Source organism: Mustela putorius, unplaced genomic scaffold (assembly GCF_011764305.1).
Source record: "Mustela putorius furo isolate JIRA1106 unplaced genomic scaffold, ASM1176430v1.1 tig00000660_pilon_pilon_pilon, whole genome shotgun sequence".
NCBI lineage: Eukaryota > Metazoa > Chordata > Mammalia > Carnivora > Mustelidae > Mustela > Mustela putorius.
Window position 1 is genome coordinate 714,310 of NW_025421437.1, and position 72,089 is coordinate 786,398.

General features: G+C 37.3%; 2 protein-coding genes across 2 annotated transcripts in view; both read right to left on the bottom strand.

The window, feature by feature from the left end:
- Window positions 1-212: 212 nt before the first annotated feature.
- On the bottom strand, window positions 213-29,269 carry PYGO1 (pygopus family PHD finger 1). Its single transcript, XM_004779223.2, has 3 exons — window positions 29,079-29,269; window positions 9,149-9,234; window positions 213-8,129 (listed from the first exon to the last, which is right to left on the bottom strand). Exons 1-3 carry the CDS (start codon window positions 29,125-29,127, stop codon window positions 7,005-7,007), a joined length of 1,260 nt encoding a protein of 419 aa, XP_004779280.1. The 5' UTR covers window positions 29,128-29,269; the 3' UTR covers window positions 213-7,004.
- Window positions 29,270-46,491: 17,222 nt separating this feature from the next.
- Window positions 46,492-72,089, bottom strand: part of PRTG (protogenin) — a gene marked incomplete at its 5' end in the record, with an annotated part of 59,403 nt that continues 33,805 nt past the window's right edge. Inside the window, 10 exon segments of the mRNA XM_045082998.1 lie at window positions 46,492-54,664; window positions 55,139-55,243; window positions 57,486-57,654; window positions 58,931-59,051; window positions 60,389-60,571; window positions 66,188-66,358; window positions 67,738-67,865; window positions 68,553-68,713; window positions 68,715-68,746; window positions 69,398-69,493. Of these exon segments, the coding sequence (XP_044938933.1) occupies window positions 54,257-54,664; window positions 55,139-55,243; window positions 57,486-57,654; window positions 58,931-59,051; window positions 60,389-60,571; window positions 66,188-66,358; window positions 67,738-67,865; window positions 68,553-68,713; window positions 68,715-68,746; window positions 69,398-69,493 (1,574 nt within the window).

Sequence of the window (72,089 nt, forward strand, 5' to 3'; positions counted from 1 at the left end):
CTTCATGGGGCGGGGGGAAAGAATGCATATAACTAGGCCTGTCCAAAAGTAATAGCTTGGTCCTCAGTATAAAACTAAATTCCTGGAAAATTGTAGGCTATTGCTCTGGTAAATGTTTCCTGGAACATTTCCTGCCCAAAGCCGAGACTGTCATACCTATAACCTAAGATTGTCCTGTTGAAAATCAAGCACTTTAAAAAAAGTTATTTTTCTCTTTAAAAACTAGCTTTATTTAAAAGAATCTGAGGCATAACACTATAGGAACAAACTTACAATACATATTGTTCAAGAAAGCCTGCCATACATAATTTCTACTAATAGTAGGTCTAAATACTGATAAATAACATTCTTTATACAATGCACAAATGACATTTTGTATGAACCTTGGAAAGAATGGCCAACAATAACATGGACTGTTTTGACAATAGAACCTCTACTCGTCTTACTACTTATCTGAGAATAAAAAACTAAAATGCGGAAGATAAGTTAAACTTCTCTTAAATTCTACCATGATGTCTGAGGAAGAAAGAAAGGGATCAAAAGGAGGAAACTATAAGAATTAAAGATCTTAAAATAAAAAGAAAAAATTGGCTTACCACTATTAATTATTAAAAAGTAATTCAGAATTGAGAATTTTTGGTTTAACACTTGGAAGCCCTTAGACAAACTATTATCCACTATATTCAATTAGTGACCAAGCCAATTTTATTTCTCTGAAAACTGTAACCTGTACAAAACCATACAAAGAAAATAAACAATTTGGGGGTAACCTCATCATTTCATACTTTAAATTTTTCCACAAAGCAATTCATGAATCATTTAATACTAATACTTCTTTAAACCTCTATGACTTAAATAGAAAGAGACTCATTTCTCAGTGATTATATGTGAAGATGCCAGGGAAAAAGATGAATCCCTAATATGTAATTCTAAATTTTTAACCCCAAAATAGACCCATGTAAACACTGGGCATTCAAATCAAATATAATGGAATTGTGCCATCGTATGGTATATGGCATTTTTTAAAATATCGAGAACTGAATCAGATTTATTGCTATGTCAATCTTATTAATAGCTGATAATTAAATGTACAAAATACACCACAACATCCATGCCAAAAATGATGCTGTATAGAGATATCATTAACATAAATAGGTAAACATTTATCTTGTAATATATATCACTAATATAGTAAAACCTTATTCAGGGTAGTTTGAATTGATAAAAGTCTAAAAATTTGAATACTTTAAAAAGATATGCAGTTTAAGCACTCATAAGCATTCTTTTTTTTGCTTTCAAGTATACAATTTCAAATATACAATTTGCATTGGCCAAGTATTACCTTTTGGGTATTTCTTTTGGGTATTTGTTTTAAAGACAAGAGAATGCTTTTAAAATAGTATTCTCAAATAAATGCTCTATAAAGCTTAATATTTTCCTAAGATTAAACATTTTTTAAAATATCTTGATTATGACTTTTATTAATAAACCTTTCATCAGATAATACAAAGCAACCACCACTCAAGTCCTTGTATCAATGGTTACAAATTCTAAGTAAATCATAGGACTTGTATGGTATCATACTTGCTTTTTAACAAATGAAGATTAGTATTTCTACTTATTTTGGTTAAGGTGAAATGAATAGTATCTTTTTTGGTTGGAAGAGATCAGACTAGGTTCAAGGTCTAGTATATAATTTTAATAGTAAAGGCTAAGAAAAATCCTAATATTCACAATTAAGATATTAATTCCTTGATAAGTTGTAACTGTGAAAGGAAAATCAAAATTTTAAGAAGTATTTATTGTATTATTAGTGTTATGAATTGCTAACACCAAATTTTACCCTCTCTCCCATTTCAAAACATCAGGCCATCTACTAATCCATAAATATTGATGTTTCACATACTTCATAGAGTAGCTTAAACATACCAGCACAAGAAATAATTAGTATTACATAGTAATTTCCTTCGCCATAGGAATAAATGTTGGACAAAGTCTGGAAACATTTTATTTTCCAATTTGAATTACAGTAATTTTGCCACAGACCACAGCACTAGTGCATGTGTTACTTTAGACATGCTCTAAGAACAAAACGAAAAATTACTGCAAAAATACATGTCACCAATGTGGAACACACTCAGATTTGTATAAAAGTACTGAACTAATATCCCAAAAAGAGGTATATGTAAACAGTACATAAGGAAGAAATAGTTTTAATATGAAACAGTCATTTAAGTCACATACATCATGATAAGAAGCAGGACTTTCTTTTATAAAAGATATTTTAACTAACAAGCAACATCATCTATGTCACCTACAGAACAAGAAAAGTACAAGTCTTTAGAATAAGTTTTAATATAATTGCAAGTAATGTATTTTGACAAACTATGATCAAGATGAAGCTTATCCATTGGGTTTCATTAAAAATTGTCAAAGAAATATAGGCAGCCTCTGATGAACTCACATCTGGCTTAAAGATAGCCACTGCTCATTTCCCCTAGACTGTATGTCAAGGGAGTTGTTAATGCCAGCCCTTGTCTCCCTACTCCAGGAGTACCTCTAAACTTCCATCTCTGTACCAAGAGTTAGAAAAATGCAGATGTGACTTCTATACTCTTCTATTGGATAAACAGAATAGGGAGAAAGGGGAAGCTACTAATTTTGAAATGAGAAAAAAACCTCTGAGTTCATAAGTTGAGGGAAAAAAACTGTAAAAAGTCCCAACAATCTAAAGGAAATTGGTAAGTACTCTCAAGAGGCATCTACCAATTCAATAAAAAATACTGCTTCCCACAGTGCCTGAGATGTGGTCATATTGTCTGAAATCCTATTAGATAAAAATTCATTCTGAACTAATAAGCAGTCTTTAAAAATGTTTAATCCCACTTTCTTCACTATTCACATCTTGGTGGAAAACATTTTTCTCTTAAAATCTAGCCAGCCATAACCACAGGGGAAAAAATGGGAATTCTGAATGGAGAAAAGATGAAATTTTGAAGCACAGAGCATCTGGCAAGGGAAAAGGCAAGTTGGCTTATATAGTATTCCACTGGAGGGTTTAGGATGGTAAGAGGACAACTAGGAAACACTAACACCAAGAAACCTAGCTTTCCTGAATCCCACCAGGAAAAAGGAAAGACCCCTGTTTCTTTCTACCTCCTACATTGATTGGTTCCCTAAAGAAAACTCAGTGCTCAGCATGATACTAGTGGTTAACTACATTATGGTTGAAATAAGCCTTTATCAGCTTTCTTAACAATCTAATCATTTTATATAATGTTCCAAACCACTATTTACAAATGACATTTGGGAGCCTGGATGCTCTTAATTGAACTTTTTAATTAAAAAAAAATCAAAATAGCACGAATGTTCATGCATATGAAACCTCTATACACTGTAAAAAAAAAAAAATCCAAAAATTCTTTAGCGCTCCCTTAAAAAAATTATTACTTACTTTTTTTTTTTTTTTTTTACTATTAAATACAATTACTATAGTATACACTGGACAATAAGTACTAGCACTTTTAATATGTTCAAGACAAACAAGTTTGAAAGAATTCTAGATGAAGACCCCTGATACTTATTTGGATGACTAAAGTCAGCAGAATTCATGGTGACCCACACTACTGAGGTTTTTTCCTACCAGTAGGCAGAGCTGGAAGGCTTAAAAAAAAATCAGATTTCTTTATATTGTGTTAATCCAGGAAGAGTAAGCCCCACTAGAAGAAAATCTTGCTTTATGTACATAATCTTCTAATTTGGGTAACAAGAATCCTAATAGCAGTACTCTAAAAGTATTTCGCACCAAAGGAAAACACCAATCACAAAACTAATTCTAAGCACTCTATCTGAAGAATAATTTTTCTTTTACAAACTAAGCTACTTCGGCATTAGTGAGTCCAGCAGTTCAACAAGTAAGTAGACTAGGAATTCTCTAGTAAAATGAATAAAGCAAGTTCTGGGAAAGGAATAGATGCTTTAAAACTATCAGTAATCTAGCTGTCACGAGAAAGCCTAGCTGCTGAGAGTTAGCCAGGTTGAACTTAGACAAAACTTGAGAATATGGGAGAAACCATGTTTTCCTGCTCAGTTGTGTATGTGTATCTCTCTGGGTGTATGTGCGCATGTGAGATGAGGCCTTCAGTGAAGGAAAAGGATTATATAAAAAATGGTGCAATGCTACTGGAAGATTATTCTACCTAAGTACAATTCTTTTCATTACTGAATATCTGAAAATGTTTAGGGTAGCTCATCACTTGTCCTAACAAAGCCATATCAATTTGTATAATAGCCTTTTGGGGTCAAATTGGACATTCTTACACTTTATCACTTTTCCTATCAAAAAACATCTAATTTTTGACTTAGTAATCATATACAGACAAATGTGGAGCTAGTTAAGAAAAGTAATTTGAATACATGAAAACACTCACAAACTATGGTTATAGTTTACCTGTGACTCACGGTCAGTCAACCACGGGTTTTTCTCTGAATATTTACAGACTTACTTAAATAAGGTGCTCAGAAGATCTAAATACTTGAATAAAAATTCACTTGTAAGTTTTCAAAAATGGCTATTTGGAAATGGAAAAGAACCACATTACAAATCAAGTACCTTTAGACTAGCTTGGGAGAGGTTACTTCACTTTCACAAAACTACTACTGAAACTGTAAGCAACAGATGGCTTAAGAAAATGCATAATCAATTCTAACAGTAAGTACAACTCAAGTACTACCATGGAGAATGTTAACTCCTGAAGACACTGGAAGTGTCTTCAAAACCAGCACTCACTAGGATTTCAAGATTTCAAGAACAACATAAGTAGGTCCTTAAACATTTAGAAAATCGTGTACTTCAAATATAAAGTAAGCAACATGGAATCTTCAAAAATGCTTCTAAATACATCAAAAGTCAGAGTCAGCCAAAAATACTGCATTTTCACCTGCTTCAATTGGTAAAGTTTTCACACGAAGGAGTACCTAGTATAAGAGTTTATATCATTTCATTTCCTAAAATTGTAAAGATATATAATTTACAGCTCTATTGAAAATATTTTGTACTCACCTCTAACTAGTCACAGGTAAATGGAGAAAACCTTCTACTAAATTGTACCATATGAAATTGCTGTTTTTGTAGGTCAAAATTAAAACACTATTTAAAAAAATAAATTTTATTTAATCAAAATATGCATCATGAGCATTAATAGTTTTCTTCTAGTAGGATATTAAGTATTTCATTTTTATAAAATTTGTCATGTCTTCAACTATATAAACTGTTCATATCCCTCCAATTACTGTTTCTTAATTGGAGAACATGTTGTTTATTAAAAAAAAGCTTCAAATGATGAAAAAGATGGTAGTTTGCTGGATAAAGGTCTGATGACTATAATGGATATGACAAAATTTAAAATCCCAATTCAGTTAATTTTGCTTTAGTGGCTTGTGGCATGCGAGGTCAAGTGCTGTCATGTAAAAGTGTAGGGTCATGTTTATTAACCAAAAAATGTTTTTTTAATCAAGAGTTTCATGCACAATTTTAATTTCTTGGCGAGACACTGCTGCTGCTGCTGCTGCTTCTGCTGCTGCTGCTGCTTTACTAGGGTTTAAACAGTAGTAATTAATTATTCTTTTGCAGATCCCTACGCGGCCTTCAGAACTTTTTTGGTCACAATGATAATGATGGTGCAAGTTTGGGAGCTTCACCAACATCCAACCATTGTATGAATTGCTATCAATCCTCAAACAGTATCTTGTGGTGTATTTTGTTTCTTTTTTTGTGTGGTTTTTTGGTCACCGGTCACTGTTTTAAGTCTCAGCAAGTACACCTCTGTCTCTGTTCTTGATCATCGCCCAGGAGGATATTCTTGAGTCCATCGTTACACTTTCCCCAGTCACAACAGAAACTCCTATCTACTTCAAGGCCTTGAAATTGTTGTTTGTAAGTTAGCTTCACCCTGGCTCTTAATTGGTCTTTGCTCAAAATGGATTCTGATCTCCCCCGAGGCTTGTCTTTGAATCCAAATCCCCAGAACAAGATTTTTCAAACCACCACTGAGCAGGTCTCACCAGCTGAGCTTTCTAAAGGCCAACTTGATGTTTCCACCTATGTCATGTGCAGTATGTCCTGGCTTCAAATCGTGTTAAAAGAAGTATTCACAATTCTTCCGAAGACACTATGTTATTTATTTCTCTGGAAAACAATAATAAAACAACTCAATAATCGAAGGAAACTGAATGAAGAGCATAATACTATTGTAATTCTAAACAGCACAACTAGAAACATATTTCACTTCAACTCTACTAACTGCAGTCCTTTTTCAACTGATCTAATATTAGCAATTTCATGTGGTACAATCCACAACTTAATGAACAAATACTTACAAAGCATCTACTATATGCTAACTTCTGTCTCATATCTGTATAAACAGACATCTTGAAAAGACTGACTTGAAAATAGGAAAGTCACTAACTTCAAAGACCCGAGTGGGAAGAAATCTGGTAACATACTCTATTTTTTTTTAAACATCCATTAAAATGTATGCTTTTTTCCATGTTATAGCTACACATATCTTTTCCTGAAAACATGTCAAGTAGATTCTTGAAAAATTTTTTGAACCATTTAATGTAATATTACCAAAGTTCAGCTCTGCAATGTACATTTTTCAATGATTCTAACTTTCTAAAGTCAAAACTTGCCTACATTTGCTATATATTATTTTGAAGCTTCAAGAGGCTTTTTTATGTTTATGATTAACAACAACAACAACAACTAACATTTATTAGTATAGTACTTTCTAAAGCACCCCCATATACATTATTCTCATTTAAGATAGCAAACAAGGACAATATAAAATTTGCACTGGTAATGAAGTAGAATATTAACAAAAACTAAGGTAAATAATCTTTTTGTGTGTGCATTTAAAAAAATAATGTAAAACATTAAAACCCTGTGTCACTGAACCTCTGTAAGACACGGGGGGAGGGGACCCTTTAGTTAATGCCGGTGATTAAGCATCACTGCCCACTGCAGGTGGACCAAAAGTCTCTCGAGTGCGCATCAACTGGACATCCTTGTCAGCCATACAGGTGTCACAGCCCCATACTGCTGAGGCCTCTGCAGTTAGGAGGCCATACGCGGTTTCAGTCATTCCAGTGCAGATCCGATGAAACCATTTCTGACAAGAGGCTTCACACAAGATGGCATCCTGATCATCATTCACTTCATTTGTACAAATTCCACAAGGATACACTGGGTCAGAAGAAGAATGGCCATGACGGCTTGGGTGAAGAGAGGACTTATTGCTTTTTTCAGTGGTGCAGGTATCTGGGGCACCTCTGGGTTGTCGCGGCTTATTCTGTGTCCCATTTGCATGGCTGTTATTTGTTGCTTCTGTGGTACTCGAACGGCTATTCTCTTGATTTACTGCATTATTTCGATTAACATTTTTTAATTCGATATTACTCTGATTCACTGTGTCATCCATATTTAAGTGAGGTGGATGAGCAGAGGAATTTTGATTAGTATTTTTGGTTGCTCCTTGACTAAAGTCTTGTTTTTGGGGTGGTGCTTTTGCTTGACTGAAAGTGTTTGGGGGAGGAATAAAAGAATGATTAGATTCTAATGGGGAAGTAAAATTTGCATTATTTCCAGGGACAAAGTTAGATGACAAGTCAGGGTTAGAAACTTGGTTAGCATTCTGTGGAGGAATCTGATTAAAGTTTTCAGCAGGATTCTGTCGAAAATGTTGATTAGGCATATTAACATTCTGATTTAGTGCATTATTATAGGATGGGTTTCCAAAGCTTGAATTATCATGTGGCCCAAAGTTAAAAGCATGAGGTCGATTAAAACCCATGCCCAAAGGATTCTGAGGAAATGGGTGTGGCTGATTCCTGAGTGAGTAAGGACCACAGTATGGGGAAGACATTCTTGGAGGTACGTGAGGTGGCATTCTGAATGTGCTATAGCCTCCAAAGCCAGGATAACCAGGGCCAAGATATGGATTTGATGAAGGTAGTGGTTTATAGGAAATAGTATTATAGTTGTCATCAAATGGATTAGCAGCCACTAGATGGTCAGAGTTTGGATTCGGTGGTGGAGCATACTCAGACAATGGAGGAAAAGAAGGCCCCTGAAATGAGAATGTAGAGTAAAGGACATGTTTCGATCAAAGAAGTTATTAAAACTGTTATCTCAACATGTAACAACCTAGCTTTAATCAAATTTCTCTTGCTTTGTTTATGAAAATCTAATTCCTTTGACCTTTCAATTCCAAATAGTTTTCATATTTATATTTAATGATTAAAATGTGTAGACTTCTTTCTTTAAGAAAGGAAAGGAGGTATGCTTTTCTGAGCTCAAACTCATTGTTACTTCAAATTCCAAATGTATTTAAGCTTCAAAAGAAGCTTCATTATGTAACTTTCATTTAATATGCTTAACTGTAATTCTGGAACCTTTCACTTAAACCATAAAATTAAGTAACAATAAACAGGATCTAAGTTTTTTTGTTAGCTTAACTTCAGGGAGTAGCTATTAAAGTATTCCCCAAGCACTATGCTCTTGGCCTCAGAATGGAAAAATAAACTTCCAGTTTTAGTCACGCTGGAAGTTTAACAGATGGTGGCCAAAATGGAAATAATCTGAATACACATCTTTCTTTCTCGTAGTCCTTAAAATAGAAAGAGTGCTTCAAATTTATAAGGGATAAAAGCACAGAATCCTATTCTTATAATGGTTATCTAAGCACAGGTTATACACAAAAGATTCTTCCACCACATTTGCTTAATGACCCGTATGTACTACTGAATTACTGTTAACAGCTGAACACTACTTCAAGTTAAACCTGTATCCCCAGATTTTACAATCTTTTAGTAGAACTACAGTTACCTATGGTTTTTAAGTTAGATTTAAGAACAAGCATTTTCATTTGTCTGCCTACACTTCTTTCTTGCAATACTCACTTTAGACCTATAGGCCAACATCAGCCACTAGTTGCAGAATTAAAAAAAAAAAAAAAAAATCACTGTAGAATTCACAGTTAGGTTATGAAGAGGATAGGAAACAAACCCATGACCAAATTTAAATTTACCTCATCAGATTGATCTTATCAGTGAACAAAAACCATTATTAAAGAAAATGTTAATTTACCTGTGTATTTGTCTTGCGTTTTTTCTTGTCAGGGCTTCCTAGTTGTACACCTGGTCCTCCTAACCCATCCAGTCCACTATCACCACCTTAAAAAAAATAATAATAACATTTCCACTTGTAACTAAAATCATTTTACATCTCTCACAGCAGTATCTATCATAACTAGCTGTCAATATATGTTCTATTTTTATCAGATAAAAGCAATACCAAGCTTTAAAAAAAAAAAATTTGTTTTTCAAACAGTCTTCCCCATAGTTTCAGCCAGAAACATTCATCTCTACTCCCACAGTAATTTTTATTATTCTTTCAGTGAGAAAGTATCCATCCTACCCTTGAAGCTTTAGTCATCTGGTTTCTTATCCTTGAGGCAACCACCAGTTTTTGCTCTATCTTTCAAAAGATAATCTAGCAAAATTCCAGCGTAATATCTTTTGCGGGGAGTACACAAACCGTAGCATGCATACTATACAACAATGCTCTCTACACTTTGCTTTCTTCTTGGAAATCATTCCATGTAATTACCTACAGAACTGCTCCATCACCTCATAACTGAGTAGTATTTCGTGGTATAATTATACCATAATTCATTAAACTAGCTCCTTCCCTACTGATGTGAACAAACCTTTGTTGTCTGCAATGAAAATCTATGTATAGGTGTCTTAAATACATATACAAATCATTCCTAGAACTTGAATTATGGCATTAAATTTTATACCTTTAAATTCTTAAAGGTATTGTCAAAGTACAACAATGTACGTGAGTATTACTTTCTCAACAGTATACGATGAAGCAAAAGCAAAAGCTTGACTGTGAAGTAAAGAGGCTAAAAAAAGTTTATCAATATACAACACTGTGAATGAAATTAAAGTCACTGATTTGTATGCTTAAAAATGGTTTAAATGGAAAGTTTTATTTTATATATATTTTACCAAAATAAAACCCAAAAAGTATGGAGTTGACATGATCTGAAAATATCAACAAAATTTTTTTCTGCTGGAAAACAATTATGGAGGATTCTGATTACAAAAGTAGACAGAAGAATAAAAGTATGTATACATACGTAGATACACATTTGTAATAGATTCAGTGAGTTGACAATTAGAAGAGACATGCTCACGTATGTGGATTCTGAGAAAGAATTTAAGCTGAGACTTAAAAGATAAAAATAAAAATAAATATAAAATTAAAAAATAAACTGAGACTTACAGGACAAAAAAATCTCTCATTTAAACAGCCTAAGGAAGAGCCTCTAGGCAGAGAACAGCATGTGTAAAGATTCTTAAGTAAAAAGAAGCCCGATGTGGGGCGCCTGGGTGGCTCAGTGGGTTAAAGCCTCTGCCTTCAGCTCAGGTCATGATCTTAGGATCCTGGGATCGAGCCTGGGATTGAGCCTGGCATTGGGCTCCCTGCTCAGTGGGGAGCCTGCTTCCTCCTTTCTCTCTGCCTGCCTCTCTGCTTACTTGTGATCTGTCAAATAAATAAATAAAATCTTAAAAAAAGAAAGAAAGAAAGAAAGAAAGAAGCACGATGTGTTTGAGAAATTTAAAAGAGGCCAGTGTCTGAAGGGACTCTGGAGAATGCCACTACAAGAGGTTAAAGAGATAGGCAGGGATCAGATCATTTAGAGCAGTGTGGACTGAATGTGTCCCCCCAAAATTCTTATTTTGAAGACCTACCCCACAGTATGCTGGTATTTGGGTGTAGGGCCCATGGGAGGTAACGAAGATTACCTCCGGTCATGAGGGTCAGGCCATTTTGATGTGATTAGTGGCCTTAGGAGAAAGAAGAGTATGTTCTCCATCCTCCCTCTGGAGTACAAACACAGGAAAGGCCATGTGAGGACACGGGCAAGAAGGTGAGCATCTGCACACCAGAAAGAGAGCACTCACCAGGAAGTGAATTGGCTAGCACCTTATCCTTGGACTTCCTAGCCTCCAAACCTGGAAAATAAATTTCTGTTGTTTAAGCCACCCAGTCTACAATACTTTGTTCTTAAAGCCCAAGCAGACTAAGACACAAAGCCTTGTAGGTTATACTAAGGAATCTGAATTTTATCTGAAGAACAGTGAATGATCACTTAAGGGTTATGAGCAGGAAAGTGATATGATTTAAGTTTTTAAAATATTATATTAGCAACTGTGTTGAGAATGAATTGGTGATGGGACAGGGTTAGAAGCAGGGAGACTAGTCTTTTACAATAATAGTTCAGGAAAAAAAATGGTACTTGGCAATAAAGAGAAATAAGTGTGTTGGACAAAGACTCCCACCTAACAACAAGTGAAACCGATTTCTCTAAGAGCTATTTAGGGAAGCTTATAAACAACGAAGAGCTATTTAGAGAAGCTTATAAACAACAAAGTGAAAAAACTAACAAAATTCAGTAAGGATTCTGGATGTTAAATCAATATTTAAACATAAGAGTGCTTTTTATACACAAACTAAAACCAGTCATAAGATAGTATAGAAGAAAAGTTTTCACCTATAGGAACAAAACTAAACTAAATTAGCTAGCAATAAATTTTTTAAAATACACAATATCAGTATAAATAAAAACTTTCAAAAGTTCTATATTGAAAGACACAGAGAAATACTTCTAATAATTGGAAAGGTATTCCCTGTTCTGGCTAGCCATCTAGAACAAAATAACATTGTTTTTTTTACCTCATTTATTATGCCAAACAGCCTTTTTGTGCCCTCCTCAGAGACAACAGCACCAGGCATTTGAGTCCCAGGCCCGTGGGGCTCACCCTCAGAGTCCAGAGGCTTTAATACTACAATAAGCAGGACCTCCTTCTCAGAGATCTGAGTTTAAATTCCACAGGGCCCCTCCTGTGAATTTATATACTCTAATAAGTCCAACTTCTTTCCTATGGCCTTAGGAATGGTAGCTGCTTCCCACAGTCAACACCTCTCTGAAAACTTTAATATCCTATTTTGCCACTTGAGTTTAATGTCTGTTAACAATACCTTATATTAAATTTTCTATTAAAAGTAACTGGTATGGTTTCTATCTCCTGAGTAGATCCTGACTGATACATATCTCAAGTGCCACCAGCCAGAAACCGTCATTACTAATAAGTTAACATCATATCATTCTAGACATATAGCTTAATACCTCCTACCTACTTCTCCCTCTGTGAATATAGAGCAGTAGTAATAACTTTACAAAGATGGGATACATTTTTACATAAAAGCATTAAATTTTAACTTTTTTATAATGTAATAAAGGCAATAAGAAATTAATTAAACTACAGAATATGTTAAATATTTCTTTACCATAAGAGAAGTTTTTGGAAAGAATCCTCTAAGTCTAAAAGAAATCAAGGAAAACATTAAGCTGGAAAATGTATGTCTTTTCTCAATTTTAGATAGCATTGATTGAACTTTGAATGTTTAAGATAATATGGTATCACATCTTACTCTACTTTTTTCCATCTTGTTTGCTATCTACTTTTTCTATCTCTACATTCAATCTTTTTTTAAAAAAGATTTTATTTATTTATTTGACAGACAGAGATCACAAGTAGGCTGAGAGGCAGGCAGAGAGAGAGAAGGAGGAAGCAGGCTCCCCACCAAGCAGAGAGCCTGACATGGGGCTCTATCCCAGGACCCTAGGATCACGACCTGAACCGAAGGTAGAGGCTTTAACCCACTGAGCCACCCAGGTGCCCCAATCTCTACATTCAATTCTTTATTTCAGCTAATTTTTCTTTTATCTCATTTTTGAATACATTTTCTGCTCTTTGTTGAGTGCTTTATTTGGGGGGCACTAATTATTATTATGGTAGAGGAATTTTAGCCCCATATCTATTAGTTGCTTTTCCAACTTTACTCTTTTTTAATATCTACTTAATCTATCTATAGTTTTCCTATTTTTTTATTATATAATTCATATGTTAGCCATGTTATGTTCTTTATTTCTAATTTTTTAATTTGTTCTAGAATTTGTTCTAGAATTGGTTTAGTCCTCAATTGGTTTCCTGAAATCTGCAATTTATATTTAATCTAATTTTGTTGTATTAATCATCCTGTCTTTGAACTCTTTCCTGCTCTTATTTTTGCTTTTGTTTTTTCATTAAAGTCTACCACTTAAAGTACATATGAGATCTTTCCTTCTCTCTTTTAGGTTATGGGTCTTCATCTTCTGCATGCTATTTATTTCTTTCTTCTTCTTCTTCTTCTTTTTTTTTTTTGTTAATTCATTAGTTTCCTATAGCATGTTTACATAGTTATGCTTTTATTTTTAATATTGCAATTCTGTCTAGATCTTTTAGTTGCTCTTTTATTTAATATGGGTGACTTTCTAACTCTCTTATTTACATCTAAGATTACTTGGTTTTGGTGGTATCTCTATTGAGATAATCATGTGATTTTTTTCCCCTTTAAATTATTATTTTTTAAAGATTTTATTTATTTATTTGACAGAGAGAGATCACAAGTAGACAGAGAGGCAGACAGAGAGAGAGAGAGAGGGAAGCAGGCTCCCTGCTGAGCAGAGAGCCCAATGCGGGCCTCGATCCCAGGAACCTGAGATCATGACCTGAGCCGAAGGCAGCGGCTTAACCAACTGAGCCACCCAGGCGCCCCCCTTTAAATTATTTTAATGTTCAACTCAAAACTGATATTGCTGAAATAAAGCCAACTAACTCACTTTTATACAAATGTTATCATTTTCATGTGACTGGATATGCTGTTATCTCTTTAGAACACCTGCCTCTTCTAGTAAGATTAGTAAGAACCTCTTGTATTTCCTTGGTACATCCAGGTTTTTAATTCTCACATTTTGTTAAATGCCCATCTACCTAGTTGGGGGGTGTCGTACCCCACTCACATGGGAGGTTTCCCTGTGTTCCTTGATTCAGTTTGTATCTAATAGAAATAGTACCTTTTTTTTTAACTTTTTGTTTCATTTATTTTTTTTTCTTGCACAAAAGAATGAGAAGATAAAGAACAGTCATTTAATTTCCTTCTTTCCAGACTTGGGGTTATTAGTAAGAATTCTCAAAATTCTGTAAATTACTAATAGCTTCCAAGGGTAGAGACTGTCTTAGAAGTCTTAGTGCATTTTGCACTATTTCAGAATTACATTATTGGGCCTTTGTTTGCTGCTGTTGCTGAACATTTTTGCTCTTTTTCAAAAACAGCTTTGGTTCATTTTACTTAGAATTTAAAAAGAGATTCTATAAAGTAGTTCTGTTTTAGAAGTCTGTATTTGCTTATATCTATGTTCTTTCAGCTCAATCTTCATGATGAACCTAAGAGGTAGGTAAGTCATCCCCACTTTTTAAAGAAAGAAAAAAGAAATGGAACGTAAAGAAATCATACCACTGGTAAAAAGGGGCATAGAAATCTAAAACTAGGGGTTTTGTTTCCTTTTGCTTTTAAGTTTTTGAATATATTCACAAGGTCGTATAACCATTACTACTCTTTAATGCCAGACCATTATCATCACCCCATCATATATGAATTGGCAGTCATTTCCCAGTCCCCCAGGCCCTGGCGATCATGAATCTACTTATATATTTTTGTCTATTCTGGATATGCCATATAAAAGGAATCATACAATATGTGCCTTTTTGTATCTTGTTTCACTTAAACTAGAGCAATATTTTCAAGGTTTATCCATGTTATAGTATGTATTATTTCCTTTTTATGGCTGAATAATATTCCCTTGTATGGATATACCACATTAAATTTATCCATTGATCAGCTGGTGAACAATTTGGGTTGTTTCTACTTTTTGGTTACTAAGAATAATGCTGTTATGAGTACTTGTGTATAAGTTTTTATATAACATATGCTTTCAATTCTCTTGGGTATATATCTGGTAATAGAATCTTTGGGCAGTATGGTATCTCTTAAGTTTAACATTTTGAAGAACTGCCCTACTGCTTTCTATAGCAGCTACACCATCTAACATTCCCACCCGCTAAGTTTGAGGGTCCAATTTCCTCACATCCTCCCCAACACTTATTTTGTTTCTTTTTAATTTAACTTTATTTTTTAAAGATTTATTTGAGAGAGAGAAAGAGTGGGGGTATGGGCAGAGAGAGAATCTAAAGCAGATTCCCAGCTAAGCACAGAGCTTGATGCAGAGCAGAATCTCATAACTCTGAGATCATGACCTGAGTAGAAACCAAGACTCCGATGCTCAACTGACTGACTCTCCTCTGCTTGTATTTTAAATGTAGCCATTCTAGAAATTATAAACTGGTATCTCTTTGCGGTTTTAACTTGCATTTTCAAAATTACTAGTGATGTTGAACACCTTTTCATATACTTATTGATCATCTATACATATTTTTCCTTTGAAGAAATGCCTACTCCAGTCACTTATCTATTTTTCAGTTAAGTTATCTTTTTTGTTAGGTTGTAAGAATTCTATATGTATTCTGGATACTAGACTGTTATCAGTTATAATATTTGCAAAGATTTTCTTCCAATATGTGGGATGTCTTTTCACTTTAATAGTGTCCTCTGACACATGTAAGTTTTTAATTTTGATGAACTCCAATTTATCTTTCTTTCTTTTGGTGTCTGGGTAAACAAAGATTATATACTTCTAAGATACTAGTTTGCCTCCCTAAAATCTTACAAACATACTGTCTTCCTCAGTGGACCACAAAAGACAAAAATGAAAACTTCAGGTTCAAACTAAAGGAACCCCTATTTTAAATTCTTTGATGTGGTAGTAATCCCATTTCAGTAGATGTTAAGTAAAGAACTAACAGTGAGATCCAATCCACCCCTCAAAGTCATTGATTTAAAATTTCATGGTTCAGAAATGACTGAATCTATTACTAATTTATAACTATTCAGTAGACCATATAAAGTGAATTGATGATTCCATATTAACAAATCGTATTTGTTACACTGACATGCTGAGACAAGAAATGTGCTGCTCTCAAATACGAATACCTAGAAATTCTGATGGGTGTGGTAGAGAAAAAGAATCAGCAATGATTTTAGAGGTCAAATAATAAAGTGGTTATATAAATAAAGGTACCAAACAACAAAGTCCTGTATTTCCTAACAGCTGTCATGGATATTTCATTATAACAAAAATATAAAAAGAAAACTCCAATTCCTAAAAATAAAAACAATTACTATTAATTTAGTCTCTAATCTCCAATCTAGAATATATAAATTCTCACTCAGAGCATTAAGAATACTGAATAACTTTAATTTTCCAATTAAATGTTGTAATTTAAAGATGGACAGAAAGTACTTTCAATTAATGGTATGTACATCTCTGTTCACTTTCCAAAAATTTAACAACAATTACTTGTATTCACTGTAAGACAAGGCTTTGACACTTGCAACTATTTAAATAAACATAATTTTCAAGTAATCTGTGAGTAAAACCACCTTAAATTCTTTTTAGAATCTGACTTCTATGGTATTAATTTTTTATTTAAGAGTATAACATTTCCCTCCATAAAGCAAATCTTCAAGTTCCACTGGTGTCTGTTGCTCCATTTATTGTTCATCTAAAGAGTGAACTATATAACATTTTCAATGGTTCTTACACTTTGCCTTACCTGGGTCCTTCCTCCTGCTACCTGTAATACTGGTAGTTCTCAGTGAGGTAATCATTGTGTTAGATCAGAAGCATAGACCTAAGGCCTAATTAGACTACAAGCTACCAAGAATTTCCATGATTCTCACTCTTTAAAAGTAGTGAAAGGTCAGAATCCAAGGAACAGGAAAGTAGTGGCTGTGGAGCTAGTCAATTACATTGCCCTAAGAACTTTTGGTACCAAAGCTTCTCTCCAGCTGCTCTATAATCCAGCGCAGCTAACTCTGCAAGTAAATCATTACTCAGTCAGGAGCTGAGAGCTGTGGGGCAGAGAACCAAGAAAAAGGAAACTGTCAAAGCTCATTGTTAACACTGGCCACTGTTACACTTTTAATCTGTTAATACTTGAATCTCTTTATCTCTTCACTCCTACCTGCCCAGTGACCTCTGAATTCACAAGCGGAAAAGACATGCGAAAGGGTGAAGACAAAAACGGAAAAAAAGAAGCCTCTCTTGTCTTAAGAAAGCAAAGAAACTTTATCTCTGTAGATATTATCACCCTACATTATGCCACTCAATCTCAATTAAATGAAATAATTATCTTATCTCTCCTTTACCCTTTAAACTTTACCTGGAGCTGGAAGTTGAAGTATATGCCTCTTCATAGTCTTATTAGAGATGTCATCTATTAGACAAGGCAATTTTTTCCCATCTAAAGAATCTACAAGTTATTCTTTTATATGAAATCTATTGGAAGTATAGTTATTTTTTCTATTTATAATTTTTATTTTTATAAACTATGGATTATTTGCTTTAGGGCTTTTATATATTTTTTGTTCTAATTACATTATATATTATATATTATATATATATTCCACCTTTTTATTTCTTCTATTAAAGAATCTATTTCAGCCTCAAGTCCTTAAAAAGGAAGTGAGGGCATTGTTCTGTACACTAGATAGTGGTATGCCTTTTATGTCCTTTAAATTTTCATTTTTTAACTTCACATTTTGTAAAAACTTGAGGGAATCAACAGTAGATTAGAGGATGTAGAAGAATGGATCAGTAATCTAGAAGATAGGGTCATGGGAAGAACCCAACATAAATAGCAATAAGAAAAAATAACTTTTTAAAAACATTTTATTTATTTATTTGCAAAGAGAGACACAGTGAGAGAGGAAACAAAGCAGGGGGAGTGGGAGAGGGAGAAGCAGGCTTCCCGCCGAGCAGCGAGCCCAATGTGGCGCTCGATCCCAGGACTCTGGGATCATGACCTAAGCCCAAGGCAGACACTTAACAACTAAGCCACCCAGGCACCCCAAGAAAAATTATTTCTTTTAAAAATGAGGATAGTTTAAAGGAGCTCTTGGACAATATCAAGTGAACAAACATTTGTATTATAAGGGTCCCCAAAGGAGAAGAGAGAGAAAAGGGGGCAGAAAACTTATTTGAAGAAATAATAGCTGAAAACTTCCCCAGCTACAGGGAAGGAAACAGACATCCAGCTTCAGTAATTCTAGAATCCCAAACAAGATGAATTCCAAGAAGTCCACACAATGACATATAATAATTAAAATATCAGAGATTAAAGACGATTTTAAAAGCAGCAAGAGAAATGAAAATGGTTACATACCAGAGAAATCCCATAAATCAGCTGATTTTTTAACAGAAATTTTTTAAGCCAAAAGAGAGAAGCATTATCTATCCAAAGTGATGAAAGGAAAAACCTACAACTAGGAATACTCTAGCCAGCAAGATTATCATTCAGAAATTCAGAATTCAGGAGAAATAAAGTTTCCCAGACACATAAATGTTAAAGGAGTTCATCACCACTAAGCTAGCCTTGTGAGAATTGTTAAAGGGAATTCTCTAAATGGAAAAGAAAAGGCCATAATTAAAAGTAAGAAAATTATGGGGTGTCTACATGGCTCAGTTGATTAAGTGTCTAACACCACAGAAATGCAAGGAATTATAAGAGACTACTTCAAAAAATTATATGCAACAAGCCTGACAACCTAGAATGGTTAAGTTCTAAAAACAACCAACATTCCAAAACTGAACCAAAAAGAAATAAAAAATCTGAACACAGACCAATTATTAGCAATGAAAATGAACTGGTAATCAAAAAAACTTCCAAAAAACAAAAGTTCAGGATCAGATGGATTCACAGGTGAGTTCTACTAAAGAAGAGTTAACACCTATTCTCCTCAAACTATTCCGAAAAAAATAGAAGGAAAATTCCCAAACACATTCTACAAGGCCTACATGGTCCTAATACCAAAACCAAACATGACACAAACAAAACAAAACACAATTACAAACCAGTTGGTATCACCAACGAATACAGATGCAGAATATTAGCAAACCACATTCAATAATACATTGAAAGGATCACTTACCACCAAGAATGGTTCAACATCTGCAAAGCAATCAACATGATACACCACACTAACAAAATGAAGGGTAGAAACCATATGATCATTTCAGTAGACACAGAAAAAGGATTTGACAGAATTCAACATCTTTCCTGATATAAACCTTCAACAAAGTGGGTTTAGAGGGAACATACCTCAACATAATAAAGGCCATATATAACAAACCCAAAGCTAACATCATACTCAACGATGAAAAACTGAGAGCTTTTCCTCTAAGATCAGAAAAAAGACAAGGTTGTCTACTCTCACTGCTTTTATTCAACGTAGTACTGGACATTCCAGCCATAGCAGTCAGACAAGAAAAAGAAATAAAAGGCATCCACATTGGTAGAGAAGAAGTTAAACCATCACAATTTGCAGATAATATGTAATACTATACATGGAAAACCTTAGAGACTCCACCAAAAATCTATTAGAAGTAGCAAATGAACTCAGTATAGTTGCAGGATACAAAATTAATACTCAGAAATCAGTTGTGTTCCTATACACTAATAACGAAGTAGCAGAAAAATGAAGAAAACAACCAAACAACAACAAAAATCAAGAAAATAATTCAATTTACAGCTGTACCAAAAAGAATAAAATACCAGGAATAAATTTAACCAAGGAGATGAAAGATGTTTACTCGGAAAATTATAAAACATTGTTGAAAAAAACTGAAGATAGCACAAACAAATGGAAAGATACTCACGCTCATGGATGGAAGACTTAATATTGTTACAATGTCCATATTACCCAAGGCAACAACAGATTCAATGCAATCCTTATCAAAATACCAATAGCATTTTTTGGAGAATTACAACAAATAATCCCCAAAACTGTATGGAACCACAAAAGAGCCTAAACAGCCAAAGTAACCTTGAATAAGAAGAACAAAGCTGGAGGTATCATAATCCCAGATTTCAAGCTATACTAAAATAGCTGTGGTAATCAAAACAATATGGCACTGGCACTAAAACAGACACAAAGATCAACAGAATAGAATAGAGCTTAGAAATAAACCCATGCTAATACGGCCAACTGTATGCAAAGAAGGCAAGAATACATAATGGTAAAAAAATAGTGTCTTCAATGGCTGCATGGGTGGCTCAGTTGGTTGAGTGTCAGCCTCTTGATTTTAGCTCAGGTCATGATTTCAGCATTATGGGATCAAGCCCTGCTCTACACTCAGCAGAGAGTTTGCTTGAGATTCCCCCCACCCCACCGCCCCTCTCCTGTTCACACTCTCTTTCTCTCAAATAAATAAATAAATCCTTTTTAAATATGGAAATAGTCTTGCAATAAATGGTGCTGGGAAAACTGAGGACAACTACATGAAAAATAATGAAATGCGGCCACTTTCTCACACCATAAACAAAACAAATTTAAAATGGATTAAAACCTAAATGTGAGACCTGAATCCACAAAACTCCTAGAAGAAAACAGATAGCAATTCTTTGATATCAACATTTCTCTAGATATGCCTCCTAAAGCAATGGAAACAAAAGCAAAAATAAACTATTGAAACTACACCAAAATAAAAAACCTTTCCGCACAGTGTAAGAAACCATCAACAAAAGGAAAAGATAACCTACTGAATGGGAGGTACTCACAGATAACATGTCTCATAAGGGCTTAATATCATAAGTAAAGAACTTACACAACTCAGTAACAAAACTCAGTAACAAAAAAACCCTGATGATTTAAAAATGGATAGAAGACATGAACGTTTTGTCAAAGGAGACATATATATGGCCAACAGACATACAAAAAGATGCTCTACATCACTAATCATCAGGGAAACACAAATCAAAACCACAATGAGATATCACCTGACACCTGTCAGGATGGTTAGTATCAAAGAGACAAGAAATAAGTGTTGACAAGGATTCGGAGAAAGAGGAACATTTGGGTCCTGCTGGTGGTAATGCAAATTGTTGCAGCCACTATGGAAAACACTATGGAAGTTTCCTAAAAATTTAAAAATAGAAACACAATATGATCCATTAATTTCACTACTGAGTGTTTAGCCAACGAAAAGAAAAACACTAATTTGAAAAAACATATGCACCCTTATGTTTACTGCAGCATTATTTATAATAGCCAAAATACAGAAGCAACCTAAGTGCCCACTGCTGGATGAATGCATAAAGAAGATGGGATATGGACACACACACACACACACACACACACACACTCCCCACACCGGAATATCACTCAGCCATAAAAAAGAAAGATCTTGCCATTTAGGACAGCATGTGTGGACCTAGAGGGCATTATGCTAAGTGAAGTAAGCCAGACAGAGAAAAGCAAATACCATACGATTTCACTTTTATGTGGAATCTAAAAAACAAAACAAACAAGAAAAACAAAAACAGACCCATAAAAATCAGAGAAAAAACTGGTGGTTGGCAGAGGGGAGGGGATGGGAGGAAGGGAAAACTGGGTGAAGGGGAGTGGGAGATTCAGGCTTCCAGTGATGGAATGAGTAAGTCTGGGGGATAAAAGGTCAACATAGGGAATACAGTCAACAAGAGGACTGTAATAGCAATATATGGTGACAGAAGGTAGCTACACTTGTAGTGAAAATAGTGTAATGTATAGAGTTGTCAAATTACCATGTTGTACACCTGAAACTAATGTAACACCGTGTCAACTATATTCCATAATTTTTTTTATATTTTACATTTTTCCCTCAAAAACAGCTTTACTTCAAAAGTAGTTCAAGTAAGTATGCATTCTAATTACTATGCTGATTAAATGACAGAAACCAAGTCTCCGTCCCTCCCAAAAAATTTACGTGTTGACATCCTCAGTTTGATGGTTCTTGGAGGAGGGACTGTGGGAGGTGACTAGTCCCTGCCTTAATGAATGGAATTAGTGTCCTTATAAAACAGACCTAGGAGAGCTCCTTTGGCTCTCCTAGCATCCAGAATTGTGCCCAATAAATTGCTATTGTTTATAAACCACCCAGTCCATGGTATTCTGTTACAGCAGCCTGAAATGACTAGGCAGTGCTTAACTGTACTGCCTGGCACACAGTGAACTCTCAAATATTAGTTTTCATTTTGCTCTCCTTTCAACTAAACTATACCATAGTATCACTTCATTTCAGTTTCTATAGTATTTAATGCCCTATCAAAAGATCTCATATCAAGCATTGTCAACACATTCAGTGGAAAATATCAATTTTTCATAATAGCACAGAAGTCTGGGATATAATGTCAGTTTATTCCATCATTTACTATGGATGTGAACATCTTAACTAACAAGCTTTGCCTTCACCTGAAATATGCACTTCTGTAACACTGGTCTCTACCATTGAAAGAAAATATTATGAATTTATATGTCAATACAGTATTATAAGAAATGGCCTTGGAAGGGAGGGGGGTGGGAGGATGCGTGAGCCTGGTGGTGGGTATTAAGGAAGGTATGTATTGCACAGAGCACTGGGTGTGGTGCATAAACAATGAATCTTGGAACACAAAAAAATTTAAATTAAAAAAAAGGAATGACCTTATATGATTGAAATGAAAATGCCATTATACTCTTTTAGAATGTAAGGCAGAAAATGTCTGCCATGTGATACTCAGAACCTAGATCAATCTGGGCATGTAATAAATATTAAATTCTGAAAACCCTCAACATCTGTGATTTAAGGTTCCAAATATTTGTGGTTCCTGTACCAGCTGTTCTCCCCAGACTAATGATCTTTCTATTACTGAGGTGCATGAGGTTTAAAGTTGCTAACGGATGTAAACTTATGGAGGGTGGGTAGCTAGCACTCATGTGTGAAGCTGACTCTATACAATAATGACTCTAATAACAAACTTATTTTATGAACAAAGTCAACCAAATTTTGAAACAAAAAACTTCAAAACTAAAGGAGAAAAAACCTGCAAATATTCATAAAAATCACATAATAAACAGCTTATACCTTTCTGTTTCGGCAAAATTATGAAATATGAGGGGTTTCTGCTTTTATAATTTTTTTTGGTTCATTGTCTTTCCCATAAAGGGAGAGTACTTTCTTTTCCGTTCATATCCACTCCTAATCAAAACAAGAAAAAATACGCTGTCTTTTACTTATTAATTGATTAAATACACCTAAAAGTGAATGTTGGTCACATTACCTGTTATATTTTAGAATGTGTATTTTAGAACGTATATTCTATTTCTGATTTTAAAAGTAAACAGGTAAATTTAAAAAATAGTAATTCCTCCCTATAAGGATCCCATAATCTACAGAAAACAATTTCTTTCTTTCTTTTTTTGGAATTCTTAAATTTAATGCAATAAATATTATGACAGACAAAGCACAAGATATGGAGGGAACATAAGGAGGTCCCATCTAATTGTGACTGAGGGAGGAATATCAGAAAAGACATCCCAGGAGGTTTCAACAAAGCTGAAGCTGTGAGGATGGGTATTCTACCAAAGGTGAGGAGAAAAGAGGGCAAGCCTAGCAGACAGAACAGAATGTGCGAGAAAGGTTTAAAGGCAAGAGAAACCATGAGAACCTCTAAAAAGGGAATGTGATTATCTCACACCTGGACAGGAGACCGTTTCATGGAATATGAAGATTAGAGAACTAAGGGGTAGGCCTGGACCAAGTAAAAAAAAAGCCAATATGAGAAGGTTGGATTTTTATCCAAAGATAATGGGGAACAACTAAAGAGTTTTACAAAAAAAAAAGAGTAACATGACTGAATTGTGTTTTAGAGCACACTGGCAATGAAACACAGTTAACTAAGACTTTCAGGCATAGAGTTTAGCTCTAGCTTTGTCACTTACTAACTAGGTAAACTTGAGTGTTATTTAACCACACAGTACTTGACCTCTCTGAGCTTTAGTCAGCCAACTGTAAACCTAGAATGACAGTAACATCTAACTCAAAGGGTTCTTGAGAGGTTTAAATAAGACATCCATTTAAAACAATTAACAAGCTGCTTGGTAAGTACTCAATAGATAGTAGTTATTAATCATCAGCAGTAGCAATGTGGAAAATGGATTAAGAGGGACAAGACGGGAGGCCAGGAAACCAGTGAGAGGCCTATGATAATAATAAAAAAGATGAAGTCTAAACTAAAGAAGTGGTTATAGAAAAGTCAAGGAGATGGTGGGTTCAAAATGTGGAAAGGAGACAGGTATTCTAGGACTTTGGGAAAGTGTTGGCTGGGAGTGGAAGATGGGTTCGGGTCCCTGGATAAATGATGTTCACCAAGACAGGGAGTGTGGGAGGAAGAGCACACTGGACATCTCACAGATAAATACATTTCAATCAACAGACTAAAAACAAAATTCATTTATCTTCCCCTCATAAATCTTTTCTTCCTTCTACATTTCTGTGACACTCTCCTCTTTTGGTTTTTCCTTCTACCTCTCGGGCTATTCTTCCACATTCTGCTTTTCAGAGTCCTCTTTTCACCCTTTGTCTTCTAAACACTAGTTTCAAAGTTGCTTTTCTCACTGCTTTTCTCTTCTCACTTCTTACTCTCCCAAGTGAGTTATCTACTCCCAAGGCATCAATTAGTTTACTTGTTTACTGATAACTTCCAGATCTCTATTTCTGGCTCAGCCCACTTTCCTCAGTTCTAAACCATGTATATCCATTGTGCACACTGAAACACCTCAGGGGGATATTCATGCAAGGTGTTGAAAATCAAACTACTTTCCTGATAATGTTTAGCCTTTATTTTCCTGATAATGTTTAGCCGTTTTTATTAAAAAATAAAACAGCAAAACCCCCTAAAATCTTTCCTTTGGACTTCGATTGGCTCCTCCCCTCTACTTTATGTCTACCTAAATTAAGTTTCATCTCCAGTCTGAATTCAAATCCTCCATACACTCATTCAACATGGCCTACAAGTATATTTTTACTACTTTTATGATATCTCTATGCTATTATCCCATTCTAAACCAAATCCCAACATCTCCAATGCCATGTCTAACTCTATTTAAAAACACTTCATCTGGAATGAATGTGCAACTTCCTTCTTCACCTCTAAATTTCTTTCTTCGCTCTTTTTTTCTCCATGACTACCTCTTCATTTCATTCTATTTCCTTCTCTCACCTGCAGAGATGTGACTTACGAGAAAGAAGCCTTTTCTGTCTCACCTCTAGCTTCCCACATTGAATGCTTAGCACATGGTACATATTCAAAAACATGTATTGAATGTTTTATTAATGAATTATCCTCTCTTCTGATGTTTTTCAGTTTCTCCCCTCTCAGGTTCTTTTGTAAGTCTACCAGTATGTTTGCCTATCTTTAAAGGAAAAAAAAAAAAAAAAGACACTTTCTCTTAATTGTATCCTTCCAACCTACTAGCTATGTCTTTCTGTCTACCACCATGCTTCTTTACATCACATTTTTATCTCTCAATTTTTACTACTTGAAAATGTGCTTTTTCCCAGAAGTGACTTTATAAAACCACTTCTGACTTACTAAACCTTTTTCTCATCCCCATTGTCTTTGCTGCTTTTTCTACATCATTTCCACAAAGGAACACTCACTGCTTCTTAGAACGCTTAGAACACTTCTCCAGAAGGCATTCCTTGATTCCCTTAAAGATAGGTTAGGTTCCATTATTTCCTATAGATGATCACAGCACTTCTCATGCTCTTTCTAACTACTTATTTGTCTGTATCCTAAAGACTTCTTGAAAACAGTATTATGTCTTCCTAATCAATATTTCCACTGTCTAGTGCTATGACTGCTCAATAAATATTTGCTGAATAAATGAATTGATATTGTGATCAGATCAACACCTAAGAGTTCTGAGAATACTGCATAATGGGAATATTGGTTAAAATAAGGATGACAGGTAACATTTTAAGAGAACAGACTATCAAAAATCAGCATAAATATATGAATGAGTTACTTCATGTATTCACTCATCCATTCATTTGGCATATACTGCAGGCAAAACAATGAGGGGAGAAATAGTAAGATAACCAAGATATTGTACCTATCTTCATGGATCTTTCTTATAATCAAGGCCTGAGGGGCTGAGGATGGTAACAACTGGTAGAAAATAAGAGTAAGATACATTGCCACTAAATAGCAATTCTGAATCTAATATTAAAATATCAGGACAGGTTTAGAAGACCCCCAAATCAGCTTCCTCTTGTCCACTCACCTTTTCAATCTAGGCCTACCATCATTGGGTCTCAAACCTTAGTAGGCATAAGGAACACAGGGGATCTTGTTAAAGATGTAGAGAAATCACCCAGAAATTCTGATTCTGTGGGCCCAGAAACCTACATTTTTAATAAATATCCCAGGGGATATGATACTTTTGGTCTACAAAGCATACTACTGTAAAGTCCTTAGTCATGTTGTCATAATTTTGTCATATCTCAGTTCCATCTGTGACACTGTCTTAATAATTTCTTCAAATTGAAATTGTGTGTGTGTATCTTAGCCTTAAACTAAACAAGAGGTTTGATGACTTATATTTTTTATAATACACATGAAACAAACACATAACTATTTAAAAGTCTGTCTGTATACATTGGTAGATGGTAAACAGTTTAAGAAGCACTGTTCACAGTTTGTATTCTGCAAAGACCACATCCTGCATGTCTTAGGATATAAATTACAACAAAAAGTTGCAGAGCAGTCAAGTTCAGCTGAATTGTGTTTCAGAATCACTCATATAGATATTCTGGTACCTTTTATAAAATAATCCAAAATATTTTAAAAATTAATGCTATAGTCACTACAAAGTGACTTATTATAAAAAACTCCTCCTCATTGTGATTTTTCATTTTGAAAAGTGCTTTCTTTGCCTTTTATTCTGGTACTTAACTTGCAGAATATTCTTGAGCTGACACCTGAGCCGACTACACACAGCTAAGGCACCAAACTTAAAAGCAGTAGCTGGAACAAAATAAAGATAAATCCGTGCTCTTGATCTACAGCAAAATATCCATCCATTTTATTTAAAATTACATTTGATTAAGACTGATAATAATTGAGTTCAAAGGTATAAACCTGAGAACTCTCTTTCTTTTCCTTCAACCCCAAAGTAATTTATAATAATCGGCAAAATAACAGGGCAAAAATATCAGAGGAATAACTGTATTTCAGAAAGGTCTATTCCTTAAAGGGTTTGGCAACTCAAAACCACAAACAGAAAAGGAAACTGCAATAGAAAACCTATGCTGGTATTAAAAACAATATTCTGAGAGAGCATGCATGCGCTCTTAAAAACAATATTCTGCTCTAAATTATGTTTTTGCTTAAATTGCTAAGAAAATCAATCTTTACCTAAATACACAAGTGATGTCTTTTGGATCATCAAGACATTGTCACTGTGTTACAATCCGGTTCTCTGGGACTAATCTGCAGTCACATGGAACAAAAACATAGATGAATGACTGTGGTTCTTGATCTCTACATCTCTTAAGTTAGTTGGAAATTTACCTTACTACTTACTGATTTATAAAGCACTTTATCCTGTTTGGATGAAAGGATTATTGCAGTAGCTTCCTAACTAGCTTCCCTGCCTCACCCCTTGTTCCCCCACAGGGCAGCAGAGAAACCCTGCTAAAAATATAATTCCTGGGGTGCCTGGGTGGCTTAGTCAGTAAGTGTCTGCCTTGGGCTCAGGTCATGATCTCAGAGTCCAGAATTGAGCCCCTGCTCAGCGGGGAGTCTGCTTCTCCCTCTCCTTCTGTCCCTCCTCCCCTCGTGCGCATGCATGCTCTTTCAAATAAATGATATATATACCTCTTCTCACCTTTTCTCCTCAGCTCATACTACTCTCCCTTTGCTCACTCTCTGCCGGTTACCAAAAGTTCTTTGCTGTTGCTTGAATACACTCAGCAAGTTCCAGACCCAGGGCCTTTGCACTCGCTGTTCCTTTTGCTGAGACTGCTCTTCCCACGCATACCCATATGGCTCTGGTCTATCACTTCCTTTGGTCCTGGCTCAAACATCATCTTCTAGATCAGTCCTCTTACACATAACCTAGACCTCTCCACCTCTTATGTATTTCCTAACCACTTTACCTGCTTTGTTTATGTCCAGAGCGCTTACTATCTGACATTCTCTATCTTTTGTTCATTATCTCTTTAGAGTGTGAACTGGTACCCGGTGAAGACTCTCCCTGCTTTGTTCACCGTTGTACCCCAGTGCCAAGAACAGTGCACAGCACACAGTACATGTTCAATAAATATTTGCTTAATGAACAGTGTTATTTCAACTTTGGGACTTTCAGCCTTAACCCCACTTAGAGTTGAAAATAAAAGCTGGAGGATATCCCCCAAATTTCCAGCCGCTATTTGGCATCTGTGAACTTACACGCATTATCTTTTGTCTGGTACGGCGTTCCCTCCGATTTTTCTTCGATAGTAAGGCAGCAGGAAATTTCCTAACTAGTGTGCAAGGAACACGCAAACCAATCACGTATAAAATTGATTTTAGGTGATTTGATTCTTATCCAGAAGCCCATAAAGAAAATGCCTTTTGAATTTATATAGTGTGTCCTCTTCAACCCAAGGAAAATACGCTGTATATTTGTGTTGCCTTTGGGGGTGGGAAGGGGGCTGGGAGAGACGCGAAGGCCCGGTACACCCTCCTCAAAGCGTCAACTCTTGAGCAGCCCAACTTACTTTTTGGGGGGGTGGGCACCGATCGTGGTCTCTGCCGGGGAGGGGGTGTTTCTTTCTCCCCCTTCGAGGTGCCTATTGTGCTGTCTTGCGAACGAGCTAAGGTGGGAGAGGAGCGGGGTACGGAGGGATGCTGAGCGCGGCTTCAACTGCCGCCTAACACAAAGTCGGAGGCGAGGGCTCCGCGCGGGCGTCTGGGGCGAGCGGGCTCCGGGGCCGCGCGCCTCGAAACGCAGCCTCGGCCCCGGGGCGCAGGCGGGACGCGCGGGCTGCGCGGAGTTAGGCCCGGACAGAGCCCCGTGGCCTCCCAGCGGCCGGGCACGCGGCCCCCGCGCACCCCACTCACCCCGAATCCCCCAATCCCGTGCCCTTCCCGGTTACCTCGAACTCTCTTCAGCGAAATGGGATCCTTCTCCTGTTCTGCTGACATTACAGACCGCAAAGCATGACTCCCCCCCAGGCCGCGGGAATTCGGTCTCTTTGATGCTGCGGCGGCGGCTCCTCCTCCTCGCGGGGCCGCTGCGGCTGCGAGGCGAGCCTCGGAGCCGAGGCGCGGCCGAGGGCGGCGGGGACGCGGGCCGACTTTGCAAAGTTTGGGAGGAAGACGAGGCCTCGGGGCGGCCGGGCGGCGTGCGGGGGCTGGCCGAGCTCAGCGGCGGCGGCCGGGAGCGCGGCCTGGGGGCGGCCCCCCGCCCGGGGCCGGCATGTGCGGAGGACGAGTGCGTCGCCGCCGCCGCCTCCTCCCACTCCTTCTTCTTCGCCGCCGCCGCCGCCTCGGGAGCCGCTGACAGGGGAGGCAGGAGGCGGGTGGCCGGGCCCTGGCGGCGCACTCACAGCGCCCTCTGAGGAGGAGGTCTGCGCTCTCGCCGCTCCCGAGTCGCAGACACAAAAGCCCCCAGCCTGGCACCGCCTGCAAAACCCGCTCTGGGGCGGGCGAGGGACGTGGCGCGGCCCCGCGGCTTCCCCGCCCTGAGCTCCCCAGCCCCGCGCGGGGACGGACTTCGGGGGGCGGGGGCCGCTGCCTGGTCCCGCGGCGCCCGCCGCCGCTGCCGTCTCGCGCTCCGCCTCGGCCCAGCCCCCACGGCCCGCGCGCGCCTCTCGCTCCGCGCCGGGACTCGCGGGCCCGCGGCTCTGGCAGCCGGGGCGGGCCGTCGCGCGCCGAGGGGCCGCCCCGCCCAGCCCCGCGCCCGGCCTCCCCCGCCGCCCTCCGGGCCTGAGGACGTTCGGCTCTGCGGCTGGCCGGCCCGGGCCACGCTCCTGGGAGGAAATGGCATCTCCGAACTTCGTCGGAGGCCACAGCAGGCATCTTGGCCTCGCAGCCAGGGATCTGAAAGAGAAACGTAGGATCCGAGCAAACTTTGTACGCGGGAGCTGGAGAGTTCTCGGCCGGCATGTGGAGATCCCCATGCTCACGCTCCGTGTCCGTGGTCTGGACACCTGTTTGTTGAATGCCCCAACTTCAAGTTTTAATGACTCGGCTCTTCGAGAAAGAGCGATGAAGAATTTCATACAAGAAAGGAGGATGGGTGGGAGCGGTGAGAAGACCGGACCTGATTCAGACGTTACATTTTAGGAGAAGGAACACCAGTGAGATTTGTACGTTCGATTTGACCACTGATTCACATCCATCAATTGGGCTGTGTGTCCTGAGGCAACCCAGGTGACCTCTCTGAGTCTCAGACTTAGGATCTTTCAAAGGCAGTGGGGCTGCATCTCTGAGGTCCCTTCTAGCTCTGACATTCTTTGACTTCCTTTTACAAAACTTGTCCCTATTTCTTAGGTTTTCCAGTAACCCCACTAAAGAGAATCCGTAGGTGCAGCCTCTAATCTTCAGTCAGGTGAGACACTGGGCTTATTTTGATGTTAGTATCACTGCACTGAAAAGTACTCATTAATCATACGAGGACTAACTCCAAAAGGAGTGTCATCCCTCCTGAGACTAGACTCGAAACTCACTCAGCTACACATACAGTATCAGAAAGAACAGAAGTAAACATGAAGCCAATGGATAGTCTTAGCAACTACATTAACAGGCAAGCACCGTAGCCTCAGAATCGGCTTTAAAAGGACAGGGTGTGTCCAGGGAACACATTTTACCCTTTCTCTATTAAGTTTTGAGAAAATTTCTCATTGGAAGATCCAGACTAGGATAGGCTGGGGAAAATTTTGTACTGGAGGCAGGTCTAAAGAGAAGCCCATCCTCCTCCCCACCCCACCCCACCCCACCCCCAGCAGCTAGAAGGTAAGCTCCCTGCAGTAGGAGTTTTATCCAGTTCACTGCTATATCCTCTGGTACCTAACAGTGACTGGCAAGTGTTCAGAATTTGTTGTTGCTGTTGAATGAATGCATGAATGAACAGACTGGAAGTGGCCCTGGGATGACAGGATTGATAGGGGTTTCTTGAGTGTGATAAAGCCTAAGCTAGTTCTATGACAAAGCAAATTGGTCTTACACTATCAGTCAATATGGAAATGTAGAGTTTTCTTTATATAAACCTAGTGCAACGAGAGTGCTTGAGCAAAATCATTGCTGAGAGATTTTGACTTCTTTATTGTAATTGCCTTAAAGCTAGAGACTCAGAAATAATATGTAAATCAAGAGAAACTAATTGGCCTCTTTTTAATGATTCATCAAGAATAAAAAGACCATCTTACCCAGCAATGGATTTTTAGATCGATTTGACTTCCAGATTCTGACTACTTACTTGCTACATACCAGAATTACTTGGAGGGCATTCTAAAATTTCAGATTCCCAAATCCCTCCCCAGATTTACTGAGTCAGGATTGTTGAGAATGCGGTCTGGAAATTTGTCTTTAAATATTCTTTATGTGATTCTACAGCAATGAGAATTTTGCATGATATTCCTTAGGCCTCCAGTATGACAGAATCCTAACAAAAATATCCCTTCACTTTGCTGTTATAGTCTTTATCCATGACACTTGGTTATGAATCCCAGAGTTCATCTTCACTCCCTCTTTCACACAGAGAAATTCAGGTACATCTATTGTTGGTGGGCCAGTCATGCTCTGTAATGCCCAGTCATGCCTAAACTCAGTAGAAAGCACATCTTAGGATCAACAAACTTTTTCTGTGGCGGGCCAGATAATAAATATTATAGGTTTCACAGGCCCTTGTGTCCTCTGTCACAACTACTCAACTCTGTCATTGTAGTAGGAAATCAGTCATAGACAATATGTAAAGTGGGTATGGCTGTATTCCAATAAAACTTTATTTTATAAAAGCAGGCAGTGTACCAAATTTGGCCCAGAGACTAATCTGACTCCCAGACTAGAGGCTGGATCACAAAGTTGAATTTTGAGCTCAGAGAACAGGCCTAAGTTGCAGATATAAATGAAGGAGGCATTACCTAAAAATGGATAAACTACCCAGGATCAATGAGAAATGAGAGCCAAGGAAGAATACAGGGAAACAATGATATTTTATTTTATTTCATTTTATTTTATTTTTATGGGCTTTATTTATTTGAGAGAGAGAGCATAAGCAAGCAGGGTGGAGGAGAGGCAGAGAGAAGAAGGACAAGCAGGCTTCCCACTGAGCTCAACTGAGAGCACCGGCTGGGGTGGAGTGGGGTGGGGTGGGGAGGGACTCTAGGCCAGGACTCTGAGATCATGACCAGAGCCAAAGTCATATGCTTAAACGACTGAACCACCCAGGCACCCCAACACTGACATTTTAAAGGCTAGGTAGAGATAGAGGAACCTGTAAAGGAAATTGAGAAGGAATGAACAAACAGGAGTGTTAGGGCAATTGAAAAAGAAGAGAGAGAAAGGATCAACATTATCACATGCTGCTGAAGGAAGTACTCATTTCTGTCAGAAGCCATCCTTGGTCTGCAATCTACTAAACTCCTGTCTCATATTTTGAAATATTGAATTCTTAGTTTTCACTTTAAATATATTACATCTCAAACTTTGCCTGTTTGTATTGTGGAAGGTAGCACAGTGTTTAAGTGCAAAGATTCCAATGTAAGTTGCTTTAGATTTACACATAAACTTATTTTTCAGGAAAAAAAAAGAAAATATCCCTGTAAGTTCTATTTTCAAACATTTAAAATCATAAATGTGTTTAAAATTGAATAGAAGTAAAAAAAAAAAAAAACCCCGATTCTAGGTATTTGGGAGTTTTGCAGCATTGGTTTGAATCCTTTTGCGATATAATTACAAACGTGGTCAGACCAGCAATCTCTGGTCAACCACCAGGAGCCCTTTGTTGACAAATATAGATGGGCTTTTGAATGCTCAAAATTGAGAGAATCACAACAGCAAACTTTTGGAGATGTCTTTATGAGTTAGGATTCAATCAAGACACAAAACCACACAGTAATTTGAATAGAGTTAAGTTTAATACAAAGAATTATTAATTATAGCAAGAGATTGCCGTAGGGAGGGATTTTAGATAGTAAGAAGTCAAAAGAAGAGGGCACCTGGGGCTCAGTTGGTTAAGCATCTGCCTTCGACTCAGATAATGGCCGAGCGGTCCTGGGATCCAGCCCCACATCTGTTGGTGGGGAGGGTCTCTGCTCAGCAGGGATCCGGCTTTTCCCTTTCCCTCTGTTCCTCCCCCTGCTTGTGTTCTCTCTCTCCCTCTCCGTCAAATAAATAAAATCTTGAAAAAAAAAAAAAGTGAAAAGAAAGCTAAAGAATATTAGAAAAGCAGGGACACCTGACTGGCTCAGTTAGTAGAGCATGTGACTCTTGATCTTGGGGTCCTGAGTTCAAGTTTCATGCTGGGTGCATACATTACTTAAATAAATACATAATTTTTTAAAAAAAATGAAGGTAAGAAAAGTAGGTATGAGGAGGAGCCATTCCCCTTAAGGCTGAGAGGGAGCACCCGGAGAAGGGGGCTCTCCCTCTCCAGGCTGCATTCTGACCTTACCAGAGAGTGCCAGAGGAAGCTGTTGGCTTGGGTGCTACATGTATTGCAGGAGCCTGGCCCTGGGTAAGTGCTCAGCACTACAGAAGCTGGATGCTGGAAAAGACATGGGGGCTACAGGAGCCCACCAAGAGGAGGACTGTAACAGGAAGGGAAGTCCCTTCCTCCTGCACCTGCTACTGACAACACATAACATCATGCCAGTTGGCAAAGGAAGAATATTTAAGGAATCTGTCTTAATTTTTGCAGAGCAGGCAGTGAAGGATAAATTGGCATTGAGAGGCAACAGACTGATTATTCACACAATGTTCGTGTGCACTTTAACCTAGGAAGGGTCCCTAAGTGATCTATCAACAGCACCTCTGGTTCTGGAAGTCTCTATTTAAAAAAAAAAAAAAAAAAAAAAAAAAAAGGTACTTTCCAAATGTTGCTATCTTGTCCTAAATGAATACTTATTTTCAAGGTAATGAAATATGGGACAAAGTTTAACTTAAAAATACTCTTGAAGTCATTCTCTTTAACCTCTTCTATCCCACCCATTGATTTTATAAATTCCATAAATTTTACCACCTAAATAATTCTCAGATGTGTTTGTTATCTATTTCTGTGGCTACCTCCCAATCCCAACCATGACCATTTATCTCTTTTCTAGACTAATACATTAATCACCCAGTGGTTTGCCCCATATTCACCTTAACCTCTATTCGAATCCATTTTCTACTCGGTAGCCAGAATGATCCTTTTTATTTTGAAAGAATTATTTTAGATTCACAAGAGCTATAGGGAAGGCCTGTGCATTCTCACCCTGGCCTCCTCCAAAGTCAACATCATGTACAACTACAGTATGATATCAAAACCCAGAAACTGACATTGGTACAATCCATAAAGCTTATTCATATTTTACCAGTTATGCATGCCCTGGTGTGTGTGTGTATGTTTGTGTGCGTGTGATTTTATCACATGTGTCACCTTTATAACACTACCCCAATCAAGATACTCAACTGTGCCATCCCCACAAGACTCCCTTGTATTATCTTTTTATGACCACACCCACCAGCTCCTTCATTGCTAATAGATCAGGGAGAGCCACTAATCTCTTCTTCGTTTTTATAATTATGTTATTTAATGAGGCTTACTCAAATGAAGTCACACAGTATGTATCCTTTTGAGGTTTTTCTCCCCACCCAATAGAATCTCCTTGCTTATTATCCAAGTTACCGTGTGTGTCAGTGTGTTGTTCCTTTTAACTACTTAATGCTATTCCATAGTATGGATGTACCACATTTAAAGCATTCACTCATTGAAAGACTACATGAGTAGTTTCTACTCTTTGGCAAGTATAGTAAAACCATTATGAACATTAATGTACAAATTCCTGTGTGAAATTAAGTCTTCATTTTTCTGGGATAAATGCCCAAGAATGCAAATGCTGGGTCGTATGGCAAGACCATTTTTAGTCTGAAAGTAACTGCCAAACTATTTTCCAGAGTGTGGAGTGCTCTTTTTAAAACACAGAAATCATCCTGTCATCACTTTACATTAAACTTCTCAATAGCTTCCCGCTGTTATTATAATAAAGGTTAGACTTTTTAAAAGATGGACTATAAAGCCTATGTCATATGATTTCCACTGATTTCTCCAGCCTCATCCTCTACCACTCCCCTTGCTCTTGAAGTTTACTGGCCTTTTAAAAATTTCCTCCAACATTTTCCTGCCATGGGGACTTTGCAAATGTTTTTGGGGAGTGCTCTTCTTTCTGGTCCTAGTCCAATTAACTCAAATTCTACTTGTTTCCCTGAAGTATTTATCTCCAGTATTTATCTCCTCAGGGAAGCCTCCTCTAGTCTACCTCAGGTTCTGTGTTTTCATGTTCCTTTCTTTCATCACTTGTCTCAGTTTGAAATTACATGTTAATTTCTGTGAATATCTGATCAAATTTTGTCTTCACCTCCAGACTCTAAAATTCATGAGAACAAACATTGTGTTGATATTTGCTTATTTTCGTCTAATATATAACAGGTTCTCAAGAAACATTGTCTGGTGGGGTACCTCGGTGGCACAGACAGTTAAGCCTTTGACTCTTGGTTTAGGCCCAGGTCCTGATCTTAGGGTAATGAGATCAGGTTCTGCACTCAGCTAAGAGTGTGCTTAAGATTCTCTCTCCCTCTCCTTCTGGCTCCCCACCCTGCTCTCTCATTCTCTCAAAATAAATAAATCTAAAAACAAAAAAATTAATTTTTGAGTGAATGAATGAATTACATACTTGCGAAGAATTCAATGTCAAAGCCTTACCATTCTGTAATTGTGTTTATTCATTATTTATTTAAGATGTATTAACTAGGGGTGCCTGGGTGGCTCAGTGGGTTAAAGCCTCTGCCTTCGGCTCAGGTCATGATCCCGGGGTCCTGGGATCGAGCCCCACATCGGGCTCTCTGCTCGGCAGGGAGCCTGCTTCCTCCTCTCTCTCTGCCTCTCTGCCTACTTGTGATCTCTCTCTGTCAAAAAAATAAATAAAATTTTTTTTAAAAAGATGTATTAACTACTCTAAAGCTGGTGGGAAAAGGGAGATAATTAGCTACTCATGTTCAGGGTAGTCAGATAAGCAATAGATTCCTTTAGCCGAATTTCAAATCCATACAGTTTACATTAATACATTCCGAAATATATATTATTTCAGCTAAGACTTATTTTCTAAATAATTCTATCAGATAAATATTATTGAAAAAATTAAAAAAAGGGGCACCTAGATGGCTTCATCGGTTAAGTGTCTGCCTTCAGCTCAGGTCCTGGGTCATCTCTGCATCCTGGGATCCAGCCCCATGTCGGGGTCTCTGCTTGTCAGGAAGTCTGCTTCTCCCTCTCCCTCTGTGCTCCCTCCCTCTCAAATAGCTAACTAAATGAATAAATCGTTAAAATAAATAAATAAATAAGGAAAGGATTAACAGGACACTTGTAATTCTTTGAAAGTACAAAGGAGGCTTGAAAGGCAAGGGACGAATGTCTAGGGAGCTCTACAGCTTGATCATCGTCCTCTGAATGTGACAAACCCCTTCCCATCAACACCCAGAGATTTTAGTTTAATGTAACTGTCCTAAGAACTTTCTTGGGACAGCGTGGTTGAAAACATTCACAGGTTAAGTAGAGGTGCCTCTAGTGAGCCACCTGTTTTTGATCTTTGATTTTAAAGACAGTGAATCACATGCTTCTTACGTGACAGCTGATGAAACCAATATGGCAAAGTAATGTAGGATTTTTGCCTTGTTTTGCTCTGTTTCTTACAGCAATGGGAAAAGAGGCAGATTTTTTTCAGGATGTAAATACTGCCAACATAGGCAGACTGCAACACTGTGGGTGCCTGAGAAATTTTTTAAGAGCATGTGGGAATGAGCAAGATATGTGCATACTCGTGAATGAAACACAGCAAAGCAGGACTACCTAAGAAACATGACAAATCTTGGTGTTAAAACAACAAATTGTAAATATGGAACAATTGGCATTTTATGAAATCTCTTTTAAAAGACAGAAAATGTGCCAATTTTAAGCCTTTTTGGTTTGTATATGTGTTTGGAGGGAAAGAGCAGGGAAAAAGAAGGCAAGGTATGACAGCTTTGTGCGAAAGCCTTCCTTGGAGTCCCCCCATTTCCTTGTACATCCACATTTTTTTAATGAAGATACAATTAACATATCACAGAATTCACTGTTGTAATGTGTGCAATTCAGGGTGTAGTATTTTATTCACTTTTTAGTATATTTTCGTATATTCACAGTTGGGCAACCATCACCATATCTAAATCCAGAACACTTTCATCACCCCGGAAAGAAACCCCGTAGTGGTTCCGCAGCCACTCTGTATCACGAACTTTCCCTTTTCCCTACTCCCCAACCCCTGGGCCTGGGCACTACTAATCTACTTTCTGTCTCTATGCATTTGCCCTCTCTAGATATTTCATTTTATAGAACTGGAATCATACAATACGTGTATGGCCTTTTGTGACCGGCTTCTTTCCCTTTGCATAAAGTTTTCAAGGTTCATCCAGCCTATGTACCAGTATTTCCTTCTTTTTTATGGCTAACAACTTTCCACTGTAAGGACATACAGAACATTCTCTTTGTAAATTTTTAAAATTTGACTTACCTTCAAAATTACAGAAGAGGTACCAGAAAAGTGAGAAGAGCACTCATATATCCTTCATCTGGGTAAATAAACTAACCTTAAGCCTCATTTGCTTATTTGCTGTGTTTCAGGCTTTTTTCTCTCTGTACACACACATTATCATCCTTGTGGCTCTCCTTATTTTTTTTTTTTAAAGATTTTATTTATCCATTTGACAGAGATCACAAGTAGGCAGAGAGCGGGGGTGGGGGGTGGAGGCAGAGCAGACTTCCTCTTGAGCAGAGAGCCTGATGCCAGGCTCCATCCCAGGACCCTGGGATCATGACCCGAGCTGAAGGCAGAGGCTTTAACCCACTGAGCCACCCAGGCGCCCCGCTCTCCTTGTTTTCTGAACGGTCACGCCCCTCTACCCTTGTACATTTGTTGTGTATTTTCCTAAGAATGAGATAGCCTCTTGCAGAATCACAGAACAATGATTAAAGAACTTTTAACACTGGGAAAATACTAGTATCTAATACGCTGTCCATATTTAAACATCACCAATATTCCCAGTAATGTCCTTCACACCAGTCTTTTCTCTGTGATCAAAGATGCATACTGCATTTAGCCCACAGGTATGTCCCTTTGGTCTTCCTTTACCTGGGACAGGGGTACCTCCGTCTTCCCTTGTCATTCACCATGCTGACAGTTTTGTGGCCAGTTGTTCCATTGAATGATGCTCAGTTTGGACTTGTATGGTGGTTTCTCAGTATTGGATTAAGATTTTTGCATTTCTGACAGAAATGGTGGATCGATGAGGCTGTGTCTTCCTCGGTGCATCATACTGATAGAGAGGCACGTGATACCAATGCTTTATTACTGGTGATGTTAACTTTGACTACTTGGTTAATACGGTGTCCACTACATTTCTCAACTATAAAGTCATCATTGCTGTAAGGTTAATAAGTACTCTCTGGGAAAATATTTTGAGATCGTGATCCTTTCCTCATGAAACTTTCATTCATGAGTTTTTGCAACCATTGGGGAAGGATGTTTACTTGGGAATGATATTAATTTGTTTTAAGAATTTTTACTTACTCATTTGAGAGAGAGAGAGAGTAGGGGGAGGGAGCAGGGGGAGAGGGAGCAGCAATCTCCCCACAGAGCAGGGAACCCAATGCGGGACTTTATCCCAGGACCCTGGGATCATGACCTGAACTGAAGGCAGAGGCTTTAACCCACTGAGCCACCCAGGCGCCCCAGTGTGGAGGAATGACATTTAGAAAACAAACTCCGAGTGCTTGGTTTGCTATTGCCACTAAAGTGTCACTGCTTATAGGATTTTTTTGGTGGGGGAGGGGTAGAGGGAGGGAATACAGTTCATGTAGTTCAACTATATATATTAAATCACAAATTTGTATCAATACATAGGGAAACCTCTAATCGTGAGCCAATTTCACACGGTTCTTCCTTGCCGTTACCCCTTCTCTCTTTGTTTCTTTCTTCCCCTACAGTGAGAACCCTGGTTCCCCAAGTTCCCATTTTATTAGGGCTTTTGTTACTAAATAAAGAAAATGTGAAAGCCCAGTTTTCATTTCTAATTTCAAAATATTAACAACACACAGAAATTACAAACACATGCACTCAAGTGTACATATACAGACAATTTGAGAGTATATGGTCATTCATTTTAATGAATTTTAATCCAGTCCTCCTTCTGTAAAATGCAGACCTCACCACTTATCACTCTACTATTACGGTTTCATTCTTTTGGATTGTACAATTATTTTGCTTTTGAAGAGCTATCTATTAAAATGTATATTATGGCCTTATAATTAGTTAACGCCTTACACAGAAATTAGTAGATATCTCTTGTAAAGTTGAGTTGGAGGGACTTGGAGGTGAAGAAGTTTTAAGACAGAAGGATTGAACACAAATTGTACACAAAGTTAGAATTTTCTAATTATCAGTTTTCCTTTATGTATGTATTGATCTCAGCACGAATGTTTGTGTAAACGATGTAGTCAGTACATATAGTGACACTGAGTCAGTATGGTTGAGCATTCATTTTCTTGGATCCAGGCTGCCTGACTTCAAATCCTGCCTCAATGTATATTAGCTGTATAATCTTGGGTAAGTACTTGGGCTCTCTGTGCATCACTGTCCTCGTGTGCAAAATAGGGACAATAAGAATACGAACTTCAGGGACGCCTGGGTGTTTCAGTCTGTTAAGTGTCTATCTTCGGCTCAGGTCATGACCCCAGGGTCCTGACACCAGGTCCTGCATCGGGCTCCTCGCTCGACAATGGAGCCTGGTTCTCCCTCTCCGCCTCTCCTCCTGCTTGTGCTCGCTCTCTTTCTCTGACAAATAAGAACAAAAATACACACATAAAAAAAGTCCTGAAAAGTAAAAAGAATACATATTTCCTGAGGTTGGTGTGAGGATTAAATGAGTTAATGTGTATAATGTGCCTGATACACAGTGAGTACTATATAAATGCTTGCTATTACTATTGTATTTAGTCTCTATTTTCTTACAAAGATTATGTTCTTACAAGGAATCTTTTCTTACAAAGATTTAGTCACTATTTTGTTACAAAGATAGAATCGAATTATACATACCTGTTAACTCGATTATATTCCAGATGTTTATCTCCCCATCAATGAGAAAAGAGCTGCCTTATATTCTGTCATGGCATCATAAGAGTCGTTTATATGGGTGTTCTCTATTTTAATTTTTAACCCATCCTGATGAGACAGGATTTTTCTCTTTTTCCTATTATAAACTGTGCTAAACATTCTTAGACATAAATCTCATTTGTGCACTTTATTTTCTCGCCAAAGTGCCCCTTAAAAGGTTGAGTTAATTTGTATGTCCTTCAGTAACTTGTTTTAATTTCCTTCTTGGGGTTTGTTGTTGGTATTGAGAAACTCGATTGCACTTTGTATTTTGGTCTTACAACCCATCAGTCTTACTTGACTCCTCTCTTTAGACTAGTAGTTTGTCTACAGATTTTTCTTGGATTTCCTATGTGGGTGATCACATCATATGCACATAATGAAAGCTTCTTTCTTCCTTTGCAATCCTACCTACCATCCTATGTGATGATGTCTAGCTCCTCTAGCACATTGTTGAATAGGAGTGGTAGTTTTCAAGGTTTGTCAATGTTGTAGCATGTATCAGAACTTCATTCCTTTTTTACGATGGAGTAACATTCATTGTATAGGTATGTGTAGATACACCACATCGTGTTTATCTATTTATCTGTGGATGGACACAGGTTGTTTCCAACTTTTGGTTACTGAACAATGCTTTTGATAAAAATTGGTGAACGAGTGTCTGTCTCAGTCCCTGTTTTCATTCTTTTGGGTATAGACCTAGTGGTGAAACTGCTAGGTGCAGTACTGCAATATGGTAATTTCTATGTTTGCTTTTTTGAGGAAGCTGAGCCACTTTCCCAAGTGACTGCACCATTTTATGTTCTGATTAGCAATGTATGAGGGTTCCAAATTTCTCCACATTTATTTTCCTTTAAAAAAAATTAAATTTTTATGTATGTGGAGGTTTCTTATTGTGGTTATTTGAATTTCCCCCAGTGACTAAAGATGTTGAGCATCTTTTCATGTACTCATTGGCCATTTGTCTACCTTGGAGAAATGTCAACTCAACTATTTTACCCATGTTTAAGTTGGTCTCTTTCTTGTATTCTACAAGGTCTTTTTATTTTTGTCTTATGTAGTCAATGCTGATTTAGATTTATCCACATTTCTCTATGTCTTTGCTCAACTTTTTTTGATAAAAACAGCTTTATTGAGATATAATTTATATACCATATAATATACCCATTTGAAGGGTACAATTCAATGGTTTAGTATATTCATAGAATGGTACAAACACTATCACAATCAATTTTAAAACATTTTTGTCATCCCAACAAGAAACCTTATACCCACCATCAGTCATGTCCCATTTCCTGCCACCTTCTAGTCCTATGTAACCACTAATCTATTTTTGTGTCTATAGATTTGCCTCTTCTGAACATTCCAAACAAATGGAATCATACAACATGTGGAGTGTTTTTACCGGCTTCTTTTACTTAGAATGTTTTCAAAATTCATCCTTGATATAGCATTTATCAGTACTTCATTCCTTTTTATTGCTGAGTAACATTCCATTGAATTGATATACCATAATCCATTTAACCATTCATCACTTGGTAGACAAGTGGAAACAACTTTTTGGCTGTTACAAATAATGCAGTTATGAACGTCTGTACAAACTTTTGTGTGAACCTATGTTTCCATTTCTCTGGCTATATAACTAGGTGTGAGATTTCTAGGTCAAAAGACAACTCTGCATTTAACTGTTAAACTATTCCATGGTGACTGCATCATTTTACATACCCACCAGCAATATATATGGATTCTAATTTCTCTATATCCTTGCCAACACTTGTTATTATCTTTTTGGTTATAGCTATCCTACAGGATATGGGGTCATATCTCATTGCCTTTTTGATTTATATTTCCAGTTCATCATTGCCTCTTTCTTCTCATATCTTCCCTGCGGATTGTATTTTTTAAAGTATATCCTTTATTCACTCAGCAAGCATGTATGAGTGGTAAATTCTCTCAATCTTAATCTAGAATTATGTCTACTTAACTTTAACATTCAAATGATAATTTATCTGGGTATAGAATTCCACATTTTAGTTATTTTTCTTTGTGATGTTTTGAAGATACTATACAATCTTCTTGCTTCTTTTATTGTCACTGAGAAATCCTCCCACTGGAATCTGCGTCATCTCTTTTTCCCCCACCTCCTGCCTTTAAGTTCTTCAATTTGTCTTCAATGTTCTGCAGTTTTATTCAAACATCTTGGTGTGGACTTATTTTTATATTTCTAGAACAAGAGTTGTAATTCCCAAGTCTGATGATTTCATAAATTAGTCATTTTGTCTTTGAATATTACTTATCCTTCATTCTCTTTAGTCTTTCATTTTAGAGTGGCTGTCAGAAGTATGTCAGGTCTTCTCTGTTTATCTCGTTTTGTATTTTCTATTTCTCTGTGCTGCATCCTGCATAATTTCCTTACATCTATCTTTCAATTTTAGAATATTCTTTCAGTCTATTTTGTAAGGCTATTTAACAATTTTCAAAAATTCAATGACTCTACCTTTTTATTTCTAGAAATTCTGTTCATTTTTCTAATATATTTATTAAAAATAGTTTCTTGTTCTCTTATGCTTTAATTCTTTATGTTCTCCACAGTCAACACAATATCATTTCAAGAAATTACTGCTCTATTTTTCAGTTTCCCTTTCATTTCCCAAATCAGGAATTTTTTTTAAAACATAAGAATTCAACTATCTTAAAAAAGCTTGTTTAGGTCATATTTTGTCTATCATTTCTAGATTTTCTAGTGGGAGCATTTTCAGTATTTGTTAACCTTTTAAAATAAGAATATTAAAAAACAAAAATAATTTTTAAAAAAACACTAACTCTTCATTATTTCTTTTTTTTAAAGATTTTATTTATTAGAGAGAGAGAGCATGAGAGAGAGAGAGAGAACAAGCATAGGGGACAAGCAGAGGGAGGAGGAGAAGCAGACTCCCCATGGTGCAAGGAGCCCAATGTGGGGTTCAATTCCAGGACCCCGACATCATGACCTGTGAAGAAGGAAGACACTTAACCGACTGAGCCACTACCGAGCACCCTGTCTTCACTGGTTTTTCTTCTAATTACAAAAGAAAATCCAGCTACACATTTGTAAGTAACAGAGATCATGAAATCTACTTCATGCTCCTACTAGTAGGTGATCACTGTAACATCTGCATATTTTCCTCCAGTTTTGGGGGGCATATACCTACAAACATTTATAAAAATGGGCTCTTTCTGAAATAGCATTGTATGCCTTGATATCTTTTATCTTGTTAGATATAGATGTGCCTCCCGTTGAACGCCTGCAGAGTATTTCATACTATGGATATGCTCTACTTTACTTGAACATTCCATTATTTATAAACATTTAGGTCAATTTCTTTTTTACTCTTATCAGCAATGTTGTTATAAGAATCCTTGAATATTTATGAGTGCCTGTGCTATCATTCCTGTAGTAGTTCCTAGAAATGGGATTACTAGGTTGTAGGGTATGTGGTTTGAAAGTATTATGTAATACTGCAAAACTACTCTTCTAAAATTTAGCCAATTCCCCCACCCCTCCAATGGTTTATGAGCACTTATTTCCCCACATCCTTGCCAGCAATGGTTGTTATAAATCATTTTAGTTTTTCTCAGTCTGATGGGCAAACATGGTATTGTGTCATTTTCATTTGCATTTTCCTGATTGCTAGCAAGATAGAACATCTTTTTCTATATGTTTATTAGAATTTAGTTCTTTCTCTGTGGATTTCTAATCCACTGACAAATTTTCGTTTCCTTTGGACTTTTCCTTATTGACTTATAGGGACTTTTTGTATATTAATATTTTCTTCTATGTCTTACTTGCCTTTTGTTTATAATGTCTTTTGCTGTACAGATATTTTACTTTAAAAAAACAAAAAATTTTAACCTGAATTAGAACTGCGTCTAACTGGCTGAGCCCTTAGCTTTTAGGCTACTTACTCTTTAGTTCCTGAGGTGATCAGTCATCTACTGGAAAGGGGAAATTGTTATTTCCCTGCTGCTATGCAGTAAAATGACAGATGAAAACAATTCCTAGATCCCTAAAATAGGCTCTATTCCTGTTGCTTGGAGCGGACTCTATAATCATCCCATATAGGATATGAAAGTCATCATTCTATAAAGTGAAAGAAAACAAAAGGGAAAAAAAAAGTTTTTTTTTTCTTTTTTAACTAAGGAAAACTTTTATTTAAACTGTGCAATCAATCAGTATTTAGACAGCAGTTTCATAAACATTTTGGCATTTAAACTTTTACTTATTTTTGGCATGACCTGTAGGATAGTATGTAAACTACCCTGGGGAGGGGGGGGAAATACTAGGCAATATTTACTATGCTAGAAAAAGAAAACAAACCCACATTATTAAACAAAATATGTTTTAAGAAGACATTAAAAAGGTACATTCAAAATCAAGGCAAACATTTGCTTTCTTCATGCAATGGAGTTCACAGAGCTGATCCCCTGAGTCAAGTATAAAATTAAAATAGCTCAGCTCTAGAGTCCATTAGCTAGTCTGCAAATGTTGCCCTTACAAGAAAATGGTATACAGAGTGAAAGGATCCAGAACATCCATAATATGAAATATATAGCTGGCTCCCACACTTTCATTTAATTCACATCTTTGAAGAAAATAGAAAAAAAAAACTGCGCATACATAGACATAAAATTTTGTCCAACAACAGCAACAAACAGACAAACTTAGGTAATATGTCCTCTATTCTACCGATAGGCTAAGGCAATGTGTGTGTATACCAGGCTTTGCAAATTCTTATAACAGGCTCAAGTCACTAAATCATTAATAATCATTTCATTTGCAAACAGAATTAATATAGAGTATGTGGTAACAGGAAGAAGAAGGTTTTAGGTCAAAATTTAAAATATTTTTGTTACTTTTAAAGATAGTTCTGTAGAAAAATATACTTCTGTAACATAAATTCTTAAAGATGGTTTGAAAGGACAGTGTCTACATACCATGAACTACTTACTTACAAGATATAAACTTGAGTAAATCAGCAGAGATGTTCAGATTCATGATAATCATGAACACTTCACAGGAAGCTTTAAAGGTAGAATCCGGTAAACTAGAATTTGATGCCAGTAGGTGTAGCCCTATATAAAATTCATTCCAAATAGTTTAGAGAAATGTTAAAGACGTTCCATAACCTTGAAAAAGTGGATGTGTAGATTAAGTAGGGAAGAAGCCTAAAGAGGCACTTTTCTCTTCACCCATCTACCCCTCCCAGGCTATTTGACTCTCTTTAAATCTTCAGAAGCCATATATATATATATATAAATCAAAGTGGGGGGAACATCTAGGGAGTAGAGAAGTGGCTGTAAGGCAGCCAGGCGGGACGGGGTTCTCACCAAGGCCAATACATGAGGCTTCCACACGCTCCCTGCCCCCAGTCCACAGCTGCTCCCCTCTCAGAGCCCTCTGGGCACCGGACCAGGGTGAGTCACCTATCCGTGGGTCCCAAGCAGATGAAGGGAGGGCCCTGCGCTTACTATCCCCATCCTCCCATCCCAACCCCGCTCTGGGCACTGCATCCCCTCAAAACGCCACCGGGAGGGCAGAGCCATCCCGGGGAGTCACTGAGGGTGAGGACCCTGGGAAAGAGAATCCCATGGATAGCTGCCATCAAACTGTGCCTTACCTGCTCTTTGGTGCTGAAGGACAATTCACAATAACACAGTGACAACTTTTTTGACACCTACTCCACAAGTAAACTTCGTGTCTTTGTCAAGGATGTCTGGAGATGGAACCCAGTCACTGTGCTGTGGGGAAGCCTGAACCAGCCTTTCTGGAGAGACTCCGTGGGCCAGCACAATGGACAGGAACTAAGGTTCTCAGATGACATTCCCCCCATCAACACCAGATTTGTTTCTATGGTGACTGCTCTATAGTTAATATTGGAAGCTGCAGTATCCTTATTGACATCTTATCTCATAGTATTCTACCTTCAGTGTAGCAGTCTTGAAGCAATTCCCTGGTCTATTGTCTAACTTTCAACCAAAAAAGTCTCCACAATAAATGCAAACTAGAAGGAAGGAGAGGTCCTTGCTTTAGATTTGAGTTTTGACTACTGTTTGAAAAACCAAGATTCCAGGAAAGATGTTAGGCATCTAAAGTTAAAATTATAAATTCATGAGTCTTGTTCTCATGGACTTTATAAACCAAAAGGAAAAGTGGACATTAGACAGAAATATAAATATAAAATGTAAATACAGATTTTTAAGAGTCATATTAAACTGATATTTAAAAAAGCAAGATGTTGCATAATTAGAAAGTCTATCCAAGTTATCCTAGTTAGCTATTTATAGAATGCTTTTCATAAGAAATTTCATTTCTGGCAAGTCTTAAAAGATCTTTAAGTTTAGTAGCTGTGAGGGTTTGGGGCGCATTTAAATAAAACTTGATAATCTCTATGGTGAACTTTTTTTACTATGAAAAATCATGAAGAATAATATTTAATACTTTTTTTTGCTTTCTTGATATATAGCTTAAATTAAAAAATGTATCAGTTTAAAGGGTAAGTTTTGATAAAGTTTGGTAATTGTATACAGTCATGTAAATAGCACCATAATAAAATGTAGAAGAGTATCCTCTTTAAAAAAAAAATGAAAGATTTAAATTGACGTAAATTCCCATTTCCTTTTGTAGACTTTCCTACATTACAGATGGGTGGGGTTTTTTTGGTTTTTGTTTGTTTGTTTGTTTTTAAAGGTTTTATTTATTCATTTGACAGAGATCACAAGCAAGCAGAGAGGCAGGCAGAGAGAGAGGAGAAAGCAGGCTCTGGAGCAGAGAGCCCAATGCAGGGCTCGATCCCAGGACCCGGGGATCATGACCTGAGCTGAAGGCAGAGGCCCCAACCCACTGAGCCACCCAGGCGCCCCAAGATGGGTGTTTAAATACTAGTCTTTATCTTTTAACAACCACTGTCTTCTATTAGTTTTTGGTGCATATACAGGAAATGCAAACATGTTTCATTTTAGCACAGGCAAAATGTAATTGAAAAGGCTGACCTATAAAGAAAAAAAATCCGTTAAGACTATTTCACAACCTTATAGAAATGACTTTCAGATTATAATAATTTACACTTGAATTTCCTTTTTAAGTCTTCACAGTACTATTGCTTCATTCTGCACATCCCCTCATTTGATGATTAGAGATGGAACAGAAATAGGTTGAGAACTTTCCTACCAAGCAATTCTCAAAATGGTAAATGATTAGAATTTAGGTGGTCCAATAACTAAACTTACACTTATTCTATTATAGGACTCTCCCTCAGCTTTGCTCTCTCCTCAACTAGTGTGAAGAATTAGTTACACTGTAACTCATATAAAAACTATCGACTCCAGATCTAGCAGGAAGGATGACAGGTTATATGCCTGGTTTTTTCCAGTGAGTAAATTCCTACTTGGATGTGGGGATTATAGAAAAATCACACAAGATGAAACCGAATTCTGAACACCTAATCTATTAGGCAAATGCTTAAAAAGATAAGGACTCCAGAAACCATAATTACCTTATTTCTAATGCAACCTTAGGCACAAACATCAGTTTTCAGGCAATATTGGTTAAGAGAAATTGAAGGTTTTAACAGAGAAAAGAGAGAGGTTAGGAGATGACAAGAGGTAAGTTATGGCTCAGCCTCCTAAATTCCTCCTGTGAATAAAGGACACAACTAAGATTTCTGTTGATTGGCTATTACTATGTGGACAGGTTGTGTTGGTACAGCAGAAGGCACCACGAGCCTGAGTAATTAAATATAATTTCGTAGCTGAGAAAATACATCCTAGTAGAAATCCTATCAGCTTTGGAAGTAGACCAACTCGGGTTTGTAACTTGGGTAAGCAACTTAACCAGCTGTGATCTTTGGCAACTTAGACATTTTAAACCTTAGTTTCCTGATCTCTAAAATGGGGGGAATATTTGCCTCACAGAATGTAGTAGTTTGCAGGAATGAAGCACATATTTGGCATAGCACATCTGCTCAGTAAATCACATTATCTCTTCCTAGAGACTGGGATCAAAAGCAGCTGGAAAATGACCAGCACGTTATCCCTACTCAGAATATCATCATGTCTTTACCCTATAATGGAGATAGCTGTATCTCCTTAGTTAAGACATACTGAAAATTAGGGTTAGAATTAGAAACTATCTTTCAAAAACAGAAGAAGGCTTGACTTGAACAATCCAGGAATTAGAACCAACTAGAGCTGTGGAATGTAAAGCTCTCCAGGGAAAGGCACAACTGAAATCAAAGACAGAGCATGACAAGAAAAACACCACTGCCTCAGATGCACACAAGCTGGAGAGGTGAGTGGAGGCTCCTGCTGAGGTTGATGGGAAATCGAGGGATTACCAAACTGAAAAGAAAACAGGTGGTGAAGCTTAAGAAATAAACCTGACTTAAAAGTAGAAAGGGGGCATGTTGCAAATATGCTTTTAGAAGATGAAGAATGAGCATGAGCATGATCTTGTTCATCTACTGAGTCCCATGTCTGAGGTCTTTTTTGCCTCAATCCTCCGCCGGCAACAAAATTACTTAAGAGAAAAGCAGAAATTTCAGCTATAGTAAGAACAGTTATCAAAAATTTCTGATGAGTTTCCATAAATTTCAGGAAACTTTCTGTGAAATGCATAGATCTCAGACATTAATTTATGAAGCACATATTCAAAAAAGTTTAAAGCTGAATTATTTTTGCAAGCAATCTAGAGAGGGAGTTTAATGTGTACACTTGATAAGCTATAAACCAAGGTATTCACAGCTTTGAAATTTTGAAGATCTCTAAAGGGCACATGACTTCAGACTGCCAATCTCTGTAATGCAGCCGACATTTTGTAGAAATCAGAATTCTACAGTAATAATGTGTCTACAGGAGGCAAAATAGTGGCCACCCACATAAGTGCATGCCTGAATCCTTGGACTCTAAATATGTTACCACACGGGGCAAAAGGACTTCGCAGATGTGATTAAGTTTAGGATTCTAAAATGGGGAGATTATCCTGGATTATCCAAGTAGACCCAATGTAATCACAAGAGTTCTTAAAATTGGAGAACCTTTTCTGGTTAGGGTCAGAAAAAGAGATATAAAAATGGAAGCAGGGTCAGAGTGATGCTACACTGCTGGCTTTGAAGGTGGAGTCCACAGCCTCTAAAAGCCAGGAAACAAAACAAAACAAAAAAACGGATGTTGATTTTATCCCAGTGAGACCTGTGTCAGACCTGTGACCTACAGAGTGGAAGGTAATAAATCTGTGTTGTTTTAAGGCCATCAAGTTTGTGGTAAATTGTTACAGCAGCATTAAGAAAATACAGCATCTGTCTGATAAAAATGCAAGACTGTCATAATCCTAAACAACTTCAAAGCCTTAAAATGGGAAACAGCCTGACAAGATTAAAGCCTGCAAACATACACATTGCATTAGCCTGTGATCTGGTATCCTGAGCATAAATCAACTTAACACAGAATTCTATGTATATGTTCTTCTAAACATCAGTAACAGTTCAACAAGTTGGCAACTGGTTGTATATGGAAATCTCCGGAACCCTCTACTCTTTGCTCACAGCCCACAAAAATTATTCTATTAAACCAAAGCAATTTTACCAGAGAGCCATGTGGCAAATTGTCAGGAACACAGTTTACAAAATACAGGTTTAGTCTTAGAATGATCATGACTCTTTCCATACAGTTGAAACTTTTTTTTTTTTAACACTCAGTATTAAAAATTTACATTCAACGAAATGGAAACATACATGTGAATCACTACAGCTACCACTGAAATGGAGCCACATCTGGATATTCTTACATTAAAAAAAAAAAAAGATACTTTCAATTCCATTTTTCGGACACTCTTCAAAGGTGTCTCCATATGGACCTTAACCATCGATCCTGAGTAGTCAACACCAGCAAGTTTCCGGGAGAAGTCCTTATCAAAGTCAAGACAAACTAATGCAAATCACTGTCACTGTTATCAATGTTGGCAGTGCTCTTGTTTGAAACAAAGCCAAATAAAAGGCATTTCACCGAGGACCAAGGATCGAATTTCCCAATCTTTTAAAAGCTACTTATTTAGTGGATAAAGCTGTGTCTTTACTTTTAGGCTAATCAAAATATAAAACCCCAGATTTCATAAAAAAAAGATTATGGTTTTACCCAAGGTTCCCCCTCAAGTTTGAAACACTAGGGTCCTTGATGCTGTTAAAATATTTCAACTTATGGACAACTTTAAAGGGCACAGCCATTGAAGGACAGTCTACTTAAACAGTGATACGATTTGTTTGCCCACTGTATGTCACTGCTCCCAGGAGATGAGAACGTCCCTATTATTTTGGGACTGCCTCAACCTTCTGAGTTAAACAGGTAATGCTTTAAGCAGAAGGAAGACGGCACAGGCTAATTCAGAGGTTACCATATGCTCTGGAATGGAAAAACTTGCTGAGATTTCTGTTGACATCTCACACTCAAGGTGCTTAGGAAAGTAATCACATCATTTGGCAAAAACATCCTGTGGCTGAATCAGCAGACTTGATGGAAAGTCCCTATGTATGCTATTTGGATACAGACTGGGTTCTGGAGAGACAATTTGATTGACATAAAAACAAGAAACAACAGTTTAATGTACAACTAAATCTGTCTATATGTGGAGGTAATCTTAAATATCTTTGGTTTTTTTATAATTTGCTGATAAAAAGTACTTGAATAAAACACTGATAAATACCAACATAAATTGTATTGCTTTTAATTATGTAAACTTAGCCCTTTGATATCTTTTACTACTAAAGCTAGAGTCCTATCAGCCTCTAAATAAATTTATTTCAAATCTGCTCATCTTTACCTCCTTACAGGCTAATCTATATATTTTAATGGTCTTTGGTATGAAAATACTGATGAGCAGTATCTCATAATATTTGGCATAAAAATGGCATGCGTGTATCAGTACTTACAGCAAATAAGTCTTTGGAAAAGAAAATAATTACCATTTGCGTATTAACCCCGTTGGAATGAAATGCCATGAAGTAACACCACTATGAGAGATGAATGAGAAACTTCACATTTTAGTTACAGTTTCATACTTAAGACTTCAAAGAAGCTAGCTTTGGCCAAGTAAAAAGAAGTCTTTGGTGTATACTAAACATCTTATTTAATGAGACCAAAATACATATCTTTGGTGAAAATATTTTTTTTCTCTCCAACAAGTAGTTTCAACAATTTAAAAGTACTTTATTCTAATACTGTATATGAGGATTTACTTGCTGAAGAAAAAAAAATTACACTTGAAATTCTTTGGAACTATCTGCTGGTAAAGAAATCATTTTAAATGCTCTGGTAACAATAAGGTAGTTGAAATTACTAGTCTATTTAACTATAACAATCAATATAAACCCTATTATTTTGGGTTAGTAACTACTTATATAAGCTTCAGACCTATAGATGTTTCTAGTTAATTCAATTTTGAGGGGAAATTAGAGTCAAATTTTTACTTTCTGCTGAAATTTCTTTGGTAACAGGATTATTATGGAAAAAATCTGTATAAGAACAAAATGAAAAGGTGAAAGAGTAAAAATGTACTGGTAAATAATTAGCAAACAGTTATAGCCTAAAGATCTATAATAACTATGGGCCTATTCATCAAAAAAAAAAAAAAAAAAAGAAAGAAAGAAAAAAAGAAAAAGAAAAACAAACAAAATACTTTCCTCAAGGACTTTCAGATCATCTTTTTAGGCTTTTAAAAATGATTCAAATTCATGCAGTCCTGGACACATCTTCCATAACCATGATGGATGATGTTTCAACTTTAGATTTTATCTGCCTTTTAATGAAAGTTTAAAAAATAAAACAAACTCCTTGTATTCCTTAATTTTGTATGCTGATAAAAGTTGGCCCCACAAAACTACTTACGAACCAAAAGACACCATACCCTGTCAGTTTGCCCATGCTCGCATGAGGCAGCTTAAAAGTAACAAAATGTTCCCTGAGTACAGGAAAAAAAATAACACTAGAATAACTTTAAAAGGAGGTAGTATAAAACAGGAGCTATAAAGGCAGGAGCAGCATTTTTCCTTGCCTCAGATTGTTCACCTAAAGCTCTGCTTTTTTTGTTTTGCCATGAAGCCCATACTTAGATAACTAAAGGGGGACTTTGAATTTAGTTCACAAGTGGTTGCTGGCACTTAATGTTGGTCTGCTTCTGAACACATCCAGTTTGGCACAAAACCACAGATTAAGAAACAATAAGAGAGGCATCATCAGACACAGGGATAGGCAATGGCAGAGGTGGGACTAATACCCAGGAACATTCTTTTGATTTTAGAATGCCATTTACATCACTTCCTCACCATCACCCCACCCCACCACACCCCATAAACCAAAGGTTTCAAGGGGAAACCCATGAAGATTCCTTTTAAAATAAAGCTCAGAAGTCATTTCCAAATAATGTGAAGAAATACCAAAAAACATGGGGCCCCTCTCTACGCCATGTGTTTAATTCTTTTTCCTTTTTCACTGCTGGTTACCTAGTAGGTAACTGTCTCATGACTGAAAGAAGGTCTATTCTATGTGGCTGAGTAAACAGTTTGCTGATTTCAAACCAGCAAGAGGATTAACTCACTCCTGGAGTTAGCATTCCTCATTCACAGCATTGACACGAAAAGAAGATTATAGAGTACCAAATTCTCTTAAGAATTCAAGAAAATACAAACGAGGTGGTAGAGCTCTGAACACTTATCCCTAAACCAAACCTGCGTGAAAACAAACTAAAGCGCTTTGATAAGATACTATACCATCAAAATAGTTATTGATAAAATCCAAGAAACTCTTAAGGCAACTTTCTGTACTCCTGTCCTGAACAATTTCATGAATATTAAAAAGGTATAAGGCAAAGAATTTCATAATACATAATGGAAGGCACTGTTACCATGATATCCTCTAATTTATTTTATGGTCTACTTGCATTTATCTTTTATCTTTATTCTTAATATTTAATGAAATTTCTTTACCCTTTTTTTTTTAAAGTCAAGGTGGGATTAAAAAACAAAACTCTAACCAATTCTCTTTAAAAATGGAGTTTTGCAACTAACATTGGAAATGGTGAGGATGCTTTGCAAACTAGACAGTGCAGGCTTTGGCCGACCATCAGGCAAAGGGGAAGGTAGAAAAGGCACGGCTCTAGGCAGCTGAGGTTTGGGGTACAGCAGGTAAAGCACTCTAGACTCTAATGCCCAAAACAGAAAGGCCCTTGAAGCCAGAGTATTCCCTATATGCTACTGAAGAGTTCTGTTCTCAAAAGAGACACTCTTTGTTTTGGTCATTCGTTAAAATCAGCAGTCCCACTTTTTCTCTTCTCAGTGGTTCGACAGTCCTCATAGCAGAGGTATGACATTCTCCAAACCATGCAGATGTCATAGTTTTCTTTAAAAAAAAATCAGAGCTTCAGATAAACATTCTTACTCATATACCTATATGACTCCTTTGATCACACACACTACACATACAGCAATGAAAACAAAATGCTACTAGGAAGTATCATTGGTTATGAGCGGAGATCAACTATCACAACACACGAGGTAACAAAGTTGTCTTCGGAGTTTGCCATCTGGCAAACTGAGGTAGATAGTCAGCAAAGGGGTTTTCAAAAGTCTTCCCTTTGCTCCAGTGACATATTTTATAATCCAGTCAAGTATCTAGACTGTCTTTTCACATTGCTGACAACAAAACATTCAAAATACATTGTTTAAACATAAAAAATGAAAACACATTAAAAAAAAAAAAAAAGCTGAAATACCCAATAAGACATCAAGATTTTCACAAAAGGCTTTGGCTCCCTGTTCCTTGTCCTTCGAACAGACTTAGAGGTGAGAATACCTGAACATGGCTGTCTAGATTGGAAAATCATTTTTGTCAAAGCGCAGCATGGCAGACGGCGGCTGCAGACCCGAAGAAGTCGTCTGCTCAGCATCCGGGGGCATGGCTGGGTCTTCACACTTCTTCACAGAGCCATCCCCACCTAAATCACTGCCGGTGAAGGAACTGGAGGTCAGGGGCGTGGTGCTGATAACTGAGGACAGGTGGATCTCATCATTGGACTCATGGGAGAACCTTCCAGAATCCCCAGTCTCGTGGCTGCCTTCGCTGTTTGCGGAGTGCTCCGTATCAGCGGCAACACCACCAAAGGGCCTTGGGAAGCTGGTGGTCTGACCTGGGGAGCTGGGGGAGTCTTCATCACTGATCAACACAGTGGTGCCTGGCTGGTAAAAGCACACTGCTTGAGTAAATCTTCTTTGAGGCTAGGCAAAAACATAAACCACTGTTAGTGATGGCAGGGTGCTCTGGGAAAAATAATAGATATGGTTTTACATACCCTATAGATTCTGAGATAGTCATCTGTTCAAGGACATGGGTGAAAGGTCATCATCAGGAAGAGATGATCTAGGTCAGTAGTTCCCTCCCTGAGTGGTAACCCATCAGAATTACTGGGGCAAGTGAAGTGTCCAAAGGCTTCTTCAGTGATTTTTTGAAGCTTACTCCTGCCATATTCCTTCCTCCACTGCCACCCATTCCCTGCTGAAAACCACAGCTCTGATTACTTTCCAACTACCACTTCAGTGATCACGCATCATGGCTTTCCACAGAGTTATGCCCCAAATTAATAAAATCATATCCAGACAGAACATGAAAATTAAGGCCTTCATTTACACTTTTTAATTATCATTTCATGATACCATGAGCTGCCAAAAATTTTTCTCATTAAGTTGGGTTACCTGGTCAACTTTTATCTTCTTGGAATCTTGGAAAAATAGCCATTTTTTCTTAGAGTTGTTTTTAATTATAGGACCATAGCTATTAATTATCAGGTCAGTTCCTCCCTGGAGAAATAAAAGGAGAAAATAGAAATACTACAGATTTCAGTTTATTATACGTAGTATACAAAATTTTTAAATGTTAAAATAAAAAACCGTCAGGGACACATCACTATTTCTTCTTTTACACAAGCAGTACCCCCACAAATTCAGGGTGTTTGTCAGTGATCAAAAAGATGTAATAGATTTAATCTTCAGAGATATATATGCTGAAGTATTTGGGATGAAGTGTAATAATTCCAAAAACTATTTCCAAATGTTACAGCAAACAAAAATACATAGGAATATGTATGACAAGGCATTGACAATTATTTGTGCATTCATTACATCACTCTTTCAGTCTTTCCACATATCTGAAAAACGGGAAGTTTTGGGAAGCGGTTGGGAAGAAAAAACCGTGGTCCTGCATGTGCTCAACAAAATGGCAATAAATGGAAGATCAGCTCTTGGGCTAAGCCAAGGACACAGAGAGACCTGATTTATCTGCTTTATACAGATCCCCACTCCAAAAAGGCCTCTTTTCACTTAAGATTCTCTCTCTTTTCTCCTCATGTCCTCCCCATGCTGCTTCTCCGAATCCTTTCTCATGCCCAAGGTAGTTCCAAGGTAGTAAAAAGAGAACCCCAATGTGCTTTAGTACTTTTTATGCTTATTTGGAAGTTTTAGGTTCCAGTGTTCTAGATTAACTGGAAATAAGTGGAATGGCTTACACTGGTTTCAGAAAATAAAAGCTAAATCAAGTTGCAAACAATAAAGACAACAGGAGCAACGAAATGAAGTCATTATTACTTACTCATAATATATATAGTATATTACACTGTACTAGATTTGAGTAGCTTGCATTTGTTAAATATAACTATATTAAATTTAATAGCAGGGGCAACTGGGTGGCTCAGTCGGTTAAGCATCTGTCTTCAACTCAGGTCATAATCCCAGAGTCCTGGGATTGAGCCTTCCATCATACTCCTTGCTCAGTGGGGAGAGCCTCTTCTCCCTCTGCCTACTGTTCCCCAGCTTGAGCTAGCTCTCTTGGACAAATAAATTCTTTAAAAAAATTTAGTACCAAAACTTCCTGAAATTTTGTTGTATTTCTGTTATTCTAAATTTTAGGGAAGGGTTGGAGAGGAAGGATTTAGACCAGGATTTGTTAAGCTTCCTCTGTAAAGGGCTAGATAGTAAATATTTTAGATTTTGCGGGCCTCATATGGCCTATATCTCATTTTCTCTTTTATTTTTGTCCTTCAAAGTACCCTTTAAAAAAGGTGAGAAACAGGGGGCCCCTGGGTGGCTCAGTGGGTTAAGGCCTCTGCCTCCAGTTCAGGTCATGATCCCAGGGTCCTGGGATCGAGCCCTGCATCGAGCTCTCTGCTCAAAGGGGAGCCTGCTTCCTCCTCTCTCTCTCTCTCTCTCTCTGCCTGCCTCTCTGCCTACTTGTGATCTCTGTCAAATAAATAAATAAAATCTTTAAAAAAAAAAAAAAGGTGAGAAACATTCTTAGCTCATATAAAAACAGGCTATGGGCTGGCCTGGGATGGGCTACAGTTTGTGGATACCTCGTTTACACCACATTGGCTGCAAGAGCTATTATAATAATGCACACTATCTAATGTTGCAATGTGACCAAAAATAATTTTCATTTGGTGTCCCTAATGCTTATCTCTGTACTATTATTACATATAGTAGGACATGAAGTAACATCATCCAATGACACATCTTTCTTGTATCCAACTTCCTCAGGCCATAATAGGAAGGATCTTGAAACATCTATTTAGATAGTCTAATTTTTAAAAACATAGTTTATACCGGGAATGTTCTAATGTCCATGGCAGTTAAAAAAAATCAAATGAAGTATGAAAATGGATTAATAAAAAAATTGCCCACTGAGTAAATACAGGGCAATCCAAATTGTAGTAAATATAGACTAATGACCCTCTGTTCTTATCTAAAACATGTTAGCTCTACATAATCCCATCTAATTGCATTTATGTTGTTTTTTCATTTTTTTCCCCCTCTATCTCTTTAATCTTTTATTTCTTTATCTTTTATCCATCCCTATCTTTATCTCCCCATATATATTATGTAAGGAAGGATCTGGGTGAAACTGTTTTGTATTCCCTCAAGTAGAATATGGATGTAATATGTTCAACATACAATTTTTTAGTAAGCAAATCTCACATACCAAGCTGTGAGATGGGAAGGGAACGGAGGGAAGGATTACACAGCAGATCAGTATCTCAGCTCAGAGTACCTTTGCATCAACGAAGCTGTTTGGCATTATCATTGGTATTAAGGATTCTTCATGTTCTACAACTCCCCCCAGGTTCTTTCCAGCTTCATTTCCACCGGCTAGAGAGGGTACTGGTGTGCGAGATAACTGCTGAGTTCCATTCTGTGCTGTCTTGGAAGCAGATGACTTCCTGAAATATTGCAAGCAAAGGAAATCTTCCAATTTTACAGGAGATCTGGACAAATGTACCAAATTTGGCCTATAATCACGACTTTGCAAACAGTGAAGTTCTTCAATGCTTATTTCCCAAATACCTTTAGAAACTGAGTATTAGATTTTTACCTCAAACTCACTCCCGCAAACTTTTATGATTTGAGGACACGTCTTTCTTTTAGCCCCAATATTTGCTTACAGAAAATTATTTTTTACACTTACTAAAAACCTTAATATTTACAAAGTACTATTAATTATTGCTGTTATTTACTTCACAGTTACACAGAAATTATAATTTTAAGATTTACGGGTTCTCTCTCAAGTCTGCCTGAATGTCACACTAACATAACAACTCACTTGCCAGTTAATGATGGCAAATTTACAGTAGCACTTCTGGAAGATTTAAACAACACTAAAACAATGTACGTAAATATTTTATTTGTACAGAAAGATTTTATAAAAATATTCTTCAAGTGAGAAACCTGTACAGCAAAACTAAGCTGTTAAATATATAAAAAGATGTTAGAATTCTTTAATAGAGTATGTTTCCTGAGTATGTTTTTATACACAAGTACCATACAGAAAGAATAAATCTCGATAGTCAATACTAATGCAGGGAGTCTAGTGATAAGGATTATCTGAAAATAGTGTGTTTCTGACCTTGTATTAAATACAGTAAACAACCTTAAAATAAATGAAAGCAAGAGCCAAAATATAAAAGGTCAGAATTAGACAAACTTACTGAATGCTGAGAATTTAGCTGAAGTCAAACTACAAAGGAGACCGCTTAACAGAGTTTCCAGAGGACAAATCCCTAGTTATTACATTTATTTTAACCCCATGTCTGGAGAATCCCAAACATATGTCCTATGGAAATAAGGGAGGAGCTCTCAACGGAAGACTGCTTAGATATGAAAATATTCCAGACAGTAAGAAATCTCCTCAATCAGCATAAGCATCCGACTAAGTGTGCCATTTTAAAAAAGAAACCAAAGGATATACTTTGTACTTCTCAAAATAAAAAGGAAATGAAGAAACTAGGGCCTCATTTAAGAACATTTTATTGGCACAGTAATTTTTTCAAATAGAAAAGTGAGCACATCTCTATAGCAATTAAGAACTCAAGTAACATTATTTTAAAATGGAAAATCCCAGTTATTCTAGAAAGCACTTGATTTCAATTTGCTTCTCATAGTTACTGTAATTTAAATGTTTTTTTAACCACCTCAGCATGGCTAGCAATGGAAACACACCTGGCTTTACTTCGGTATATCAGGATGAGAACACAGATGAGGATGCAGGTCAAGGCTATGCCAACGCCTACAGCAATGCCAGTCATTGATTTTTGGTCCAGATGGTAGTAGCCTGAATAAACTAGAAACAGAAACACATTAACTCAGTATCAATCACAAAAATAAACGATCCCATTTAAGTCAAAGATAGCTGTTTGCTTTTCTATAATTTTTCTACCTCTCCTGGGAGAATTTTTTACTGTATCTGTGTCTAAGCAGAAAAGACACATATTACTCTTTTTATCAGTGATCTCAAAGATCAGTTATATTCCCATATTGAAGATTCCAAATATGAGTTCTAAATACCATATTATTGTATCAAAACATGAACATCAGTTAATAACTTTTAATGCTTTGGTTTCCTTGAACCAAAGGGCAGCTTTCATGTCCTGCTACCTTAAAAGCAGATCTGCATATTAAAGATGAGTTTCCTGTGTTTTCTGCATTTACATAGCAGTGCTCCTCTAACTTTAATGTGCACACGACCACTAGAGGGTCTGTTAAAATACAGATCCGGATTCACTATGTCTGGGGTGGAGCCCATGATTTTGTACATCTAACAAGCTCTTGGGTAACACTCATGCTGCTCGTCCCTAGACACTCTGAGCAGCAGGTATTTGAGAAGTGACTATGACTTGCTCTCCTTTGCCATGATAAGGGAGCTGCCCCCGTTACCTCACTGCAATGCTTAAACCTGTCTGCCTTGCCTTTCTCTTTCTTTCTCCCTCCCTGTTTCTCTCTTCTCTCAACACCCCCTACACACACACACACACACACACACACACACACACACACAGGCACTGAATGACTCTCATCTGAGGAGCTATAAGCCCTTAATCCTGTTGAGTTCAGCTGGCATTTCCTCCATTTAAAGCTCCCAGGGAACTCCCCCTGAAGAGAAGGAAAGGAAGGGGTCTTGATCTGTACCACAGGGGGGGTCCTGGCTTCCTTCGGGCCAGGACAGTTGCCCTGGAGTGAGGGTGGCTCTTTAAAGACACTACTTCCAACTGCTCTTTGGACAGAGAACTTTCTCTCCGGAAAGGCTGTTTTTCTGTGGTAACAACTCTTAATGAAAACCATGCTCTCTGCTTAAACACCACAACCAGCACAGCTGTTTATTTCATGGAACCTCCCTGGAAGCCTCCTGCCGTCAGTTTTTGGACCCCGTGGCTCGTCTGTCTGGGACAAGGAGTAACTGGGACACAGTGGTCTGAAACGGAGCTGATTCGGAGGTAAGTCTATTTCCCCTGTAAAGTGCCAGGAACGGCCTGTAGCCCCACAGCATCCGGACAGCACCGCCAGCGACAATTCAAGAAACCAAGTGCAGGGATGCCGCTGCCGTGGGGAGAGAAGCAGTACAGTGCAGGAGAGCGGAAGGAACACTGATCTAAGAAAGAGCAATGAGGACGGCATACAGACCTTTGGCATCAGCTGAATCCAAACGCTTGGGCCTCTGATTAGATTCAGAGGTTTCCTTTGGAAGGACTGCCAGCTCCACAGAATTTGAAAAGGGTCCTTCTCCCACCTCATTAGATGCAGATATCTTGACAATGTACACGTTTCCTGCCACCAGGTTTTCTAACAGAGCCATGGTTATTGCCCCTATAAATAGATCAATTACTAGTTAAGTAAAACTTATCTTTATTCATTCTCTCAAACACACCATCATGACCCTTTATTTAATAAATATTCTTCTGATTATAAAAGGAATACCATGTTCATGGCAGCTGCAAAAAAAAAAAAAAAAAGAAATGTTTTAACTACTTATGGTAATCAGTGTGGCCAATGATCTTGTTCTTAAATTAGAAACAACACAATTATTTTTGGAAGTATGAATATATTTCTTGCTGGTCCATCATTATCTAAAATTTCTTGAAAATAAATAAAAAGGAAAAGGCCAATGTTATATTGGAATCTCAGAGTGTTGAAGATCTGGACCTCTGATTAACTACTAAAACTACCACCAGTAATCTGCCCAGAATCTACTTCTCTCCAAAGTCACCGTCACCAGAATTTATATATGATATTTGGTATCAAAGGCATTTTCTCTGTTGGCATGATGGCTAAGAAGGATTCCTATGTGCGTACTGCTATTCCTTGAGGGGTCTTTCTGCTCTTGGTTCTGCCACAGCCCTGAAGTACTTTTCTTACAAAAGAGACTCCCACCCTAAGAATGAACTCTAATGTTAAGAACGCAGGTGTAACAGAATTCAACCACAAAGTTATTTTGGCACGGACTGCATTCATGAGTCGATATTCACAGAGAGCCTAGCTTCCCTCAGGTGACATCATCTCACTTTTTCCCCAACTCAGAGCATCCTTGCAATAGCTTTGAAGAACTTACGATAGCTTGTAGCAGTCCCCTTCCAGGTCAGACTGGACTATTCTCTTACACTTGCTAGCGTATATTTCACTATGCAGTGAAATGTGGGGTAATCTCAAAGCTCAGGTCATGATTCAGAGGCCACCTGGGAGGTCACATGGTGTAAGGCAACTCAACCAAGCAGCTATGTGAGGGCTGAACATGGCTTGTTTTCATGTTCTCTGGTTTCAGCTTGGCCTGAATAGAGTGTGAGCTACTTGAATGCACAGCTGTTAAATAAACAAACTGACCCTTACTTAGAATCACGAAGAATGTTTGTACAGTTACCATGTTCTCAGACAGGTGAGTTAAAATCAAAGATGTATTGTGATGTGAAGGATGAACATTTCAATTTCCTCACAAGAGTTACATAAATAAACTGAGTTTCCATTTTAGCATAGAATACTTCACATTTAATTTTTAAAAATGCTTGGCAAAAACTAGTCCCTACCTGAAACTGAAAGTCTTTTCATTTTGAAAAGATCTTATTTATTTATTTGAGAGGGAGTGAGAGGGAGAAGCAGGCTCCCTACTGAGCAGAGAGGCTGGCGATGCAGGGCTCCATCCCAGAAGTCCAAGATCATGACCTGAGCCAAAGACAGAAACCTAACTGATGAGCCAGCTAAGGTGCCTCAAAGAATTTCTTAAGTTCTATAAGCAGATGAGCTGTGTGGATGTGTGCAAGTGCTCCCCTTCCTTCCACAGTCTTCTTTCACACAAAAAAAGGGAAACTAACACTTTGGCTCCTCTATGAGGAAAAAAAAAAAAGCATTTCACTCAAAGCAGTTCCCAAATACTAAAGTGATCTGCCTGTCCTTCTATTCACTCAGCATGCTATCTCAATCTCACTTACTGTGTTGATGCCAGCCCCCTGCCTTTCATATGTGTCTGAATCTTCAGCTTATTTTAGGAGTTTCAGAAACCAGACAGAACAATAGCCTCAGTGTTGGATCAATGCTGATCAAATGCTGGCATGCTACCAACAAAGTAATTTGTGACTTGGGGCACATTACTGAACTTTAATTTCCTCATGGGGGCAATAATTCCCACCTCAAATAGTTTTTATAAAGGATTAAATAAACTACCATTGGCAAGTCTCCGACATAAGTATATATACTCAATGAAAGTGAGTCTTCCTCTTCACCTCTGACTCTCCCTTCTTCCTCTTCTGAAGGACAGAAATTTTTTTCACATTTGAACAGCTTAAGGTGGCTGGCATAATGCTTGGACAAGATAATTCTCAGGAAATGCCAACTGAACTTATATTAAAATATGAGCTATCTATCACCAAAGGAGTGTTCATTGAGGATAAAAAAGCACGGGGTTAAGATTCTGAGGTTGGAGAAGTGCTCCAGAATGCGATCTTAGAACTTATTTCTGTCTACATTCTGGAAGTGATTGTTTTCCAGTTCCAAAGTCTTAAAAATCATCCACTTAGTTATACCACTAGAATACCTTTCCATACCTCTCCCATGAACTTAACACTCCCACTGCTTAATCAACCTCTCCACTTGGATATCTAGGACATATCTCAAATTTAACATGTTAAAAACTAAACCTTTGATTTCCCCCGTCAATTCAGCTTTTTTTCCCCCTTACACTTCTCATCAATCTGCAGCAAACCTTGTAGGCCATTCTTTCAAACTGTGTTCTACTAGCTTCTTTTACCTTCCTTGTTATCACCCTTGTCCAAATGCCCACTAACTCTCACGTGGACACCTGTATATTCAGTGGTCTCTCAACTTCTACACTTACCAACTTATAATCAGTTTTTGGGTGGTTGATAAAGTAATCCTTTTAAAATGTAAATCTGATCCAAAGTCTCCAGTGTCTTTCATCTCTCTTAGAATAAAATCTGTGGTCTAAAAACTCTGCTCTTGGTTTCCTCCCCACTGATTTCCTACTGCTTGTACTTCCCCTCACTCTAGCCTCCCTGGCCTTCTTGTTGCTCCTCTAACGTGCAAGCATACTTTTGTTTCAGGGCCTCTGCACATCCTCCAATATTCACATGGCTCTATTTAGATGACATTTCTTCCAAGAGGGCTTAACCTTACTACCTCCATCACTCTGTCTCTCCCCACCCCACCCCCCAGCTTTCTTAATATCACTTATAACACAACCTGAATATCTACATGTTTGTATATTACTGGTGATACAAGCATCAATGGGGAAGGAACATTGTTTTGTTCACTGTGGTATTGCCAATGCCTAGAAAAAAGCCTGGCACACAGTAATCACTCAATCATTCATTTAATGAGTATGTTCCTTACTATTGGTATTCTGATTTACTTGGCTAATGTTGAGTTAAATTCCTTTACTGAAGAACTTTAATGTCCAATGTACATCTCTAATAGGAGGAAATGGCATATTTATTTAGGCTAACTTTTTTGTTGTTGTTGTTAAGAAGGAGCGTCTTTACAACTGTGGGAAACTCATGCTATGAGGACTAGAATTCAGGAATTGCTGCAGTATATAGGGCAAGATTGTATATAGTGCCTTTTAGATTTTAAAATAATTGGCTAGTTTGTGCTAATTTACTACATATAAGGAAGGTAAAGACTTAATTTCTGATTCACTTCAAATTACATACAAGTATAATTTCATGTCACATCACTGCTCAACCATTTTAACCATGCATGCTTTTAGCCACAGATACCATCTGGTCATCAGGAACATTTTAAAAATGCTTTCCCTTATTCCATTTGTCAATAAATATGTAAATTAATTATACACATAAATATGTATAAGCAAAACCTGTATAGAAGATTAGTAGATCCATAGGAAAGAAATACTGATATTCTCCCCCTTCTTCTTTCCTCATCTTTTTCTACACTTTTACCTTTTCCAAAAGTTGCCATAATTAGACATTAAAGACCATTTTACATTTTATTTTTTCTTTAAATGCCATGATGTATTTTTTTGCTTTTTTGGTTTAAAAGTGAGTGACTCAAGGGGCACCTGTCTGGCTCCTTTGGGGTTTGATTTTGGGGTTGTGAGTTCAAGCTCCACACTGAGTGTAGAGACTACTCAGACATAAAATCTTAAAAATAAAAATAAAAGTGGGTGACTCAAATCCTTTATGTTTTTTATTCTCAAAAAAAACCCCAAAAAAACACCTCAACTATTTTTACCTATATCGTTCACTTTGTCCTCTATGAAGTACTAGCATTAGCCATAAAAAAGGACATGTACAAGATGGTATAGTTTTTTGCTAAGAATTTTTCTTAAAATCACAAAAGTAAGATAATAACAAAAATGGATTTTTCCCCCTTTCATGCAATTCTTATAGGAGTGTAAAAACCTGCAATTACAATCCATTTCACTACTGGGTCACCAAGGAGGAAAAATGTTGTTTTCTGAGCCTTGTCTGAAACTGACAAATGAATGCATTAAAAGGACAAAACAAAATACTGTTTCTTTTTAGGCAGGTACAAATGAAGAGCTAAAGGGAAGAAGCACTCACGTGATAAATCAGGTTAGTCGGGGTCAAAGGTGTCAATAAATCATTTTGGAATTAACTAAAAGTGAATTGTACATTTTAAGAATATTGTGGTAGTCTGTAAGACTAATAGTTGCAAATAAATCATGCCTCCATCTATCCACACCCCTGGGCAATCCTCTCCCACACTAACTCTGGGTTTCCCTACCTGATTTGCTTTGCCCAGTGGGACATCAGCAAAGTGATACAAGCAGAGGCTTGCAAAGCTTTGTATGTGCAACCTCTCCCTCTCCTCCTGGCATTGGAACTCACTCTTGCTGTTTTTGAACTACTCACACTCTGTTGAAACCATGAGATGATTTCAGTCTCATGAGTGACCTCAGGAGAGACTAAGAGAAGTGTCCAGCTGATCCCAGTCCAAATTGCTGACTCACAACACTGTGAGAAAATACCATGGCTAATTTTTAAAGTGGTTTGTTAGGTAACAATAGGTAACTGATACAAATATAAAATTGTATTGCTGGCAAGTACTTATCACTTTCAAGTCTGTTCAGGGACTAAGAAAGTATTACTTGGTAGAGATTCTGCATAATAAAAAACATGAATATAGGACTATTAAAATTCCAACAAAAGTCACTATGTGTTTTACAACTGCATAGAAAGTTTTATATTATATTCATATCTTTAAAGTTCATCCTAATTAGGTAAACATTCCTTTTAAAAGGTGAAATGTAGGTACAAATGTCTAGTGTTGTAAAAGTGTTTAGAATATGCAGGTGGCCAAAAAATTACCGTCTTGAAATCCTTCTAAAGCTTTTAATTGCTTAGCAAACTGTTCTTTTCCCAGCATGCATGTTTAAAGTAAGTACTTAAGTGGGACCCTGATATTCATGTGGGCCAATTTATTTGTATGTGGACCATTTTAGTGCAAACGTATGCTTCCTTAAACCAGATCTTCATCCAGCATTTGCTACTCCACTGCAAGACACACAACCACTGGAAATCTAGTAGTCGTCTATAACAATTCTTCTTTCCTTGCTTGCTTTCTTTCTCTACTTAAGCTACTATCATCTGACCATCCTCTTCCTTCCATCTCAATCCTCCATATCCTAATCCAGGCCTATAGTTTTGGGCCACTACAGTCACTTCTTAGATTCTACATTATTCTGACCCAACCCTCCTGCACCAAACCCATTCTAGTCACAACAGTCAAGAGTGATCTTCCTGGAATGTGAATCATATGCTCATGCTCAAAATATGGTGATGGTTTCCCAATGCTTTGCTAATAAAACCCAAATCCTTTATAATTTGTTACTTCCTAAATTCAAAACAAACTCTAGATCCTTCTTTCTGTTTGTTTCCTTATCATCCGTAATCTTACTGTTCATCCTCTTGGATCCTTTATGCTCATATTTACCTTCTCGGTGTAGGACCTGCCACTCTCCTGCAATCCAGGCCTTCCTGGAAGCGTACAAGATGGTGTAGCGTGTCACCACGGTCTCTGGGCCATCAGGTGGTTTCCAAGAAACCAGAGCAGTGTCATCTTCTATCAATGTCACTTTTACTCCAACGGGTGGGCCTGCCGGTGCTGCGCACACATGAAGGAAATACTGTGTTACTAGGATTAAATGGTGATAAACACTCAAATACCTGGCTAATAGGCTGGAAACTCAGGGAAAAGAGTAAAAAACTAGAAACCACTATCAAAACATCTCAGAATCACAGCCTTTACAGATCATTAGTGGTAAAACACTATTTTTTCTTCTTTTTCTGAGAGCTAATTTCATTTTTATAATGTTTAAAACATAAAAATAGAGGGGGGGATATGGTAGATTCCTAAATGGAGAATTACTAAGTCAAATTGTGTAGGAATTCCGAGAGCTTTTGATAATTGTTTTGCCCACCTGATAACTAGAAAGGTTTACAATTCCACAAGCAACACCACCATTAGGTATTGAATCTAAACTACATTTCTTACTAAAACATACAGAATATATATTTCACTTGATCTAGGAAGCCACTGAAGAAAATACTTCTGAGACCAAAACATTTAGTTATTCTCCAAAAAGTTGTGAATCAGTGAGTTCACAGGAGAGACCTTAGACTAAGTCTTTATACCTGCGAAAGCAGTCAAGTCTTGGGATTTTAGTTGACCACATATTTAGTAGGAGCTAAAAGTGTAAAGAGCTGGGTTTTGGCACCACATCAAATACAGAACATAGCCAAGAGGCCCTATGCTTGTTGAAGTCAGTGTCTTTCCTTTGTTCTCTCTCAGCATAATCAGACTAGAGCTGTGAGGGTCCTTACATAGATCATCTACTTCTTCACCCTCATTCTAGAGAAAAGAAATGCAGGTCCACAGACATGAAATACCTTAGTGAGTAGCACAGAGAAGCTCCAGAAAGGGTGCTTGATCAGATATCCCAACCACCACACTGCATAGCCTCAAGCCATCACACACATTACTTTTAATGGGCTCCCAACATCATTAAATACACTATTCATTTACTTCCATTTTAAATTACATGGGTACAGTCTTGAACAGCACACCTGATTTTAGAAAATGTAGTGGTTCCCCAAAGAGACATTAGATTTAAGCCTACTGGCTTATGTAATATATAAAGTGAGAGGAATAAACATTTACTATAATAAAAGAAAATACATTTCAAAAGTTAAAAAACAAAACAAATGCATACATGCCAATCTGGGTAGTAACTAGGTAGTACCTTCTTTAAAGTGACATTTCTATTTTTTTTTTTAAGATTTTATTTATTTATTTGAGAGATTGAGAATGAGCAGGTAGAGAGACAGAGGGAGAGAAAGAAGCAGACACCCTGCTGAGCAGAGAGCCTGACACAGGATTCAATCTCAGGGCCCTGAGCCAAAGGGAGATGCTCAACCGACTGAGCCACCAGGTGCTCTTAAAGGACATATCTATTTTTTAAACATTTAGATAAATGCCTGTACCTTCTGGAAGTGTTGAATGGTAGACAACGGGGCTCCAGGGGCTGGAAAGCTGGTCCACATGCAGTCGTACAGCAAATTCATATTTGGTGTTTGGTTCTAGACCTTGAACCAACATGTGAGTTTCTGATCTATAAAGTGAGTATCAAAGTTGGTAATGCCGGTAGTACATTGTTTCTAAGAGATTATCAGTATTTCCAGTCAACTCAGGGAAGTATCCTGTTATTATTACCTCATTTTCTTTAAAAACAATTTTTTAGACTAAAAAAATTTCCTCTATTAAAATATAATATTTGGTATTATCCTATAGAAATTAGCCTACAAATTGCCTCTCAGAAACTATGATATAGTTTAGAATAGCAGTTTGGAAATATCCCAATACAAAGGGATTTCCTCTAAAATACTGAAAGTCGTATCATTCTTTTAAACCATAATGATGGGCATTTTTCTAACTATATCCAAAAAACCAGAATAAGCTTTATTTTTTTATACCAGCATGAAAGTGGTCTTTTATTTTTTTTCCTTTAAACATGCTAAGTTTAACCAGTTGGAAGTAATAATACCTTCTTGCCTAATCTTGTTGCATGAGGCTGAGGAACCAAAAAAAAAATAATAATATTAATTTATAGAAACTGAAAGTCAGATGTAGTTTTCAGAACTGAATATGGCAAAGATGCAAAACTCCCAGCCATTTTATAAGTAAGGTAAGTCCAGAAACAGGTTTTCATAGCTAAATGTCATGCTGGCCCAAGAGGGTAAGAAACAAGTGCGAGTAGGCAAAAGAGCAAAGAAAACCACTATTAACAGAAGCTACATACGTTTGAAGGTATAGAACCAAAGAAGCATTCTGCAGGCCAACAGGGTTACAGCGGATGGTGTAGTTGATTATTTGTGCAGTGGTGAACGCAGGCCTCCTCCAGTGCAGGAAGATGGAAGATGAGGTGTTAGCCTTCGCATAGAGATGGTGGGGTGGCGGTGGCTGGTGGGGGGGGAACCATGCGATCACGAACAGCTATTGAAAAAGACCATGTTAATTTACTGCACCGCATATTACTATAGAAAGTGGTAAAATGATAAAATCACAATTCCCCACCCTACTAGTTGACTTGAGGTCCTTTTTTTCATTAAAGAGTTTTCAGGGATACATTTAGAGATGTATATCATTCAATTCTGAGCAATTCTTCCATACATCAGGTAAGGAATCAAATATTAATACTTAGATTATAAAAGAGAAGCACCAAGAAGACAGACTACTAGCCCAAGACATTCAGAAGGCCAGCAATGGACTTAAAACTAAACTGACACCCTCTTCAGTAGCAATAAAACCAAACAGGTCTTAGCACCAGTAAAACTGAATAGTAATTGGAAGGAAATAAATAGCCTCAAGATTAGAGCAGATAGGTATTCAGGGTTATTTTTCCCAGTTAAATTTCTGAAGGTCTTTTGTTTGCAAAAGTAAAATAGGTTCTTATAATTAAATACACCTCACTTAAATATTTATTCTGAGCATGTACTTGTTCAAAATAACTATGGTAGGTGCCATGGAAGATAGAAAAGCACCAAGGATTCCAAGAAGTAATGAAACTTAAATTTACAGAAGGAAATGAAGAACAAGGCCTGTGCGCCATACAGAGTGAAATGTGCTACCATAACCCTTACTTACACACGCATCCTGGAGTGCTGACTGTCTGATCTGCCTGATAGCCATCTTCTATGTTGTTGTAAGCCAGAAGCCTCACGTGGTACTTTCTTCTGGGGTCTATAAAGAAAAACTGACAGGTAATAATTTGGTCCAGGCCTCTAGATATCAGCCCTCCAGAGCCTTTGCAGAGTTTGGTTTAAAAATCTTCTGGATACATAACAGTTTAAAATAAAATGAGATATTTTTCCTTTTCCTAGCCTACATAGTGACTCAGCAATGCACCTTCGTGTGACATTGCTACTGTAACTACCAGTTACTTACAATTTTACTTAACCTTTCTTCAAACAATAACATTAACACCAATACTCTCTGTCCTCCTCCTCAACTGACCAGAGATAGATTCTTGATCCTAAAAGCCTTGGAGATTGCCTAAGGGGTCACTTCTAAGACGTTTCACTATACAGAAATTTTTTGTTTAGTTATCGGAGGTTTAGCTACCTTAAGAAGGGAAATCAAAGTGAGCTTATTCTCCCCCTCAAAGGTAAAGATAATTATGATTGTCATCCTTTAGTAACTTTAAAAAGTTTCACAACCATGTGTTACTGAAGTTTATTTCTATGTGTACCCTTTCCATTAACCCATTTTCAGGCCAACAGCTAAATTCACCAAGAAAGAGGAGCTGGAGCTCCCTCTACTGGTGCTCATTAACTGTCAAAATAGGAAACCCAAAGGCCCTTGGATATATACAAAAATTTTTCAGTTTTTTGAGGAAATAAAGTTACACATTTTATTTTATATTTTGAAAATATTTTATTTATTTGACACAGAGAGATTGAGCACAAGTGGGTGGAATAGCAGACAGGGGGAGAGGGAGAAGCAGGCTCCCCGCTGAGCAGGGAGCCGGATGAGGTGCTCTATGCCAGGACCCTGGGATCATGACCTGAACTGAAGGCAGACGCTTAACCCACTGAGCCACGCAGGCACCCCTAGTTATAAATTTTAAATGACATGTTTTAGGACATATTTTGAGAAGTGTAATGATATAAATACATTTAAATATAACTATGATAACATTTAATTATCGAGTACTTGCTTGGGACAAAAATAAATACTACTGAGAAATAATGTGTTTTCCCCCCAGCTTTGCTGAGGTATAGTTGATGAACATATATTTAAGGTATATATTTAAGGTATATGAGATGATGTTTGACACATGCGTGCATTGTGAGGTGATCTCTACAATCAAGCTAACAAACATATCCTATCATCTCACACAGTAACCATTTTTGGGTGGGTATGTACTTAAAAACAAGATCTCGGTAAAGCTCAAGTTTATAATACAGTATCGATGAGTATCATCACCATGCTGTCCATCAGATCTCCAGGACTTATTTATCTTGCCTAAGTATAACCTTGTACCCATGAGCAATACTTCCTCATATCCTCCATCCCTGAAGGCCCTGGCAACCACTGTTCTACTCTCTGCTTCTCTGGGTTCAACTATTTGGGATCCCATACATTATTGAAATCATGCAGTAACTGTCTTTCTGTATCTGGCTTATTTCACTTAGCATAACATTGTCTAGGCTCATTCACGTTGTGCAAACGCTGAATTGCCTTCCTTATTAAAGGCTGAATAATATTCCATCGTGTGTATAGGCCATATTTTCTTTGTCAATTCACCCAGCAGCAGACATTTAGGTGGTTTTATATCTTGACTATTACAAATAATGCTGCAATGAACATGGGTGCAGTTATCTCTTCAAGATACTGGTTTCATTACCTTTTGATACATAACCAGAAGTGGGGCTGCTGGACTATATGGTATATTTCTAACTTTAATATATTTCTGTATTACATTTCTCTAAATAATAATAAATGTGTAAATAGATCTAATACTTCATAAGGGAAAAAAATCCTTGAAAGATATATCCAATGTGCAAAAACTTAGAATAAATGGATAAAAATAATTCTAGAGTGAATTTAAACATTTAAAAATCCAAAAATAGGGCTGCGTCTGGCTGGTTTAGTTGGGGAAACATGCAACTCTTGATCTCGAGGTTGTGAGTTCAAGCTGCACATTGGATGTAGAAATTGCTTTAAAAATTCAAAAATAAAATATGAAGTCTGTTAAAGTTTCCAAAATAATTTTGAGAGTCTCCATATTTTAAAAACTGATATATTCTATTATTTAATATTAAAATGGGTTAAAAGAATGTCCTAAAATACAAATTTTTTATTTGTTTTAACGAATTTCTATTCATTTTAACAAAATTAAAATCACAAGAACAAAAAAAATTTATACAACTTAGGACATTTCTATACTTTTTAGATAGGAAGTAGGAAGGCTAATATTCAATTATACTATAGGAAATGATATATGAGTAACACAAAATTCTATCAATGTTCTTCCCATTCTATAAACGGTGGTACCACAGTGTTATGTAGCATGTCTAGTGCTACACAAAACTAAACCAAGGACTTGCTGATATTTCTATCACATGTGCTTTTGTTATAGTAGGTAACTTTGTCTCTTTATAATGAATTCTAAAACAAATATTTTTAAACGTTTTGTAAAATAACTACAGAAAACAAACACAGAAATACATTTGGACTTCATTACTCAGATGATTTCCAACAGTAAGCACTGAAATTCTAAGATTCAAGGACTTCTGTTCAGATTAACAGCAACCTAATTTGAACGTGTTCATCT

Bases quoted from the DNA above. Each gene is read 5' to 3' on its own strand.
- PYGO1 (XM_004779223.2), bottom strand. From the start codon at position 29,127: ATGTCAGCAGAACAGGAGAAGGATCCCATTTCGCTGAAGAGAGTTCGA. The intron at 9,235-29,078 runs GTAACCGGGAAG...ATTTTTTTTAAG, and splicing joins TTCGCTGAAGAGAGTTCGAG to GTGGTGATAGTGGACTGGAT. The intron at 8,130-9,148 runs GTAAATTAACAT...TTCTCATTTCAG, and splicing joins AACGCAAGACAAATACACAG to GGGCCTTCTTTTCCTCCATT.